The sequence below is a fragment of the Selaginella moellendorffii genome, unplaced genomic scaffold (genome assembly GCF_000143415.4).
Source record: "Selaginella moellendorffii unplaced genomic scaffold, v1.0 SELMOscaffold_43, whole genome shotgun sequence".
Classification (NCBI taxonomy): domain Eukaryota; kingdom Viridiplantae; phylum Streptophyta; class Lycopodiopsida; order Selaginellales; family Selaginellaceae; genus Selaginella; species Selaginella moellendorffii.
In genome coordinates, this window is record NW_003314304.1 from 18,991 (window position 1) to 88,558 (window position 69,568).

A 69,568-nucleotide genomic window follows, 5' to 3' on the forward strand; every position below is an offset into this window, starting at 1 on the left:
CCACATTCCTGACTCTCGAGACACTTCTCTATTCCTGACTCTCGAGACACTTCCCTATTCCTGACTCTCGAGACACTTCCCGATTCCTGAGTCTCGAGCCACATTCCTGATGATGATGTGGCGCCTCCTCGACCTCAGCTGTATTTAGGCTGTCCTCGATCCAAGAGTGGTGGAGCTTCATCAACCTATAGTATATATAGGTTAGCCTTGTTCCATTTCTCCACAATCTGAATCAACACCAGTCTAAGGCCTTTTCTTTGTTTTCACTAGCTTTTTCTCTTTGTCTTTAGCATTTTCCAGTCTTGATCTTGTTGGGGGTCTTGACATAGATAATAGAGTGTTAGTTGCAATTGAGATCAAGATCATTGGATTACAAATTTATCAACTCATTACTGGACGAAGAAATCTTGATGCTCAAGAAAAATCAACATTACTACTTTAATTACTCTTCAAGCTTATATGTGGATGATAGTGTTGGAGTATAGTTTCATATTTTAGCAAGTACCTTAAGTTAAAATGAAGATTTATATGGAGCTTATAAATGAGACACTTCCAAATGGTCAAAAGGAGTAAAATAGAAAATTTAGTTGCTTTTAAGTAATATAATACTTATAATAATATACCATTTTTATGGGATTGAATTTAGTTGTAAGAGTCTAAATCTTATTAATATACTTTTTTTGATATTTTGAGTACTTATATTGGTGGAGTTCAGAGGCACTATAATTTATCTCTAGAAGGCAAAATTTTTTAACAGTGTTTTTTGCTTAATGTTTGGGTTTGTTATTTGTTGTCTTCTAAATCTAAATCTATAGAAAATAAAGTGGTTAAAGAAGTATTAGTATAGAAATTTTTAGTAACTATCAAGGTGGAAATAAAGAAATAAGAAAAAAGTGCATATACTCAAAGCTTGGATAATAGAGGACCTCATGTTATAAGAGACTTTGTTCAAGAAGAAAAGCTAAATATCAAGAGATATGTTGTTATAAAATATTTTACTCACCATAAAATAAGAAATTAAAATTTCACACCACTTAACCTCCTTAATACATAACTCACTTTAACAATCTTTTGAAAACCGGACATGTTGAAAAGAGACCAGACATGTTGAAACTCCGGATATTGAACAGACAATGTGAGACTGGACATGTTGAAACCGGACATGTTAAACTCAGTTCAACATGTCTCCTTGCATGTATGTTAGAAATGATAGTCTTATAAATGGTGAGTTGTGGGATGGATAGTGGTGGAGTATTAAACCATTTTGTCTAGATTTGTTATTGGAAGGCTTAGGTTACAATGCTCAATTCTTTTTCGAGGAACCTTATTATTGCTCCTTGAGTAACTTGGTGTTTGATTAGTTTTGAGTTTGGTCGAATAAAGAGTAATATAAACTTGTCTGTGTTGTGAATAAAAGTTAGTAGTGTTGTGTGTTGTAATCTCTATCGATGGAGTGTGGCATTTATATTGCATTTTGTCAAATTGAGTTGGCATTTGATACTCATATAAACCTTTGAAGTAATAATACATGTTTTTTTATAGTGTTGCTTAATTGATGATCAAGTTATTGTGGTTTTTATATCATATTATTGTGGTTGTGAGCAATGTGTTTATGAAGTTGCTTGGTCAAACGATGATCAACCCCAAAGTGGTTGATAGTGAGTCTACTTGCAAATAATAATATTGAAGGAACATAGATTGGATTCTTATTGGTGGTCCATTATACTAACATAAACTATAGATATTATACCTTCGAAATGCTAGAAATGTGGTGTTGGTCTTGCACTAGTTATGGACGTTGCTTGGTCTTCATCCCCTTTCATTTTGAGCTGACAAAAGGTGGTAGTTCAAAGAAGATATTACTATTGGGGATGGTCCAAAGTTGAGTTGAGCTCACGAGTTGAGCTCAATTCAGCTCAAGTCAATGCTAGTCAACATAGTCAGCCATAAGTCTTATATTATTCTTTGCTGAACTTGAAATTTATGAATTTAAATATCAATGGTTCAGAGAAATTTCTATTTTTTGAATCTTTCTAATGCAATTTATACAATAAAATACTGTTTCTAGAATTAGAAGTTCGTCTGAACCTATAGAAATTTTTGGGCTTTATTAGTCCCAAATAAAATGGGAATATTGAAGTTCAAATGAATCTAAAATTTCTATTGTACATTTCAACATTTTAACATTTCAACAATTGATCAGAAATATATAATAATTTGAAACACTGATTCACTCGTTCATTCTTTAGGGTTTACAGAGATGGGAAGCAAGGAAGACAAAAAATCTATAAGTAGTTCTAGCATACAAAAATGTGAGAATGTTAATTTTGTTTCACTATCACAATTTTCATATTACATGCTTGATCCTTATTACCCATCCGGAAATGTGGAGACCATTGTCATTATTGATAAAAATGCTCTTGTTGCTTTCAAAACAACAATCTAAAGCAAGAGAAAAGAAGAAATGGACAGCACAACGGAAAGCACTAATAAATCCACTCTATAAACCTTTCAATAGCTTTTGTAATCCACTCAAATATTATTAAAAAAAACTAAGTTTTTTATATATATCTTATTCTTTTTGATATATTTTGTCTTTGCAAAAAGTATAAGTATATATGATGTGGATAAATCAAAGAATTAAATCTATATATGATTTTGGGATTGAAAGGTAATCTTGCAAAAAGGCATACTCGCGTGCCTATGTGCATTCACCATTATTATATATGGTAGGCTAGCTATATAAAATAAGGCTGCATATTAATTATGTGCTAGTTTTAGCTTCTGAAACCCTATAGCCACTTGTCTTTTATAGTAGGTTGTAATTACTGAGACTGACAATTATAATTCAATATATTGTCATGTCATAATAAAACATTATTCCTGAGATTGAAATATAGTATATTTTTATTGTTGGGAAGTTTAATTCTTTTTGTGTGTTGCAATGGTTAGAAAGAAGTTTACTTTTGGTCCCGAAGGCCTTTTATATGAATCTCTACCTCAATCTCTAATCTTAACTAATAATCCACCTTCACCTCTTCGTAATAATCCTTCTTTTCATTTTGAGAGCTATTGTGAAGTTTTTCCATTTGTGATCTTGAGTGCAACTGAACAAAAATTCATTCCTTATGATGTTGTTAAAAGAATTGGATTGCCTCCAATGTTTCAAGAGTGATGTCAATATTTTCTTCAAGATCTTGCTCCAAATATGGCAGGAGAGTTTAATGTAGATACATATTATCTTCAGTGTCCTATATGCAACTTTTATTTAAACAAGACAGATGGTTGCATGGGCTTGGTAAGTTTTATTGAGCATTGTCGCAAATGCCTAAGAGTGGGTTTGGAAGATGTGCACGCATGGATGTATAAGAAAATCAAGAAAGAATTAAAAACATACAGTTATTATGATTTCATGGTAGAGAACAATATTCCATTAGTGAACACTACATTAGTAAGTGCTGAATATGGGATATTTAGGCCACTATTTAATGTAATGTGAAAGTCATGCATAGTTTTTTTAAAAGTTTAATTCTTTATAAGTAAAGTGGAGAATTTTATATTTCTGAGAATGATAATATTCTAGCATATATAAAGATATTATTATATATACAAGTGGTTCTGACACTGTTATAATTCCGAAGTCCCATTTTTGAGACTGACAATCTAAACTTTCAAGAACCCCTAGATCTTTTCTTAGTATAAATATCGATAAGGGATGCTTTCAACATTAAAATTTCAGTTTGTTTAGAGTGTAAAAATGGCTAGGGAAAATGTTATTGCTACTCGCACTTGGCCCCCATGCATTTCATATGAGTCTCCACCTTCGTCTACAACTTCTACCAACATTCCACCCTTCCCTCCATACAATAATTGTTATGAGGTTTTTCCTTTTGTAGCCCTAAGTGTGATTGAACAAGAGATCCCTCTTCTAGATAATGTTCTAGATGTTGCTATTAAATATGGATTGCCTCATGTGCTTCAAAAGCGATGCCAAATGTTTCTTCAAGATCTTGTTTCAGATATGGCTAAAACTTTTGAAAGAATATATTATTTCCAGTGTCCCATCTGCTACTTTTATTTAGATAAAATGTAAGGCTGTATGAGTCTAGAAACTTTTCTAGAACACTATCATAATTGCCCAAGAACTAGTGTGGAAGGTATGCATAAATGGATGTATAAGAAAATCAAGAAAGAGTTAAGAATACACAACCATTATCATTTCATTGTGAAGAACAGTATTCCATTAATAAATACTACATCCACAAGTGCTGAATATGGTATTTTTAAGCCATCCTATTGAAAATTCTAGCTACTAATAATTCTTACACTATGATATTATCCATCCCACCAAGTGTCCGGGCCGATATGCCAGCGAACTGGCGCCCGAGCACTTGGCGTGGAATGGCACCTTCAACTAGGGGATTTGTTCCTTTGATTTGCCAATCTCATTTAGCAAGTCATCTGACTAATGTAATATGGTTTTAAGCTCTATTTCGTTAAAGTGGGAATTGTCATTATCCCACTTGTAAAATAAGGTTTCCAAACCTTTATATAGTATATAAATATAACAAAATTCAACTGCATTGAGGCACATGCCATTTTATTTTACACAAGGAAATGTCTACTCAATCACTTCTCCTCCCCCTGCCACTGCTTCACCTCTCTCTTCTCCTTGTCATCGTCGTCCAATTTCTTTCCATCCTTTTAATATTGGCTCAGTTGCTCCGAGTCTAGGTGGAGCCCAAGTCCCCATTCAATCTTTACTTTCCCATTATTAATAAAACAACTTCGTAGACTTCCAATAACATGCTGTAACACTTCTAGTATAATGCAAATCCTCTCAAAGAATTGTCTTTTAATATTAATACAATTGCATGGAACCCCATGCCATAATAAGTTACATTTTTAAATAAATACATGCCATCTCAGACTGTTGTTTTTTGCCTCCAACGCCTATACAATAATCTTGGAATTTCATCACTCTCCACACTATCAGGATTTAAACCCAATAGTAATGCCATCTCTTCTCTAATACGTCCACGCTCATGTTCAGTGGTCGAAGAACCCATCCGGTTGAGCAGATTATGGAGATGCGGATAGTGCTTGGCTAGACAATATACATGCCATAAATGATGACTGGTGTCTGTCTGATCAAATGGCTTCTGATATACCGTTCCATCTGCCATTTGGTTGATTTCTGCAGCCACCTCCTGGACTGGCCGGTTCTCTATCACCATCGCTCCAAGCCGTTTTGCAAGGTCCCCCAGAACATACAGTTTCTTCTCCCTAGTTTCCATACTGCAAGAGATGGGGTGCACTGCATATGTGTGCGTGTTCGCTGCAGTTTTAATCGGCGAGTCATCGATGATGAGGATTTCACTTGAGCTAGCAGTCCAGTTCATCACTACAGCCTCTGGCTTGACGAAGATGGGCTTGCTACCCCTCACATGGACCATAGTCAAGCAATCCTCCTGCGTTAGGTGAAAGTCAAATGGTAATATTACTCGCGTCTGATCGTGCATCATCTGTAGCAATGTTAATGCATTGTGGCGCATCATGGATGTCCAAACTCCCAATTGCAAATTGAACCCGGCCCTCTGTTTTAAGTGTCGCATGGTCATTATTAGATCCCGCAGTTTCTCCCGTGTGATTGATGTGAATCTGTCTCTTTTGACCAACTTGCGACCGCAGGCTTTGGAGGGTGCAATGACATTCGAGGACGAGCCACGCTCATGGGAGAAAAGGACACCGTTCAGATCAAAAACGATACAGTACCTTCGCCGTGACTCTGAAATGAAATGCGTCAGCATAAAAAATGGTACAAGTCAATTTTACCATCTACAATATTAGCGAATGTTGCTCCCGATGGTCGTTGAGAGGGTTTTGGTCGAGGAAACGTGAAGGGCGGAAATACTCTCCTCTGCAATGTGGGGTCAATCGCATCCGATGGCGTGTGGGCACATGCCATTTCAGCTGTAGACTCTGGTACAACTGGCTCAACAGTGGCATGGGGTGGTTCCGATGGCGTGTGATCACACGCCATTTCAGCTGGTGCCTCCGTTGGCAAAGTGGACATGACCGAACAGGCAGCAGGGGCGGTGTAGGGAGGTTCCAACGGTGCGTAGTCAGACGATTGGGCACACGTTGAGTCCGTTGGAAATGAGGATACGACCGGCTCGGCGGCTGGGGCGGCCTCATGTGGGTCCAATGGCGCCTGGTCACCGTCAGTTGGATACGTGGACAAGATTGACTCAGTGGTATGGGCAGCATCAAGTGGAGCGTGGTCAGCTTGCTTGGCGTTGATATGGATAGTAGCCTCCACCAGCTCTGATGACTCTTGCAGCCAAGTAGAGTCCACTGGCGGATCCAGATGCATGTCCAAATATCTCCCTTCGATTGAGATGGTATCCTCCCGTGCTACTAAAAACAAACTCATTAGCACATTGAATCGACTATACTGTATTTACCATCAACTGCTATTGAGGAACTAGGACCGATATCACTTGAGCGCACTGCTGATTCTGAAGGATTGGACATACGTTTCGACCCTTGCTTGGCACTATCCTTCCTCGACACTAAAGGCTAGAGTTTGTAAATTAAACTGAATAATCTCTACTTACCATTTGCTCTGCGACCTACATGGACAATGTTAGAAATGGTAAAAGGTTAGGAATGGATGTATTATTATTTACCTGATGGTTTGTCTTGTATGACCTTCCTCCGCCGCTCTTTGGCCACCTCAGGCTGGCCATCGTCGTCATCATCGTCGTCGTCGTTATTGTGATCGTCACCATTGTGAGGACCATCCAAGTCCTCTTCGTCCTCCTCTTCTTCGTCCTCCTCTTCTTTGTCCTCCTCTTCGTCCTTCTGCTCTTCTTGCTCATTATCTTTCTCTGGCTCCTTATCCCCCTCCTGCATTTCTTCCATAGGCTGCTCAGGCTGGATGGCTTGTTCTTCCAGGACCATCTTGGGAAAATCATCTGGCCGAGTCTCCATCTCAAAATACAAGACATCCATAGCCTGTTTTAGTGCGTGACCTAGGACCGTATCCTCACCCGACTGTCTTAACATGGTTTCTGCACGTTCTTGCACCCTTCGAAGACGACGAGATGAGAAAAACGTGGCCCTGCCTTGAAAAGCTTCCCTCATCCATTGTACCTCTCCATTGAGATTGGGGAAGGGGAGTCCGCCATAGGAATCTGAGTCATGAGGTGGTGACTGCCTGCTTTCACTCAGCCCTTGATCTGCAATGAATGGCATGAGCACACACGCCATAACCGCGAGGCATTACCTATCATCTTTTCGTTGCCCTTCTTCCTTTTCGAATCAAACGCCTCTGATCTCGATGACTGTCCAACGTGCTTTCGCTTTTTATGACCACTGTCAGTTTGAGCTTGGCTGGTGCTTGCCTGGTTTGCCTTTGAAGAAGTTTCTCCTGCAAGGAATGGCATGAGACCACACGCCATTGCAAATATAATTTGTACCTCCTTTTTTCCTATTGCTTTTCTGTTTGTCCTTCTTCGATGCGCCACCAGTGCGCTTTTCAGTCCTCGTGTCTGAATATTCACAACGATCTATAATCAAAATGGCGTGAGGCCTCACGTGACCTTACCTTGTGCAAGTTGTGAGCTCGGCCCAACATGGGTATCTTCAACAGTAGCTGTTAACGCCATTTCAGCATCTGGGGGTGGCCACGCTCCTGCATACAGAGCTTGTGAGATAACATTTAAACTTAAAGTGCGTACTCACCAGGTTCGCAGAGAAGATACTGTTTTTCTTTGGCAACTGTAATTATATGCTCCATTGAAGTCACCTCTTCAATGGAGTTTGTCACCGCAACACACAGGACACCCTTGAGTAGTGCGGCTCGAAAGAATAGTCCGCCACAGTTGTACTCGACAACGCATTTGCCCTTGGAGTCGGAAGCAGGTGACCCACCCGCTATTGCGTTGAAGACCCAGGTGAGCATTTCCCATGCTGCACCTGGAGCTTTCTTTGGATTCGAAAGCTCCATAGCCGTCTTCAGTTCCTCAGGCACGGGTAAATTGACCTCCCTCAGATCAATTCGATTGGCCTTGTCGAACGACGCTGGGAAGTCACTCCAGTCCCACTCTGCTGCAGGACCAATAACAAGGGCGAGTGTGAAGATGCGGACATTCGTCAGTATCTTCTTCTTAGCCATTATCCCATGGATCTCCCGCATCTCCTTGCCTTTCAACCGAGCCTTCACCTCGTTCAAGGCCTTCCAGAACTTGTGATAGGATTCGGAGTCATAGATCATATAGTGGACTGAAGATTCCACCTCCGCAAGTCCCACCATTAAGTCAATGATGGAGCTGACTTCGTCTGCATGAGTGATCTCCTCGTTTGTGAAGTCCATCACACAAAAGATGTTCTTGACCTGCTCATCTCCGCGGGAAACGATGCTCCTCCACCTTTGATCCTCATCCGAATTCAAGTATACCCGGTAAGGTTCTCGATAGGCCTCTGCTGCGGGGTCGAGCTGTTTCTGAAGCCGGCGGTCGACATCAATCTTAATGAAATTTGGATACTGATCCAACTTCTCAGCTTTACTTTTCGTGGCATCCCGCAGCAGATCGATGAACTTGGGGGCCCCCTTCACGTACTCGTCGATGTCTTCATTTGACAACTCCAGCGCTTCCATCATCTCTTGCGTGGTGTCGATGCTCACCCTCTCCACGGCCACTTGCTCGAAGATCCAATCCTTCAATAGCGCACGAGCTCTCAGAGTCGTGCACAAGTCCTCGTATGTCACAATATGGCCGGGAGTCATTTTGGTCTTGTTGAAGACAACCTCACCACGTAGAAGAGCATTAGCCACTGTCAGAAGGTCGTCGTCGTCTAGAGACCGCGAGAAACGCAAGGCGTTGAGCTTCAAATCATTGGGCTTCCGGCCGTCCTCCACACCCATTGAGTTTGGCAACTCCCCGTCATGGTACCTCCTCAGCACATCTACCCATTTGTCAAAAACAACTTTTGTCGCGAGTAGAATGTTATGGATGCTGAGTGTGTCATTGCCCCCAGTGTTTTCGAGAGAAGACTCGAGAATTCCTGCAATGGAAATGGCGTGAGGCCACATGCTATGCCACATACAACGAGGCTTACCTGCCAGGCGCTAGTTGCTAGTGCACGTCCTTGTCCTGGTTTTTGTGGCTTCTTCAGTTGAACCCAGAGCTTCCGTGTTCGTGCCAATGTCTCGTGCAGACCCGATTTGTAGCACGTTTCTTGCTTGACATTCTGCGCGTGGGAGATGTATATGATAGATCGGAGGGGCGAGTTGCCTTTTATCAGGCGGACAACTCTTGTCTTGAAGACTTTCTTCACCTCCTCGCCCACCATAATATCCACAACTATCTCTTGCATCGCTAAGCTAGAATGCTGCTCGGAGACGGCATAGAACCGGATGTTCTGATCGTCCAACACCTTCCTATTGATCAAGTCTGGAAACCTCATCTCGCCCTTCATTTTTTGGTAGTAGGGGATCACGTCTGCGATGTCGGGTGTTACTGGACTTGCCAGCATCTTCTGCTTCAATTTCTCCACCCACTCATCAGATACTAGCCTGTGGTTGTATTTGCTTTGGATGTCGATACGGCTCACGTCGATTGTATATACTTTGTTGGAATAGTAACAAGTACTATTATCTGCGACGATTTTTGCTGCCTCTTCTTGCTCTTTCTGCTCTTTGCGGCTCTTCTTTTTGGTGGGTGTAGTGTTCGAACCCGAGGCAATGGCATCACTGAGTAGCTTCTTTTTTGGAGCAGGAGAGTCGGACGTCGGCTTGAGCTTGACCACCCTTTTCTGCTTCGAGGTAGTTTCCAGATCGACCCCCTTCCCCTTTGCTTCGCGAACTGGAGTCACTCTCAACGGCTCAATGTTGGAATATAGTTTTTGAACATCGCCGTAGGTGAGGTCCGTGGATTCCATGTGATCTTCATAGACCCGCAGCGTCTTTGAAATTGTGGGCCTCCTGGACAACCTCTCCCTAGCTCCCTCTAGGAATTCCTCATAGCCGCTGCCCCCCTCCGGGAAGCTGCTAGGATGTGCAAGGTGGATCTTGAAGGCAGACGCTGTCTCTACCACAAGTGCCAGTCCATATTCTTGCATGGAATTGCATGGAGTGTCTGTCACTTGGATGAGGATCCCCATGCATTCTTTTCTCCCACCATCTATGTTGTACAGCCTCAGATCCTCGCCTTCTATCCCGAAAGTCCAACTGGTGAGCTCCTCCCCCTTCTCTGCATCCACATTGACAGTGGCTGGAAGAAGAACGCAATTCCTCGCCTGTTCAGAAATGCACAACAATTAGAGCTGACAGATGAAAAGCTAGTAGCTGGAAATAACGTGAGGCCACACGCCATTCACCACTGCATCAGATGTCTTGAGGCTGCATCCTAAGATGGCGTGAGGCTACACGCCATCTGTAACCGGACTGCACTCGAGAGCCCAATCGGTGCATGCCAATGCTGCTACTGAATGGCATGTGGCCTCATGCCATTTTCTACTTGGCCTAAAAGACTTACCATTTGAAGCCGAATGGAGGCGTGACAACCGGACTCGCTGGCGAATGTGCACTGTGTGTGCAGCGGATCGTAGCAGCAAGGCTACTCTGCCACTTACAGTTGGAGAGTGGCGCTGAAATCTCCCGGGACGCCAAGTGGGCTGCGTGTGGGTGGCGGAGTGGGAGGCGGAGTTGGCGGCGAAGTTACAAACTGGGTGTGTCTTGAAGTGGACGCCGATGCACACGAGCGCGATGCGAGCGCGAGTGTGATGCAAGCGCGAGTGTGATGCAAGCGCGAGTGTGATGCAAGCGCGAGTGGACGCCGATGCACACGAGAAACCTGTAGAGAAGTGGGAGCGTGATGCGAGCGCGAGTGTGCGAGCGCGAGTACGAAGCAAAATGCAAAACCTAACCTCACACGCGCGAAATGTCACGACGGTTGGTAATCCCGCCACGTCATCATTTCTCGGACTTGGGCGCCACCATTAATTTCTGGATCGGCGCGCGCATGCGTGAAATCCAAAAGAAATCCGCAACGTCATCATTCCTCGGACTGCATGCACGCGAAATCCAAAAGAAAGATCATGATTGGGATATCATTTAATACCCTCGCTATATTTATACCATGCATGATTGGATATTCCAAAGCATCTTGTATTTCCAAAAATGCCAGATGTTCAGCTAAATAAATTGTCAGAGGATGACGTTCAAGCATGTGGGCTCATACAATTTTGATCCCCAAAAATGCACCAAAAAATGCTCGGCGTCATCTAGCGTTATCTCTTGAATGGCGTGGGGCCGCATGCCATTTTCAGGAGCACATAGGAGTATATTCCTAGAATATTCTGACACGCGCGAGATTGTTTTGAGTTTCCTGGAGATCCAACCGTTAGATCGCAACTAGATTTTACAGAATGGTATACAATGTCCTTTTTGATGACCCTGCAAAGAAGCATCTCGATCGGACACCACATGAGACCACACGAGCCTTACAATGTTTTAGGGGCATTTGCCATAGATCCGACCGTTATTTTGCTCCAAGATTCTACAATTTGGTGTGCATTGACCTTTCCATCGACACTGCAAAGGGACATCACAATCAGATGCGGGATCACAAGAAACCAACTTCACTAACTCTGGTTTCACCAAGATCTACGTAAGGAGTTATGAAATGAAAGGACCCTCTCTATTGAAATGTGTTTATGGTCCTAGGGGCATTGTGACATATCCAAGGATTTTGCATCAAGTTCTGTATTTGCATGTTTATCAAGCTACTGAATTGCTAAACCCTAAACCCTAAACCCTAAACATGTGGCAAATGCTGCGTGAAGAAAGATGCCCTTTCTGGGCAAATGCTGTAAGAGGCAGATGCCGAGCAGATGTATCTCAGGCTAGTGAAGGGGACAAACGAAATCTAGCAACCAAAGGAATGTAAGCAACCAAAGGAATGTAAGTAGGGCATGTGTTTGTAAGTTTAAAAATGCCTCAACCACTTAAATTCCCAAGTAAATAAAGCTGTTTCTATTTTTGGTACAGGTAAACTTTATAGCGTGTGGGCTCATGCAATTTTGAACCCAAAAATGCACCAAAAAATGCTCGACTAGCATTATTCTTTGAATGGCGTGTGGCCTTATATTGCCATAAATGACACAGCATAATTATTCCTTTACACGGCAAATAATCTTGGAGCACATAGGAGTATATTCCTAGAATATTCTGACACGCGCGAGATTGTTTTGAGTTTCCTGGAGATCCAACCGTTAGATCGCAACTAGATTTTACAGAATGGTATACAATGTCCTTCTTGATGACCCTGCAAAGAAGCATCTCGATCGGACACCACATGAGACCACACGAGCCTTACAATGTTTCAAGGGCATTTGCCATAGATCCGACCGTTATTTTGCTCCAAGATTCTACAATTTGGTGTGCATTGACCTTTCCATCGACACTGCAAAGGGACATCACAATCAGATGCGGGATCACAAGAAACCAACTTCACTAACTCTGGTTTCACCAAGATCTACATAAGGAGTTATGAAATGAAAGGACCCTCTCTATTGAAATGTGTTTATGGTCCTAGGGGCATTGTGACATATCCAAGGATTTTGCATCAAGTTCTGTATTTGCATGTTTATCAAACTACTGAATTGCTAAACCTTAAACCCTAAACCCTAAACATGTGGCAAATGCTGTGTGAAGAAAGATGCCCTTTCTGGGCAAATGCTGTAAGAGGCAGATGCCGAGCAGATGTATCTCAGGCTAGTGAAGGGGACAAACGAAAGCTAGCAACCAAAGGAATGTAAGCAACCAAAGGAATGTAAGTAGGGCATGTGTTTGTAAGTTTAAAAATGCCTCAACCACTTAAATTCCCAAGTAAATAAAGCTGTTTCTATTTTTGGTACAGGTAAACTTTATAGCGTGTGGGCTCATGCAATTTTGAACCCAAAAATGCACCAAAAGATGCTCGACTAGCATTATTCTTTGAATGGCATGTGGCCTTATATTGCCATAAATGGACGTACACACACAGCATAATTATTCGTTTACACAGCGAATAATCTTGGCGCGGATCGCTGACATGGCATGGCAAAGTTCGAATCACTGACATGGCACAGCTGGATCAAGGCAAGGACATGATGTGACAAAGTTCAACCTCCGACAGCAAAGTCTAGAAGCTACTCAGTTTGAAATTTGTCAGAGGAATCATAAGATCTGGTTTGTCAGAGGATTTGATGTGACGTTCAAGCGTGTGTTATTTTTGAATTCTCGAACTCATTCCTAGGTCTATCATTTTTGTGCGCCGTGTTCTTGGTTCCGCTGAGCGCAGTGAGCGCTGCTTGTGTAAGCGGCGTTGTGAGCTGTGGTTTATGCGTCTACAAGCGTTGCGGCATTGCGAGCGCCATTGCGAGCGGCAGTTTATGCGAGTGGCAGTTTGTGCGAGCGGCGCTACGAGCAGTTGCGGTGTTGCGAGCGGCGCTACGAGTAGTTGCGGTGTTGCGAGCGGCACTGTCTTTGGTGTGGCTACCGCTTCCTCTTGATATTCGGCACTTGTGCTTCCTGGTATGTTCACCATGGAATGGTTTAGGACCACATTTAGAAATGGCATGAGGCCACATGCCATCTTGGGCCCTTGCAATTTCATGGCTAGCGTATTGTCATGTATGTTTTTACTTGCCTGCAGCTGTGTGTATATCAAGATGGCATGAGGCCTCATGCCAATTTTGTGAATGCGAAATTTCACGTGGGTGTCAATAGCATGTTTGAATAATGGCATGTGGCCTCATGCTATTTGGTATGTTATGATTTAGGCCATTCTCCAATCATTTTTTGTATGGTCTTAACTTCTTTTCTGCACTTTCAGAATGGCCTTCAGGGTTGGGGAAAAGGTTTACATTTTGAATGGTGGGAAGAGAGTTGCAAAAAGGACCCTTGTGTCTATGGATCGGAACTTTGTTATACACTGTCAAAGGCTTGGGGAAGGCAATGCTGCTGTATCAGTAGAGACTGTCTTCGATGGGAATGTGGTCGCTATTGAACGAGGAGAGATGGTCGTCGGGGTAAATGTTGTTGTTGCCTTGAAAAATTTGCAGAAGAAAGCAGATGTTGGGGACAGCGCAAGTGCGACGCATGTTCCCTCCGTGGATCTTAAGAATCGTGCTACATGGATTCAGGCAAAGGTGTTTCTAAACAACCCCGAGGGGGAGGTGGTAGCTGAGGGCTTAGCCACAGTTGTCGATCCAAGAGATGCGGTTGCTAATCAAGAATTGGGCTGGGATGATATTGGAGTTGCAATTTTAGAGGTTGTTGACATAGAAGAAAACAGTCTGACTATTGGAAGCATTGTGCGGTGGAAATTGAGGCATTTAGTGTTTGAGAATGTGAAGGATTCACAATCAAACACCACTACAACTGATGACAGAACATCTCTTCATGGGAAAAGAAAGTACACCTTCCTACAGCGCAGCCAAAGGGATCTGAGCAACGAACCGAAAAGGCAGAAAATGGCGATGGAGGTTCGAATGGTCTCGACAGTTGCTTGTTGCAAGAGGAGGTGCTGTCAACATGCTGATTGGGATGCTATTGAAGAGGAGAGAGCAAGATACAAGACATTGTCCTGGAAGGCAGCTCGCAATTTTGTGTATGAGGCATTACGGTCATCTGTTGATGCTTCAGAACATCAGGTGGGGGGCATGGTCTTCCAGAGGGGTTTGGTCTGCATGAAGGCATGGAGAATCATTTATGGAGTCCCTCGAACCACATTCTACAGAATCAAAACTGAGTTTGAGGAACAAAGGGTTCAACAGGCAGTCCATGGGAACGACGGTACGCACAAAACCAGGGGTCATGTTGTATATGGAGAGGCAATCTTCAAGAGGTTTGTCGAGACATGTAGCGAGCAGCAACCACATAAAACCCGCCTCTTGGAAGATGGAACACGAGACACCCAACGAGTTCTGCCTTCCATGTATACCAAGGGGGCCATATTGGAAGATGTGAATCGGGAACTCCAGAGTAATGGCTACAGGAAGCTGAGCCAATCTAGATTTAGTAGATTGTGGAGCAACAGGTTTAGGGATGTGAGTATAGGAAAGTACTCCAGCTTTTCAAAGTGTGACGAGTGCACTGCTATCAAAATGGCTTTGTCGAAGAATTCTTGCAGCGCTCAAGAGCGAGAGACGTTGGTTAGAAGGCGGCTCGACCACAACATCGAGCAGAGAAGCTGCAGGACTGCATATTATCATAACAGGATTCTCTCCATGGAGAGACCTGACTCTTACCTCTGCATCATCCACGACAAAATGGACCAGAAAAAGACGTGCTTACCTCGACTCAATCCTGCCCCCAAGGCAATCTCTTCATCCATGCAGCTGCCTGTGTCTCTGTTTGGCATAATCGCTCATGGGCATGGTGCCCAGAACTATGGGAACTTCTTTGTACCTCTATGGGGTGGCGGGGGTGCAAACATGATGATTGCGTCCCTAGCAAAACACTTAAGGTCTCTGCAAAGTGCGCAAACTGAGCTGAACGGCCAACCCTTGCATAAGGCCCTTGTCAATCGAACCCCATACAGGGTTCAGCTGGAGGAGGAGCAAAGGCTTGCAGTATCGCGTGGGGCCCCATGCCATCCCAGTGAATATGTTGGCCGTCAGATTGTAGGGTTATCACGTGAGGCCTCATGCCATTCCGATGAGGCTGGTCGCCCGGTGAATGCACAGCCTCATCCAAACGAAGCAGAATCTCAAGGAAGTTCTTGCGGCCGATGTGGCCTTCCACCCCATCTTCTGCTCCAAACAGACAATGCTGGCAGTGAGAACAAAAACATGTACGTCTTCGCGTACTTGGCGATGCTTGTTGCCAAAGGCATATTTGAAATGGTTACACTTGGCTTTCTCATGGTTGGGCACACTCATGAAGACGTCGATGCCATGTTCAGTCACCTGGCAGAGTCCCTCCGGCGATCCAATGTCCTCACCCTCCCACAACTCTACGATGAATTCCAAAATTGCATCAAAGGCACTGTTGAAGCTGCACTTGTGACAGAGGTTCCAGACTTTAAGGGGTTTGTAAGAGGCTACATCAGGGACGGATCCGAAACGCTGATTGGCCACTCCAAGCCTCTTCAGTTTCATTTCAGCATGCGTGACGGTGCTCCAGTGATGAGGTACAAGATGAGAGAATGGGACACAGTGTGGCTGCCAGTGGACGGCATTGAACTCTTCAAGAGAGATCCCATAACTGGGGAACCTATGATTCCTCAGGGTTCCCCACGGCCGATGCACCCGGATGGACTCAAAGACCAGGAAAGTATAGTGGCCGGGATTAGACAGCATATTGCCTTCTGGAAGAGGGGGTTGGTGTTTGGTGGAGAATCCTATTTTAAGAGGTGCAAGCCTTTGCTCGAATACTGGGAGAAGATTATATCTGCTATCCAAAATGGGCCGGTTGTATATGAAGAATTGGAAGAGTCCTTTTGGCCAGAACCCAGAGCACCAGATACTAGCGGAACAATGTCCTCTGGAAATGCAGTGACAGATAACGATGTTGAGGATCACTATTGTGGGCCGAGGAACAAGAAGCCGGATTCAGCATTCAATCCAGTACAAGTCTGCAAAGGAATGGTCGTGCTTGTCAGACCCAGTAATAAAAAACAAATGATATGGGTGGGGCGCTGCATCACTGATGCAGAGGAGGACGCGGAAACTAACTCCTTCAATGTAACTGTGGAGTGGTTCAAGCCAAGTTCCGGATATACGAAGGATTGCCTAGAAAAGAGATGGGTGCTGAATCCAAGGGATCCCAGCATGAGCATATCGGTGGATAATGTTGTGCATGGTTGGATGCGGAAGCAGAGTGCCACCATCACCTTGCCAGACCATGCAAGAGATGCAGCAAGAGCATTCATAACCCGGGTTCAAGGTGAGATTTAATATTCCTTTACTAAGTTTCTAATGTATTTTATTTCAAGGTGAACAATCCGAATCTGAATCAGAGGAGGCGTGATGGCATGTGGCCCTTTGCACTAGTATATCTTAATACTGGTCTGAGAAATAGAATGGCATGTGCCCTCAGGCCTTTTACTAAATCACCTTTGAAAGAAATGCAAGCCTCTATGTCGTAAAAAAAAGGTACTAGAGAAATTCCTTAATAATATGAATGTTATTTAGTTTCATGAAAATACACTAAGGGTCAAATGAGTTAAATGACTTCTCCAGACTAGCAATGCCTCTTGCTACACCTTCACAATTAGATTCGTTAGAAAAAGATAACATTGAATAATATCTAAATGTTCTCACCATTAAGTTATATGTCTGGCTAATAGGAATGACGTTCATCTTGGAAAGCTCACCACACGCTCAATGAACAAACAAATAGTGTGTGTGCGCATGCCATCGCTCTTCTTTAGCTTCAGATTCGTCTTGTTCACCTTGACAATGAGATTTATTATACAACCAGATGGACTCAGTCTGGACACAAAGTCACTGCGCTAGTCACCATGCCCCAGATATGTCTAGCCCCTGGACAAAAAACATATAATTTCACGTCATTTTCAAATACTTGAAAATTTGTACCTAGTCCCATTTTACTGAATAAATCCCACTTTAACGAAATAGAGCTTTACTTGACTCGTTGGGTGGAAGTTGGTGCTCTTGCTAGTGCCTCTGCAACTGCTGTTGGATACTTCCTCCTCAATCAAGTGGTGTTCCAGCATTCTTGTCCAGAACGGATTCTTTCGGATAATGGTCCTGCATTTATGGCTGAGGTATTTCATGTTTTGACATCTCGGTTGGGGATACGCCACACTTTTACGAGTGCTTATCATCCACAATCAGACGGTCTGGTGGAACGGCTCGTTCGGACATTCAAAGGGATGATTGCGAAGTATGTGAACTTTCAACATTCGGATTGGGATGGTTATTTGCCGTCTCTTCGGTATGCTTATGTCACAGGGGTGCAGAGTTCTGTTGGTGCTTCACCATATAAACTTCTATATGGTCATGATCCAATATTACCAACAGAGCTAGGTTTACCTTCGCGATTGCCACGAGCTCCTGATGCTAGGTCATGGGATCAATATTTGACAAGCATTCTTCCACTTGTCCGAGCAGAGTCTGCTGAACACTTAGGCCGCGTACAAGTGGGACAACAACGGCGCTACAATTCCCATCATCGTCCACCAGTGGAGTACAAAGTGGATGATTTGGTGTTAGTCCATTTTCCCCATCTTACGGTACGTGGTTTATCTAAGGGGCTCCTTGCGCAGTGGAAAGGACCGTATCGGGTGTTGCGGCAAGTTGGACCACAAGTTTATGAGGTTCGGCATGACGTTCAGCAGGCCGATCCTCCGGAGATTGTGCATGTGCAGCGGTTAAAACGCTTCATACAGAGGGATCAGGAGCAGTTAATACCGTTTACAGATCCACCGATGCCTCCTCCTGACGTTCCTCCAGATCCCAGCCCATCTACAAGAGAACCCTGACGGCCTTCCATTATTCCGAGAGGAGGGGATGATGTGAGGGCCAAGTGTACGGCTACGATGCCGTATACTAATATTAGCGTAGTGGATTTTGGTAGCCGTCGGATTGGTTTCAATCCGGACCACTCGCTCTTGTATATAAGCTAGGGTTTTTAGGTTAATTGATATGCACATTTCTGTATTCCCTTTCCATATTCCATGCACTCACAATATGTATTATTTATTATTAATACCCTTAAAAATATTTTCACAAATATTTTTTAAATTAAATTTTCTGATGAGTTAAGCTAATAAGTTTATAGTATTATACTACTCAAGCATAGGACAACTCAGTTTTTTGAATTTCACAAATAGAGAAATAAGTTTACTTTTTATATTTAATTAAGGCTACTTTATAAAAAAATATGAGGCTAGACACAAATAATTTGCTATGCATTGCATGTAGCAGCATGTAATGAAGTAATAGAAATGCTTTGAATTTTAACATTTTTGAAACATACACACATCTAGATTTAATTAGATGAGTTTTTATAATGTTTTTATAATTTTGGTGGTAGCCTCAAAAACATCTTGAAGTCCTTGCAATAGTCATATATCATCTAATTGTCTTTAACCTGGTATCTTCATCCTTAACCAAAAACATTGATCTTTTCCACCACTGTCGCACGGATATGTACGGGCGACAAGTGTCAATATGAACAGGGTTCTAATCCGGTGGTGGGAATTCAAATTTCTAGACTTTTTACATTTCTCACTTTTTGCCTTAGGGTAACGGGCCCAATGCTCACTCTGGTCCTTAATTCCGGCCACCTCTGGCCCAAACCATGTCTATGTGATAAATGGAAAATTACATGGTAATTTTTTGGCAGGTTCTATTGCATTCTAGGTTTATATATATAAATTATAAGTGTATTTACTGATCAAATGATAAGTGGAATAATTTATTTGAATTATAAATTCAACCTTTTCAAAAAAAGAAACATTAAGAAAACACAACTATTCAAACTCATATAAAAGTTTGAAAACAATTATTATAATTAGATAATAGTGATAAAATAAATTAAAACTTTATAAACACAATAATTTCATCTTTGTTATTTATATTGAATTGGAGTTCATATTATATTGCAGTAATGTAAGTGTTGCACAATATTTTTTCATTTCTAAAATATATCTATATTTACTTATTATTTGGAAATATATATAATAATTTACTTCGTAGGAATCCAGGAGTTCTTTCTCAAGAATCCTAGGGATGATGTGTACCATTGGTTCGATCACTTCACGATGATTGCCACATATCATTCTTGGGATGATGCTCGATATTTGCATGAGTTTCCCACGTGTCTCCAAGGGATGGTGTTGCAGTGGTACAATAATTTGAGAGTAGCCAACTCGTGGGGATTGGAGTGTTCTCCCAGATGTCTTCAAACACGCCTTTGGACATGCCGATGACTATGATGATGCCTTTCAACAATTGCATCGTTTTCACCAAGGGCCATCTGAGTCGGTGATGCAATTTGGCATTTGTTTCCGAAGTCTTTTGCTTCGTGCGGAGCCAAATATGTCGGAGCTGATCAAACTAGGAATGTTGTGGCCAACACTTTGTCAAAACTTTGTCCTACTTGTGCATGCACTTGCTCCTACCACCCTTGATGATGCTCTTTGCTTGGCACAACGTTATGAGACTTCGCCTCTTCCACTTCTCGCTGCACATTCTTCAGTTCCACTTTCTATGGGTGATGGTCTTGTTCCAATGGAGGTTGATGCTACTGCTGCTCAAGTCCAAGACAAGGGCGAGGATGTGGTCATGGTCGTGATGTTCGCTGCTGAGCATGTGATGAAGTTGGTCATACTTATCGCGTTGTTGGCGTTTTCCGGATTGGTGACCTCCATTTCCTAGGTGGAAACCTTGGCGTCAGCAACATCCCGTTGGTGCTGCTGCAGTGGAAGGTTTGGACACCAAGATGCATCCGGGAAACAAGGAGTCGCACGAGTAATGAAGGGACCTTGCACGAATAAGTCAGTGACCCCTCCATCTTTCTTTCGGGAATATCATCAAGGGGTTCACTCGGCACTGGTTCATCCATTATTTACTTTCCAAGCTCGTTTTTATAACAAAAGGTCTCCTATTATTCTCTCCGTGTTGGTTGATACAGGTTTGAGTTTATCTTCTATTGCTTGACCTATTGCCACTTGTGCAGTGGAACTAGTTTTCATTCTTTATGGCAATAGCTGTACATATGCATGTGCACAAGATGAGGTGGACCTAGTTGTGCGTGTGGGCGATCTTGAGCTTGAGTTGCAGTCATTGCGGGTGGTGCCGAGTCAAGCTTTTGACCTCATTCTTAGTATAGATTGGTTTCAGCACAGTCATGCCAAGTGTGACTTTGAGGCTTCTCCCCCTTGTCTTATACTTTCTTATCTTTCATCTTGTAAGCTCCTGAGTTTGGACTTCCTGGGAGGTCACCCAGCCCAGTACTATTCAAACCCAAGGACGCTTAACCCCAAGTATCCCAAGACCCTTAATCGATTGGAAAAAGGGGGTGCACTCTTATTCATGGGCCCTTTTCCTTTATATTTGAACCCCATTGACCATCTCTCGAGTCGTTCTCTTTGGTTGCTTACACATCTATTCCTCTCACTTCCGTACCTCTTTGTCCCTCTATTTCTACCTTTGCTTCCATTAGTTTTGTTCCCCCACTATTTCCTCCTATGTTTCCATCTTGTTTTACTCTTTTCTTTTCTGATCCCTCTGACAACCTTTCTATTGCAGCGGTTGACTAGCTCATGAAGGAGTATTTTGATTTCTTTGAGTTTGACTTATCGTTTGGGGCCAAAATTGCCACACGTCATCCGATTCTAACCGGGGATGCTCGTCCAATCAAGGTTCTTGTTCGTCGTCGATCACCCAAGAAGATCAAAATTTTACATGCAAACGTCAAGGAGATGTTGGAAAACGGTGTTATTCGGAAGTCACGGAGTCTTTGGGCATGTGAACCTCATCTTGTGACTAAGCCTGATGGGAGTATTCATTTCTGCATTGACTATCGTCCGTTAAACGAAGTGACGATCCCAAATGTGTACCCTCTTCCTCACACTACTGATCTCTTGAATCATTTGGGGCAAAGTCATTGGTTCACCAAGTTAGATCTTGCTTCTAGGTACTGGCAAGTATCGATGGCCGAAGTAGATATTCCTAAGACTGTTTTTTGTACACCATTTGGTTTGTACAAGTTCTTGGTGATGCCGTTTGGTTTGAACAATGCTCTAGCAACTTTCCAGTGGATGATGGACAAGGTTCTTTGCGATATACTGGAGGTGACTGTTAACTTCATTGATGATGTCTTGATCCACTCAAAGGGGACATAAAAGGAGCACTTTCGTGATGTTTGTAAAGTGTTGGATCTACTATGTGACGTTGGTTTAAAGTTGAAGCAGTCAAAGTGCGTATTTGGGTCCAAGGACAACTTATCTTGGGTACCGTATTTCGTATGAGGGTTTGCAAGTTAATCCTGAAAAACTTGTGGTTGTTCTAAAGTTCCCTACTCTAAAGTGTGTGAATGATGTGTAGTGCTTCTTGGGCAAGGTGTAGTATCTTGATTATTTTGTGGATCATCTTTCTAATTGCACTACACCATTGTGAGCGTTGCTAAAGTCATCAACGTCATTTTTCATTTAGTCTCCGGACTATGAGCGGGCATTCATGGATCTCAAAAAGCTATTGATGACTCCTTTGGTTTTGGCATATCCTGACTACACTCGACCTTTTATTTTGCGCGTGGATGCTTATGACATTGGCTTTGGAGGTGTGTTGATGCAAGAAAGCTCGAGTGTGCCTGGTCAGCACCATCCCATTGCGTATATAAGCCATACATTACAACTAGCGGAGATAAACTACTCCAACATAGAGAAGGAGTGTTTAGCAGCAGTCTGGGAAACTTCATGCATATCTACATGGTTCTCGGATGTTACTTGAAGGTGACCATGTTGCTGTTACTTCATTATTGAAGCGGAAGATCCTAATTGGTTGTACTGCTCGATGGGCTTTAAAGCTTCAGATATATGATTTTGATATTGTTCATCACCCAGGGAGTTCTATGACTGATACTAATGTCCTTTCTCGAGCTCTTTTTCCTTCTCCACTCTCTTCTCATGTTTTTTATGAGCCTATTATTTCAGCATTTATGGATTTTCTATACGAGGATTCTGTGCCGTTAGCGGTTATTGTACTTAATGTTCAGTGTCCACAAGGTGTAGAGCAAGATCTACCTTCTCTCGATAAAGTTTGTGAGGCTCAAAAGATTGAGCCAAGGATTTGAAGGCTTTGAGATGGGTGTGAGAATCTTGCATCACTTGCTAGTGACTTGTTTTTCCGGCATTTACATTCTCAATATCGCCTTGAAGATGGCCTTTTTTATTTTGACGGATCCTGATGATCATTTACGGTTGGTGGTGCCTTCTGTCTTTATTTCGCGGTTTCTCCATGCCTATCATGATTCTCCTATTCTAGGTGGGCATATGGGACATCATTGTATAACCGAGAAGCTGCGCAGGTCTTTCTATTGATCGGAGATGCAACATGATATTATCTGGTATGTGCGTAATTGCGTTTGGTGCCAAACTCGTAATACTCCCTCTCGTGCTGCGGAAGGACGGTTAGAGTCAATTGTAGTTTCCCATCTGTTTGAGTTTGTGGCATTTGATTTTTTTCCACGGTCAACTACTGGCAATGAGTATGTTATTATTGCTTCTGACTACTTGACTCATTAGGTGAAAGTTGGTGCTCTTGCTAGCACTTCTGCAACTACTGTTGGATACTTCCTCCTCAATCGAGTAGTGTTCCAGCATTTTTGTCCAAAGTGGATTCTTTCGGATAATAGTCCCTCATTTATAACTGAGGAATTTTATGTTTTGATGTCTCAGTTGGGGATATGCCACACTTTCACAAGTGCTTATCATCCACAATCAGACGGTCTGGTGAAACGACTTGTTCGGACATTCAAAGGGATGATTGCAAAATATGTGAACTTTTAACATTTGGATTGGGATGGTTATTTGCCGTCTTTTCGGTATGCATATGTTACAAAGGTGCAGAGTTCTATTGGTGCTTCACCATATAAACTCCTATATGGTCATGATCTAATATTACCAATGGAATTGGGTTTACCTTCGCAATTGCCACGAGTTGCCAATGCTAAGTCGTGGGATTAGTATTTGACGAGCATTCTTCCACTTGTCTAAGCAGAGTCTGCCTAACACTTAGGCCGTGTACAAGTGGGACAACAACAACATTACAACTCCCATCATTGTCCACCTGCGAAGCACAAAATGGATGATTTGGTGTTAGTCCATTTTCCCCATTTTACGGTACGTGGTTTATCTAAAGGGCTCCTTGTGCAATGGAAAGGATTGTATCGAGTGTTGCAGCAAGTTGAATCACAAGTTTATGAGGTTTAGCATGACGTCTAGTAGGCCGATCCTTTAGAAATTGTGCATATGCAGGGGTTAAAATGCTTCATACAAAGGGATCAAAAGCAATTAATACCACTTATAGATCCACCAATGCCTCCTCCTGATATCCCTTTAAATCTTGGCCCATATATAAGAGAATCCTGGTAGTTTTTTATTATTCCGAGAAGAGGGGATGATATGAGGGCCAAGTGTATTATTATGATGCCATATACAAATATTAGTGTAGTGGGATTTTAGTAGCCATCGGATTAGTTTCAATCTGGACAATTTACTCCTATATATATGCTAAGGTTTTTGGGCTAATTGATATATACACACTCACAAGTATAATTTTTTTTTTCATATTTTTGGTTTTTTTATTCCTTATATATAAATAGCATCTAACAGATTTCATTAACTATTAATTTAATAGCTTAAATATACCTATTTTTTAACTATTGATTAAAGTATACTTTAACCGAACCAGAAAAGAATATTCAAGGAGGGCTTTGGTTGGGTTTGAAGGGTTGGTTGGTTTTGCGGTAGTACGCTTTTCAACGCGCACGCCTTCCACGATGTCAAATAAAACAGCGCAAACAAGAAGACCTTGCAAGGCCCTAGACCGATCGTTCGAATCTCCATCTGCACGCGATCGACTGATCGATCGAATCTCCATCCGCGGGCGATCGACTGATCGATCTATCTCTCGCCAAGGTAAGCGCTCGCTCTCCGGTTAGGTTTTGATGCCTGGCGAGCTAGGGATTGAAATGCGGGTTCTCACGAGCTGTCTGCCAGGATGAAGATCATCGATCGAGTCAAGGAGGCATGGAGCGAGGACAAGATCGTCTACTCCTTCGAATTTATGCCTCCCAGGACTCCCAAGGGGATGAAGCTACTCCTCGACAGCCTCGACCGCATTGTCATGTTCCAGCCCAGCTTTTGTGACATTACTTGGCGTGCCAGCAGCTCCGAGATGACGCTCGAGATCGCCAGGAAGATGAAAACCATGGTGAGATGCTTCTTCCTTTAGCTTTTGCCTTTCCTCCTTTTACTTTTGGGCTTGGATGGGCTCATCGATTTCTTCCTCTCTCATCTTCTCGATCAGTTTGGTTTGGAGACGATGATGCACTTGACATGCGTGGGATCGACACCGGAGAGGATTGACAGTGCTCTCGACTTTGTTCGATCGCATGGAGTGGAAAACATCCTTGCTCTTCGCGGTGATCCTCCCGAGGGAGAGGAGGCCTTGGATGTTGCTGGCAGCGGCGATCTCTCTTGCGCTCTTGATCTGGTGAGGAGATTACTTTCGTTGGCTTTTAGTTTTGGAAGGCTTCTCAGACTCTACGGAACAGGTTTCACATATTCGGGAAACTTACGGATCTTCTTTCGGCATTGTTGTTGCTGGCTATCCTGGTATTGCAAAGTCCTGAATTTCTTGCAAACTTGTGATTTCTTTTTTCTTTCCAGAGGCTCATCCAGATGTGATTCAAGCGGACGGATCTGCCACCGAAGAAGATTACCAAAAAGATCTCGCGTATCTCAAAAAGAAGGTAAGATCTTTTCACGGCTTTATAAAGCACGGACTCCAGGTTCATGAGATCTTTGGATTTTGTACCAGGTTGACGCGGGAGCCGATTTGATCATCAGCCAGCTCTTTTATGACACGGATATCTTCCTGAAGTTCGTCAACGATTGCCGACAAATCGGCATAACTTGCCCAATTGTTCCTGGAATTCTGCCAATCAACGATTATAGAAAGTTCTTGCGAATGACGACACTCTGCAAGACGAAGGTTTGATCTTTTCTTGTTCTGCGAGAGAACTTAAATGCTTTTTCTTCTCAGGTCCCTGCAGATGTTAGAGATGCTTTGCAGAGCATCAAGGATGATCCGGTAGCAGTGCGAAAGTATGGAATTCACCTTGGAACCGAGATGTGCAAGAAGATCCTTGCTCACGGAATCAAAGCATTGCATCTTTACACGCTAAACTCCGAGAAGACGGCGATTGAGATCTTGAAGGTATGCTCCAATGCTTGCGTAGTTCTATGTGATACTCAAAGATTTCGTCTGGTTTTATAGAACCTTGGCCTGGTCGACGTGAGCAAAGTGGCCCGTCCTTTGCCTCCAAGCGCACAATGCAAACAGGAAGAAGGGTGAGCTTCGCTAGCAGCAAAAAAATGAGAAAAAAATGGCAATGTTGTTTAGTCTAAAAGGCTCTGTTTTTTTTTTCATTTTTTTTTTCAGGACTGCCACTGAAAATTCAGGCGTTTTGGTCGTGGAGTTAAGCTCCGCATAGCCATTTTACCACTGATTCATTCATTGAAGTGCGCCAAAAAGATTTTGCTTTCGGGCGATTCTAACAAGAAGCATTTTACTCAATAACAATCTCTTGTCAAAAAAATCTCACGTTGTTTTGTTTGGGCCAACACATCGACGGTCCATATCGTTTCCAAAATCCCACGGCTGCGATCACGCAGCCGATCCAAAGGCCCAGATCTCTTGTCGCGCAGAAGAATAAGAATGTACTCGCAGGCATATTCGCCATGGCTATGGCTACATTTTTCCCATGAAGGCACTTCTGCGCTAAGTCCCGGACTAAAAAATTCCGTGTTGCTTGGTTGGATCCTTTGCATCGGGGTTAGGTAGGACGGAGCTCACTCGTCTTGGTATGATCTAGGGTTCTTGGATGTAGAGGAGAGGAAGAGAGCGCAGGGTGAGTGATCGATCGATCCAATCCGAATGAGGCGCGCCGCCGCTGTGGATGTCGATCGCCGGCCCGGCAAGCGCGTGAGATTATGGGCGGAGCCGGCCGCCGCCGTGGAGCACATCGCCACGAATGTCCCTGTAGAATGTGGGGGATTCTACGATCCATCGAGGTACTGGCGGCAGCATCCAGCGATCTATGCTCCAGCGCCAGCGATTTACGCCGCTCCTCACTACTACCAGGCAAGTCTAGAGATTTTCCTTTTCCCCCTTCTCTCGGATTTGGGAATGAATTAAGAATGTGTTCTTCCAGACGATTGCGAGCACTTACACGGAGCCCCAGGATTTTCCGCGGAGGATTCATGCTGGTATGGTCACAGCGGCTGCTCTCCAGGTACCCAACCCCGTGACCGGCCATCTCAACGTAGTAGTTCCTCCTCAAGCTTGCCACGAAGATGACAAAGATGGCCATTTCGTTTTCGAGCTCGGGGAGAACATCACACCTCGCTGTAAAACTCCATCCCCATTTCTTCGAGCTGTTTCGTTCGCGAAGCTTAGCGATGTGAGTTGTTCTTATGGTTGGTGATCTTTTTTTTGCAGACAAAATCATAGGAAAGATGGGTGAAGGTATGATCCATACTTTGTTTTCTCTTGCGTGGATTTTTAGACGTCGTTCTTTATGCAGGGACCTTTGGGCGAGTCTTGGAGTGCTGGGATCGCGACACACAGGAGTATGTGGCTATCAAGCTCATAAGAAATGTGCAAAAGTATCGTGACGCCGCCATGATTGAGATTGATGTTCTCAACGAGCTTGCGAGATATGACCGGAATGGTTCAAGGTTCGTGACAGGCACACTTCCTCCTTCGCCTCCTGTGACTCGAGAAGTTCTGCAGACGTTGTGTCCAGTTAAAGCGCTGGTTCGATTTCCGGAACCACATTTGCATGGTAAGGCGTGATGACACTCGATACTGAAGGACAACTTCGGATGGTGTGTGATGCAGGTTTTCGAGAAGTTGGGACCAAGCCTTTATGACTTTCTCAGGAAGAATGAGTATCGTCCTTACGCAATCGATCTTGTTCGGGAGTTTGGTCGGCAGCTGCTCGAGTCCGTAGCATGTACGTATTTCATCTCACCCATGCTATGCTTGCATAAGGCTTGAGAAACTAGGGAGTACAGCTTGAGAGGTGGTCATACTAACTCAAAGACGTTCCTAGTCGTGATTCAGGAGCGTGAAGTTTACAGGATTGAAGAATGAGAGGTACCGCCACGAGAATATGTCATGGTATGGACATTACTTTGCTTCTTGTTCTTGTATAAATTTCACAGGTCTGGTGTTGTCAAAGCAACCTCGAAGGCTAAATCTTTTAGTTTTAAAGCTGGTACTAGACGAAGAATTCCTCTTTATTTGCATGGCATGGGATGCACATAGTGAAATATTTTGTGTGAATCTGATGTGTGTTGTTTTCTTGCAGACATGCACGATCTTACTCTTATCCACACGGATTTGAAGCCGGAAAACATTCTGCTCGTGTCTCCAGATCATGTCAAAGTCCCCGACTTCAAGGTGAGATTTTCACTTCTTTGTTTGTCGCTCTTGTAACCGAACCGAGAACCATTCAGGGCCTGTATCAACGATCAGGACCAGGACGGTGCTACGTGAGAGTTCCAAGGACGAGCGAGATCAAGCTCATCGACTTCGGAAGCGCAACATTTAACAGTCATTACCACTGCTCGGTAATATCGACGAGGCACTACAGAGCACCAGAAGTGATACTGGGTATGCGATTTGAAATGACATGTGTGATTTCGAGCATACTAAGGTTTGCATTTTCGTTCAGGCCTCGGCTGGTCTTACTCCTGTGATATATGGAGCATAGGCTGTATACTTGTTGAGCTGTGCTCGGTATATGCAGTTACCTTGGGATTCAAACAACACAATCATTCTCCTGCTGTAATTTCAGGGTAGTACGCTCTTCCAAACGCATGAGAATCTGGAACATCTGGCTATGATGGAACGTATAATTGGTCCACTCCCTGCTCACATGATCGAGAAAGCAGAGTAAGAAAATTCGTGTTCTTTCGAAAGCAAAGCAGTGACTAACTTTTGCATTCTTCCAGTCGACGAGCCGAGAAGTATTTCAAGAACAAAGTGGAACTCAACTGGCCAGAGGGTGCTGTCTCTCGAGAGAGCGTTCGCGCTGTGAGAAAACTTCCAAGGCTACGGGTAAGCTCCATTCTGGTTCTAGATTTGTGCGTATGTTCTTACGTAAAGCCATGGCTCCTCCAGAATATGATCCTCCAACACGTCGATCAGTACCCAAATGTGTTGCTGGATCTCCTCCAAGGATTGCTGAGATACGAGCCAACGGAGAGACTATCCGCGAAGCAAGCTCTATCTCATCCTTTCTTCTGGCACTAGAAAAAAGAAACGTAGCTTATTTGTCTCAAGGCACATTCTTATAGACCAAAGTGTAAAGTAATGCTGCTTTTAACGACTGGTGTAAAGTATGATTGGTGGTGATATTCGAACCCGCGACCGAATTTTCCCGCCAAGTTTTTTGAGATGTTGGGGCTCTAGGGTTTTTGGAAGCTCCGGGCGTGGCGCGCTGGATCGTTCTTTCATGCCGCAGCGGCCGCGTTGATTTGATCCCGAGAAGGTATGGATGGAGTGGAGCCGAAGCATGGCGCTGGCGGCGCGCCAAAGGGCCCCAGGCTCTTTATCAAGGAAATGGAGATGGATAATTTCAAGTCTTACGCTGGGAAGCAGCGTGTTGGCCCATTCCACAAGGTATTTTTCGTCCATTTCTCGATTTCCATGAGGATTGGAGTGCTTTGGTTTGCCTTTCCAGTGTTTCTCCGCTGTTGTCGGACCCAATGGCAGTGGTAAGAGCAATGTGATAGATGCCCTGTTATTCGTGTTTGGGAGGCGAGCCAAGCAGGTAGCTTTCTTTTCTTTTCTAACTTGTTTGTTGTCTACTTAAGAATTAATTGTGTGTTTCTCTCTTCTTCTCTAGATGCGATTAAACAAGGTCTCGGAGTTGATCCACAATTCCACGTACCATCTCAACCTGGATAAAGCGCAGGTCTCAGTGCACTTCCAGGAGATTGTAGACTTGGTATGAATTTGTTTTCTCGCGTAGTTATATCTATCCATCTTTTTTGGCGTTTATGTAGGACGATGAAACGTATGAGCCTGTTCCTGGGTCCGACTTTGTCATCACAAGAGCAGCGTTTCGGGACAACAGCTCGAAATACTACATCAACGACAATTTGAGCAGCTTCACGGAAGTAACCAAAAAACTCAGGGGGAAAGGGATTGATCTAGATAATAATCGGTTTCTCATTCTCCAGGTAGCTTTCACAGTTTTCTTTTTCTTGGCAAATTGTTTACTGTTCTTCTCTGTGTTTTGGTCAGGGTGAGGTTGAACAAATCTCATTGATGAAGCCCAAATCACAAGGGCAACATGATGAAGGATTTCTAGAGTACTTGGAAGACATAATTGGTTCCAATCAATACGTGGAAAAGATTGAACAGGCTAGCAATCAGTAAGTTGCTATATTTTTCTGGAAGCTAGAGCATTTACTTGTGTGATGCAGGCTTGAAGTTCTGAACGAGAAGAGAACTAGCGTTGTCCAACGTGTGAAGACCGCAGAGAAAGAAAAGGACGGTTTAGAAGTAAGAAAGATCGCAATCGTTCGCTTTTACCAAGTGCAAAATGCAGGATGCAAAAAATGAGGCTGTTACGTATATGTTGAAGCAAGTCGAGCTTTTGAAGTGGCAGGGAAAATCGTCTGAGCTTGCTTTGAAAGATGCAAGCGCTCATGCAACGAAAGCTCAGAAGGATCTTGAATCTCACGAGGCTAAATTAAAGGAAGAGAGGTATTTTTACCGGAACTTCGTTTTTTATCTTCCAGCTATTGAGTCCTTTACAGGGAGAAGGTTGCTCAGTACTCTCAAGACTTGAAAGAACTTGAAAAGAACTACACTAAGCATGCAAAGCGCAGAGAGGTTTGACAGCATTCTGTTATGTCGAAAACCTTTTAATCTTAAGTTGCTTTGTAGGAGCTTGAGGCGGACTTGAAAGGTTGTGCCGACGAATTCAAGGAGTTCGAGCGCCAAGACTTGAAGTATCAAGAGGACCTTAAGCATATGAAGCAAAAGCTAAAGAAGCTGGAGGACAAAACTGCTAAAGTAAACATCAGTTCATTCATATCGTGGTCTTACAGTTATTGGCCTGCAGGATGAACTTCGGATTCAGGAGCTTGAAAAAGAAATCGAAGAAAGTAAAATTGTCATTCCACAGTTGGAAGAACAAATATTAGCACTTACTAAACAGCTTGGTCAAGAAGAAGAGAAACTTGAGCATCTAAAGGATCTTTCTAAAGGTAAATTTTTTTTGTTCTGACACGTTTATTTACTTCCTTTCTCGTAGATGAAATTGAGAGGTATCGGGAAAGCTTGTCATCCGTACATTCTAAGTTAGAACCATGGGATAAGCAAATTATTGACTGCCAGGGGAAGATTGATGTTGCACGATCAGAAAGCAAACTGCTGAAAGACAAGGTCTGTAAGCATCTGTTTACCAGCAGTCTCTTCATTTCACTGTTACAGCACGAGGGAGCCATCAACGCTTATGAGACTGCTAAGAAACAACTGCAAATAATCAATGAAAATCTGCAAAACAAAGAGGAATCTCTTCCGAGGCAAACTGAAGCTTTCAAACAACAGGAACGTCTTGCTGAGAGTGCTCGGACGGACGAGAAGGTGAGGGAATTCTAATACGATCGTTGGCTAATATTCTCTGTAGGCCCTGCTGAAAGAGGAGGAAGTTTTGACAGCCGAAGAGGAATCCGCTAAGAAGAGGCTGAATGAAATGCGTGTTACGTTAGAGTCAGAAAAGAGCCAAGGTGCAGTCCTTCGTGCAGTTCTTCAGGCAAAAGAGTCTGGACAAATTCAAGGCATTTATGGCCGACTTGGAGACCTTGGGGCGATTGATGGTGCGTTATCTTCTCCTTTTCTCCTGAAACTTCTGAAAACGAATTTCTCATTTTTATGTTTCTCATACTTCTTGCCTGCAGCAAAGTACGACGTAGCGATATCAACAGCTTGCGGTGGGTTGGACTACATAGTTGTTGAGACTGCTTCGGATGCACAAGCGTGTGTTGAGCTATTGCGTAAAAATAATCTGGGTGTAGCAACGTTCTTAATTCTGGTATTTGCCTTTCGGGTTATTTACATTTTCACAAAATTAAATATTTCCAGGACAAACAAGAAGGGCTTCGGTCAAAGATGAACCAAGAAGTTCGAACTCCGCAAGGGGTTCCCAGATTATTTGATTTGGTTAACGTTCGAGATGGCCGGTTGAAGCTGGCGTTCTACGCCTCTCTTGGAAACACAGTTGTAGCTACAGATCTAAACCAGGTAAGAAACTCGTGACTTTCCACTTTTTTTATTTCATTTTTATCACCAGGCTACAAGAATTGCGTATGGGAGCAATACAGAATTTCGGAGAGTGGTTACATTGGATGGGGCACTATTTGAGAAATCTGGAACAATGAGTGGAGGTGGTGGCAAACCCCGAGGCGGGCGGATGGGTACTGCCATACGTGACTCCAGTGTTACTCGTCAGGCTTTGGAAAGTGCCGAAAATGAAGTTTCTACACTGGCCGAGCAGCTTGCAAAAGTTCGTGAACGACGTGTCCAAGCGGCTCGACAATATCAACAATCAGAAAAGGCTATTTCAAACATCCAGGTGGACATTTCCAAAGCTCAAATGGAGGTTCGCAGTCCATAGTTCTCCGCAATATTTCCAAGCTAATTAGCTCTTTTCAGGTTGACGGATTGAAGAAGCAAAAGATGGACGCAAATCAACAAATTGAAACTTTGAAGGTTGAAGCTGTGCCTAATTCTGTTGAAGTTAAAAAGATCGAAAAGCTGGACAAGCTGGCCGTGGTCGAGGAGAAAACGCTCTCTTACTTACAAGAAAACTCGAAAGGGCTTAGAGAGAAGGTTATTTCCAGTAGTGTTACAACCATCGACTTACAGTCTTGTCTTTTCTACAGGCAAACAGTCTTCAAAAAAGTATTGAAAACGCTGGGGGTGAGAAACTGAAGCAACAAAAACTACTTGTCAGCAAGATACAAACGGTACGTGCTTCATGTTTTCCTTGACTAACGATTTGGATGCAGGATATAGACAGTAAAAACACTGAGGTCAATCGTCGAAAAGTTCAGATGGACACCGGAGGCAAAACAATAGCTAAACTGCAGAAGACGCTTGAAGACTCGAGGAAAGACAAACAAAACATCTCTGAAAACAAGGAGAAGAAGGCTTCTGCATTCAAGGAGATCGAAAAGAAAGCATTCGTCGTCCAAGAGAGATACAAAGACATTCAAGAGGTTAGCAATTCATTGGATTTTAATAAGCCTTGACGACGATGACTACAGATTATGGAAAAGCAACGAGAGGAGCTGGAGTCAACGAAAAAACTGTACAATGAAAAGAAGCAAATGGTTGATCAGCTTCGAACTGGAGAGGTTTGGTGAATTTTGTCAGGTTGCCTTAATCCTCACATTCCTGTTTCAGATTGACGCACAGGACAAAGTGGAAGACTTAAAAGGTTTGGTCAAAGAAATGGATCAGAAAATGAAAGGTTTTCAGAAAAAGATCGAAACGAGCAACAAGGCTTTAAATGAGCATGTTGAACAGTAAGTATTACGCATTTCTGTTGTCTCATGCGAATATATCTTCCAGGATACGAAAAGAAGGAATAGATTTGGACTCCCTAAACGCCGCTCTTGAAGGGAACCAAATTGATTCAGTTTCCAGTTTACAAACAGCCCTGAAAAATGTAGAACTTTTGGAGCAGCAGATGAAGGCAATGCAGCCGAATCTCGACACCATTGGAGAGTAAGCATTGAATTTTTAATGTTTCTTTCTTAATACCTGTCTTTTTGTAAAGGTACCGGACAAAAGCTGCTCACTACATGGAGCGTGTTAATGAGCTCAATGCAGTGACACAAGAGTGCGACGACTTAAAGAAACATCATGACGATCTGCGTAAGCGACGGTAAGTTCACTGACTTAGATTGCTGTTATTCAGCAGCTGTGCTACAGACTAGATGATTTCATGGCGGGTTTCAACATAATTTCCTTAAGATTGAAGGAGATGTATCAGGTGTGTTTCATAACAACTCTGCTAGTGGTTTCTGATTTTTTATTCTTTTTTTCAGATGATAACTTTGGGAGGCGATGCCGAACTGGAACTAGTGGATTCTCTCGATCCATTCTCCGAGGGCGTAGTCTTCAGTGTACGACCACCTAAAAAGAGCTGGAAGAATATCGGAAACCTCTCAGGAGGTGAAAAGGTGATGCCATTTTCATTCCTCAACTTGCAGAAACTTATCGCCATAAGTCTTGTATTGTAGACACTAAGCTCGCTGGCGCTCGTGTTTGCCTTGCATCACTACAAACCGACTCCTCTGTACGTTATGGACGAGATCGACGCCGCCTTAGGTAACTTCTTGCGAGTCTCGCAATCTGCTCAAGCTTATTTTCTGCCCGCAGATTTTAAAAACGTCTCGATTGTGGGTCACTACGTGAAGGACCGCACCAAAGACGCGCAGTTCATAATAATCAGGTAAAACGCAAGTTGCGAATCGGCGATTTCATGAGCTATTTCGATTTCAGCCTTCGCAACAACATGTTTGAGCTGGCGGATCGACTCGTGGGAATTTACAAGACTGATAACTGCACGAAGAGTGTGACTATCAATCCGAAAAGCTTTGCTACGTGCCAGCAAGAGGCAGCGTGATTTCTAGATCTGTATGTATGTAAGTTTGGAGATTTGTTTTGCTTCGTTGTTCTCACTTTTGTTTTCTCAGATTAAACGCCCCTGGCACACAAAAAAAAACATTACAACTGTGAAATCTCGTCTCACACACCACTGAAAACTTGTTTGATGAAATAGTGGCCTCATTTCTTTCTTTTAGTTTCTCCATAGAATTTGTCGGCATTTCCTTTTTCCCGGATGGACAAAGCCACTATTTTCTTTTCAATCAGAAGAAGAATGTCCTGAGAATCATTTCGTTTTTTCAGAGCCACACAGGACACCCAGCGTACGAACCGTTCTTTTTCTCTTCTCTGTTTTTTTTTCGTCTTCTCCATTCTTTTGATTTGGACTTTGATCCCGTTCGCTTAAATTTCGTCTCTGCGTGGTTTATTCTCACGTCTAAACGCGCTGCCGCTCATTCGCTTGCGACATCTTCGCCGGGCCTGTTTGACTTCGTTTCTTCGTATGCGCCGAGTGTCACTTTTTCTCATTTGTCAGCTCAAACTCCTCGCAAAGTCGGCTTGCATCATTATTACATTTGCATCCTCCTCTTGTCTTTCTGGAGCTAGTGCTTGTGTGGCCTCCACAAGAAGCGCCAAGCCTTTGGATTTTTCACTGTGGGCCTCGTGCATCACATTGACACGCTTCCTCCAATTTGGTGTTGCCAGCGATCTCACGAGAACAGGCTCTTATCGTTCTTTATCACTAGTTTTACCATAGTGGTTTTTCGCTATTCTTTGTGTTCGCCAGCTCCGTCACCTTTGTAGTAAACTAGACTGATCTCCCGTATCGCCCGTGGTAGAAGCGCCCAATCGCAGGTTGAGATTGACACCCCGAGGTAGAAAATTATTTTGGAGCTTGGAGATATGTAAGCAGTGCCAACATCTGGAGATTTCCAAAGTGTGGAGGCCAGTGAAAATTCCTTTGCAGTGTTGCTTTGGCACAGCTGGAATTATTACGCCACCTCTTTTAGTGCTTCTTTTTTTCGGTGGTCTCCGCACAGGAAGAACACATAAAAGAGGGAATGGATCGGATTGGAGGCGGCGGCCATAATTCATTTTTGCCAGATGCGGAGTCCCAAGTGTAAAGAAGGTGGCACAAGGAAACTAATCAATCATATATCGTTACTGTGTGATCAATCAAACTAAATTCTTATCTCCTCTGAGCCAGCTCATTTTATTTCTTGTGCGCTTTATAGATCCACATACGGATCCTCAAAGCAATTTCTTCGTACTAATATAATTAGTGATAAATCACGCTGTCAAAAGGTGAGCACTACAACAGCAAATCATAGAGTATGACTATGTTGAAATAGCTCTATTCCATACATATGTTCGTATGGGTGACGGCACCTTCCAATCAAAACCATAGAAAAATCCCACTCGATAAGTTCATAGTAAAAATGCGTCCTGGGTGGGATTACAATGTTGGCTGAGTACGAAACCGAGGGAATCTCCCACAAAACTAGTCTAGCTGAATCCCACGGAACATACCCCCGTGTCTAGAATTGTTCCGAAATGTTTACATTTGCGCTTGCGAGCTGCGATTCTTCCAATCCCCCCTGGAAGAAAGCGTCCATTGATTGCTTGGTAGTAGCGGCAGCAGCGCTCGAGTTTGATTCATTCCCATTGTTTAGTGGTTTTTCTCTTTCAGGGAACACCATCACGACGTCTATCACCATGTTTAAGAGAACTTCTTCCCCCGAAAAACAAATCAGAAAACCTATCAGACGAACAAACAAATACCATATCAATATCTTCAGAGTTTTGTTTTTTTCTCTGTTTTTCTAACCTTTGTCTGTCTCTACATTTTGCGGAAAGCACACACAGAGCACATGGACCTGGAAATATCAAATAGAAACCATAAAGTCTAAAGAAGGAATCAGTGATTGGACAAGCAAAGCAATTACTTTGCCTCTTTGTTTTCATCGCCAACCAGTTTGCTTCCTGTCGCTAATCAAAACGTTGTCAAAGTCGTGGGGCTCTGATAACGAGTGTTGCGTCTTTTCCTACAAAACCGCGCTCCTTTGTTTCCTTTTCTCATCACACACTTAGAGCGCCCTTGTGCGAGTATAGCCGATCGTTCTCCACCTCTTCTTTTATGACAGGCAGCTCGCGCTTACACGCTCGTCCGATTCCAATTCAGCTGGACAAAACATGAGCTCGTCATCCCGGTAAGACTCTCCAAAAAGCTGGGAAGGAAGGGAAACGAAATCTACCTGGAGCGTTTCTCATTTCTTTTCTCTGTTACCCCCTTTGCTCGCCGATCAAGTGAGAGTCCACAAAGTTTCCTCCTTTCCTCTTGGCCTTTTGGCTGTTCGAGTTTTTCGCTGCTGCCTGCAAAAGAAAAAAAATATCGAATGGATTCTATCAGGAGCTTGCGCGAGCAATGGAACTCGAGCATAGATCGCCTCAATGCGGCAGTCGCTCGGAGCAGAGTCGGGCGGTACTTCAAGCTCGAGGAGCGAAAGTCTTGCTTCACTCGGGAGGTGAGAGCCGGCACCGCAACATTCCTCACCATGGCATACATCCTCGCGGTGAACGCCAGTATACTCGCCGATTCGGGCGGTCCCTGCGGCATCTCCGACTGCTCGCTCGTCTGCTCCGACTCCACCACCCCGATACAGCGCTGCTCGGGCCTCACTCCCGGCGGTATACCGCTCACTCTTGTGAAGCCAGGTGCCGAGTGCAAGGATCCAGGGGCCCAGAACAAAGGATACTCCGACTGCCTGGACCGCACCAAGCGTGATCTCATCGTCGCCACCGCAGCATCCTCGCTCATCGGCAGTGTCATCATGGGCGTGTTTGCAAATCTCCCGCTCGGGCTGGCGCCTGGGATGGGAGCAAACGCCTACTTTGCGTACACCGTCGTTGGCTTCCACGGCTCCGGAAGCATCACTTACGGTGGAGCGCTGGCGGCTGTGTTCGTCGAGGGACTGATCTTTCTCGGCCTGGCAGCGCTCGGCCTCCGGACCCGGCTGGCCAAGGCCATCCCCCGCCCCGTCCGCATCTCCAGCTCGGCAGGTATCGGTCTCTTCCTCGCCTTCATCGGCTTGCAGTCGAGCGAAGGCATCGGGCTCATCGGCTTCAGCCCATCAACTCTGGTAACACTGGGTGCATGCCCGGCAGCGGACCGAGTGGCGGTAGCACCGGTTGTCACCAACGCCACCACCGGTGTCTCCCGTCTCATGCCCGGCGCTACCATCTCCTCCAACATCCTGTGCACGCGTAACCGGATGGAAGATCCCACTCTCTGGCTTGGCGTCGTCGGCTTCGTCATCATCGCGTATGCTCTCGTCAGGGGTGTCAAAGGTGCCATGATCTACGGCATTGTCTTCGTCACCGGCATCTCCTGGTTCCGGGGAACGCAGGTGACATACTTCCCATATACCGACGCTGGTAACGCGGCCTACTCGTACTTCCGCGAGGTGGTCGACGTCCACACCATCAAAGGCACCGCCGGAGCTCTCTCCTTTGCTGAAATCGGCCAGAGCCAGTTCTGGGTGGCGCTCATCACCTTTCTCTACGTCGACATACTGGATACCACCGGAACTCTCTACTCCATGGCCAAGTTTGCCGGCTACGTCGACGAGAAGGGCGATTTCGAGGGGCAATACCAGGCTTTCATGAGCGATGCCGCGGCCATCGTGGTCGGCTCGGCACTTGGAACTTCTCCTGTCACTGCTTTCATCGAGTCGTCCACGGGGATTCGAGAAGGTGGCAGAACCGGGATTACTGCTCTTACCGTGGCGATGTACTTCTTCCTGGCACTGTTTTTTACACCGCTACTGGCTTCTATTCCACCCTGGGCGGTCGGACCGGCGCTCGTTCTCGTCGGAGTTTTGATGATAAAGTCGGTCAAGGAGATTGAGTGGGAGGACATGAGAGAAGGCATCCCGGCTTTCATCACCATTATCCTCATGCCTCTTACGTACTCCATTGCTTATGGCTTGATCGGCGGCATTGGTACGTTCGTGGTGCTGAATGGACTCGACTGGCTCTTTTCCAAAACCAAAAGGCCACCGTCGTCAAGCGATACAGATGAAGCGATGAAGCAAGTTGACACAGTGGAAACTGGCAGAGCTCTAGAACAAGTCTGAATGCCATCGATACAATTGACACCCCACATGTTTAAAAAAAATTAAAATGAATTACATGTCAGAGTATATATCACCATGCAAGTTGTGGAAGATCTGAAATCACGCAACGAACCCAAAAAAGAAAGTTTGACCACGACCTTCATTCTAGCAACAATGTTGATAGCCGGAACAATGATCCAACAAAGCAAACCTCTGCCAAAATGAAAGAAATCTAAACTTAACCATACCAAAATTCCAGGAATATCAAATCTAATTTGACGACGAAGGAAAGACCTCTCTATGAATGTACCAAAGACGTCGTCGACCCTCACAATAAAAATCTTACTTGTAGCGGCAGAGGTAATCGATTGAAATATTCCTAGCATTGTCATCGCCACAGAAAGTTTAAACCATAATAACACCAGGTGTTGTTACATCCTCTTTTACATACATCACACCACGCTTCTATTAAATAATTTCTGTGCTCTAAAGGAAGATAAGAGCCCCGAGCCAAAGTCTGGATCTCTGTTATTTTGGCATACTGGTTAATAACATAGAATAAAATGACTCATGACCCTTGTACATATTTGCATTTTTAATTACAAAGCCGCCTTTAAAAACATGAGCCCGTCATCCTTCCAAAAGTAGCGTTTTCTCTTTCTTGTTCACAAAGTCCTCCTTTCTTCTTCCCTTTCGAGCTTCGGCTGCTCCAGTTTTCTGCTGCTGCCTGCCAAAGGAAAAAAAAAATAAATCGAATGGGAGACTGAGTGAGCAATGGAATAGATCACCTCAATACGGCAGTCGCTGGGAGCAGAGTCGGGAGGTACTTCAAGCTCGAGGAGCGAAACTCGTGCTTCACTTGGGAGGTGAGAGCCGGGACTGCGACATTCCTCACCATGGCATACATCATCGCAGTGAACGCCAGCATACTCGCCGACTCTGGCGGTCCCTACTGCTCGCTGGTCTGCTCCAACGCCACCACCCCCGTACAGCGCTGCTCACATCTCTCCCAGCGGTACACCGCTCACTCTGGTGCCGATTGCAAGGATCCAGGGGCAAAGGATACTTCGACTGCCTGGACCAGACGAAGCGTGATCTCATCGTCGCCACGGCAGCTTCGGAAGTGTCATCATGGGAGTGTTCACAAATCTCCCGCTCTGGCTGGCGGGGATAGTCGGAGATGCAGCTAGATTATGCTGGCGTTTACTGCGAGGATGTATGCCATGGTGAGGAATGTCGCGGTGCTGGCTCTCACCTCCAGAATGAAGCAAGAGTTTCGCTCCTCCAGCTTGAAGTACCTCCAACTCTGCTCAGAGCGACTGCCGCATTGAAGTGATCTATGCTTGTGTTCCATTGCTCGCTCAGTCTCCTGATCGATTTTTTTTTTTTCCTTTGGCAGGCAGCAGCGAAAAACTGGAGCAGTCAAAAAGCTCGAGAGGGAAGAGAAAAGGAGGACTTCGTGGACTCTCACTGATCGGCAAGGAACAGAAAAGAGATGCTCATGCTTTTAAAGGTGAGAAAACAAAGGCTAGAAATCCAACTTTGTGTAGGGGAGCAAACTCGGCTGGCGTGGTAGAGGTTTGTTTCTTGTTGGATCATTGTTTAAAACTTTGATCCAGCTATCGACATCGTTGCTCCTGCCCATACACACAAGGAACGCCGGTACGACAGAAATGTAAAGGTCGTGAAGGATAACTCCTCCGTTGCGTGATTTCAGCTCTTCCACAACTTTCGTGGTGATATATACTCGACATGTAATTACAACGAAAAATGGTGATAAAAGTGGTGGATTTTCATTTCCTTCTAATTTGTGGGGTACACGGCTTTTTGGAACATTGATTATATTGGATTTAAACCCAAGCTTTGATTCCAATATAGCTCTTGTGAGATTGGACGACTCAATGGCCTCCTTAACGTTCTGGAGCCAGCCGCTCAAGGAAACCTCGAAGCCGTGTAACACTCTCACAAAGGTACACTATATTTGGTCACAGGGCTTAGAGCAACCTGCTACGCCAGATAGAGAATTCGAGTTGCTGACAGCAATATAGTTCTATTTCCACACCGCTTCCTTGGAAATAGAGCGAGCTCCTCAGCAATCAGCTGCTCCTGTTCCTGCGTGTACGACATGCATACGAGATCCACAAGAGCAGCAGCAAATCTGGAAAGCTTACAAGGTTAGACAGCTGCTAAGGTTGTCAGGAGCTCAAACTTACCACGTTCCAAATTACAGGTCTTGAGACGAACTGGCCTCCCATTTGAGCAGTGATGGAAGCATCCTGCAATGATAAAGTTCATGTGTTCGTGAGTTAGAACTGCAAGAGATGTTACCTCGTTCTCTTTCACTCCTGCCAGCGGCTCGCTAAATTTCATGAGAAAACCTTTGAGAAAGGAGCCTGGCACTGGAAGATACATTCCACTTTGAACGCAAGAACATTTCCTGGGAAAATGGAATCGCACAAAGTATGATCACGACCTGGAAAATTCTTGGCCGTAACCGATGCCGTACTCGTCCCTGGAAAAATGAGAGATGAGACATGACGTATAAACAAGAATAGATATAAATGAACGAACCAGGCTCTGGAATTGTCCTTCAGAGGCTCTGGAAATGCTTGATTAGAAGCAGAGCTTGCCTCCTGCAAGAAAAATCTGGAGAAAAAAGAATTGCGCAAAGTACCTTGTATACGCACAAATTCCTGTCTAATATCGCTGAGGCAAGAAAAGAATGTTACGCATCATAAGCGTCTGCTCCCATGCTCTCCGGTGCAAGGATCCAGGGGCTTACAACAAAGGATACTCCGACTGCCTGGACCAGACGAAGCGTGATCTCGCCGTCGCCACGGCAGCATCCTCGTTCATCGGCAGTGTCATCATGGGCGTGTTTGCAAATCTCCCGCTCGGGCTGGCGCCTGGGATGGGAGCAAACGCCTACTTTGCGTACACCTTCCACGGCTCCGGAAGTCTCTCTTACGGTGGGGCTCTAGCTCCAGCGCGGCTGGTATCGGTCTCTTCCTCGCCTTCATAGGCTTGCGGTCGAGCGAAGGCATCGGGCTCATCGGCTTCACTCCGTCATCTCTGGTGGCGCTGGGTGCATGCCCAGCAGCGGACCGAGTAGCGGTAGCACCGGTTGTCAAACCAGATGGAAGATCCCGGCGTCGTGTCATCGTCGCGTATGCTCTCGTCAGGGGTGTCCAAGGTGCCATGATCTACGGCAGTCTTCGTCACCGGCATCTTCCAGAGAACTACGGTGACGTACTACGCGTACTTCTGCAAGATGGTCGACGTCCACACCATCAAACGGAGCTCTCTCCTTTGCTGAAATCGGCAAGAGCCAGTTCTGGGTGGCGCTCATCACCTTCCTCTACGTCAACATACTGGATACCATTGGAACTCTCTACTCCATGGCCAAGTTTGCCGGCAATTCCTTCGTTGTAATTTATATCACCACGCAAGTTGTGGAAGTTCTGGAATCCCATTGATCACGACCTAGCCACCTTAAACTGGAGATGTCCATTCTCTTGGCATTTCGGTTACATTTCTCTCGTAGCGTCATACTCGCAAAGGAACAATGATGTCAATAGCTGGATCAACAGTGATCACATGAATCTCTGCCAAAACATCAGAAATTTCAGGAATATCAACCAAGGAACAAAGCGCTGGCCGAAATAAAGAAAAAGCAATCGTGCTCCTCGAGAAAATATTACGCATAGCTGAAAACCAAGAATCAAGCGCAAGAAGAATCTTACTTGTAGAGGAGGCGATCGACCGATGAGAAAATGCAAATATCGCCGAAGTTCGTTTGAAAGCCTAAAACCCCAGGGGTGTTGTGATACATCCTCTTTTTATTCATTTATATACACTGAGACTGTGTGAAAGAGATGCTATTGTACATACATCACACCACGCTTCTATGTGCGCTGTTAAGTATCTCTGCTCTAAAGGAAGATGGGAAAAAAGGAGAAGAAAAACAACTCCCCTCACCTCTCACTCCAGCATGAAATTTTCAAGGCTTTGGCAGATCCTTTCCACTCTGCTGCAACAGCATATCATAGTTGATGGATACTAACTGCGAGAGATTCTGTGGAAGCCAACAAGAAAAATCCCAATGAGACAAGTGAGAGAGCCAAGAACTTTCATCACCTTGAAAGAAAAATTGCTGAAGGAGTATTGGTTTGATGGTGGGGAGTCGAATTCCGCAAGATCATTGCACTCGTCTCTCTGAATCAAAAGTTTAGACAACAAAAACAGAAAGAAGGAAGCACGGCTTACCCCTTCCTCGTGTTTACTGCTCACTGAGCTGCTACTACCATCACAACTACTTTCGTAATCGCTAGACTCCGGGAACTCTTGCTCTGCATAGACCCGACCATCCGTGGAAGACCACTTGTGCCGAGATGTAAAATAGCTCGTATCGTGGGCTCCTTCGGGGCTGGGAATGAAAACAGCCTGAAGAAAATTCTACCATTAGCTTAACAAACATTCGGAAAAGGCATGAAGATTGACCTGCTGAGAGCCAACACTATCCCATTCCACTTCCTTGAAGAATGGGTGAGCTTTCACCTGCAAAAATGAAACCATCATAAGAAAACCTTCAAGTAAAGAGAAAAACATCTGCAGACCTCCGCCGCACCCTTGGCACCAAGACGATGATTGGGATCTTCTGCGAGAAGCCTATACGAGAGAATTGTGATTAAAGAAAAACTAGTAATGGATTCTTACTTGTCTATGAAGTCTGCAGCTTCAAATGACATGTCTCCGGGGATATTTGGCCATGGTATGTTTCTGTTCAATATGTTTTCAAAGATCATCTGCAACACGAGGCCCTGTTAGAGAAGGCAGAATTTCTTCCGACATCGAACCTGAGGGTCTTCCGCATTGAATGGGGGAATCCCAGTCAGAAACTCGAAGAGAATGACACCAACGGACCACCAATCAGCCGGATAGCCTGCGATAAAAACCACAAAAAGGTTAAGCTCCAATTAAAAAATTGTTCAAACCGTGTGCTGTCCCAAGGAGAATTTCAGGGGCCAAATAGTCGGGTGTTCCAACAGTCTTTTGTTGCCGGCCCTTCTTCGTGGATGAATCCGAGCTGTCATGCTTTTCAGCCGCGACAGTAGCTCCTCTAGAAGCGGGCGCAGAGAGATCGTCCGTGCTGTTTATGAGACCAACTTTTGAAAGCCCGAAGTCTGTGAGCTGCAAGGAAACTTGACGTGAGCATTTACAAAAGAGACAGGAAACGACTCTACTCTTATGTGTCCATCATGGGCTATCAGTATGTTGTCCGGTTTCAAATCCCGGTGAATAACGGCTAGCGAGTGGAGATATTCCAGTGCAAGGACCTGAAAAACCAGTAAACTTAGATACATAAACAGTGTAAATACTTTACCAGTTCTGCGATGTAGTATCGTGCCATGTCTTCATCCAGACACCCAAGGTTTCTTAGCATTGAGTACATGTCACCTCCATTCAAGTACTCCATGACCAAATAGAGATTCTCCTTACAAGTGAAAGAATAGAAGAAACGCACCTGCAAACAAATGTATCAGTTCCATTTTGAACAGAATTTCACATATCGTACCAAAAAAGGATTTTTCGCATGAATGAGAATGTTCCGTTCTGCATGGACGCTTTCGACGGCATTCTTACGAATCATATCTGCTTTTCGAAGAACCTATCACAAACTTACGGAAGTGAGTACCATCTACTTTCACGAGACAGGACAAATACCTTTATTGCAAAGAGGTCTCCAGTCGTTCTTTTCCTTGCCAGGAACACTCTGCCAAAAGCACCTCTACTGATTGGCTTTATTATCTCAAAGTCGTCGATACTAGTCCGATCGTTGAAAGAAGGGTGATGAGGAGTGCATTGAAGGCTCGCAACCCCGTCATCATCGTCATCTTCAGTAGTGCCGGTGCTGTCATGTTCTACACCTTCGGACACAAGAAGATACTTCTCCCTGCATACATAAACACAAATCGTTCCTTGTCTGGTGCGCACTTGCCAACTTCAAGGCTTACCTCAAGAGCTTTTCAATCCTTTTGCCAAATGTATGTACTGTCAAACCTTCAACTCTGCAGAGCTGCAAAAGATTCTGAAGGTCTTGCAAGCAAGTTCCCAAAAAGTCATAGGCGTCTTCTTTGGACACATCTGTGCTTGCTGCACAGCGAGCTATATCAGCAAGCTCGTTAATCTGCAGCAACGACACGTTAAGTCACTGTATAACTGGAAGTCTTAAACGTACCTGAACAATATCTTCAGATTCGCCGACACTCGCCCGCTCAGCCAGCAACAGATCTATCTGACTTGCCCTTGGAGTCGTAATTGGAGAGCAAGGCGTCCTACTTCCGGTTGAAGACGCACTAAGTCCCTGGTCGGACTTTGGTCCAAACCGTGACTTCCCGTTTAGCACTCCAAATCCTCTAAGGTCCTCCAAAGTTGCTGCATCCATCTCGTGAAGTTCATCTAGCATGTCCTCTGATCCTCGACGATTTAGCTCACTTAACTTCGGAGAAGCGCCTTCCGATCCCTCGCCCTTTCTAAGATTCAGTACCGGGCTCAAACCGACGCCAGTCTGAGAGCTCTTGGGTGTGTAAGACTCTACGATCTTCTCCAACATCTCCGCAAGTTTGTAAAGCTTCTCGTCGATGCTTCTACCTTTGAAGCATCTGTCGGCAACCGCGCAGACCCTTGAGTGATCACCAACTTGCGAGGCTGGAACTGTTTCCTCGCATATCCGGCAAACAAGTTTCAACTCATCACCCGCAGCTTTCTTCCTTTGTTCGCAAACTTTTGGATGTTCCACGGGCTTCAACCTTGACGTTGACAGACCTTCGTCAGCTTTGAGTTTGGTTTCCTGTCCAGGTAACTTAGGCGAGGTTTGTCCGAACTTTTTCCAGCCTGCAAGTCGTTCAGTGACTATACTCCCCAGACCATTGAAGTTTGAAGCTGGTCGCGTCAAGTGACTAAGAGCACTTTTGTCTTTCCACCTGTGCGCATTTAGCTCTTGACTGTAGAAAATCTTCTGCTCCTTGATCGGCTTGAGCACGGCTTTATCCTTTTTCCCTGTAGTCCATGGTGTCTGAATCTTGGAGGGAGGAGTATGCTTATTCATCTCCTCGTCCAAGCCTGTCAGCTGTACCAGTCTTGTACAACGTGTGAGAATGAAGAGCATTCGTGTGTGTAGCTGTTTCAGTAATCCCATCGGAAGCTCTTGCCGCCTGTCATCCAAGTCTTGAACGATACTTTCACAATGTTCTCTGAAGTCCGCTGAAGACATCATCGCGCATTGCTGAGCGAAGACAAGGAGGTCTTCAATCTTCCTTTTCCAGTCCGGTGATAGATCCTCCTTCTTCTCGAGAATTTCAATCAAGTCACCAGCGAAGCCCTCGAGCTCTGTGTTGATCTCTTCTTTCACAGTGTTGAATTTTGATCTTAATGCTTCAATAATGTCCTTCTGTAATGAGAACAAAAGGTATGCGTAACACTTAAAAGAGAAAAAGAGTTACCTCTCCATCGCTAAATATGTGCGGGCGCCAGAATACGTTGGACCGAACACCCTTGGGATCGAGTTCGTGAGAAAAGCTCTTTATGTCGCGCTTGCCCTTCTTCGTGCTTGTAACACGCAGCAAGGCTTGAAACCTTGGGGAGTTTGTTTCCTTGACACTTTCTGACGGACTTAAATTCTGATAGAGAAAACGCAGATCGATTACAACATTGCGATTTAAAACGATACTTACCTCGTTTTCTGGAACATTTCTACTGGAGCCCGAAGCTAAAGAAACGTGCCACGGAGACTTGCCACCTGCAAGAAAAGCTTAAATGCATGCTCCATCTTTGTCCGACTTACCTTGCTTCGAAGGTGGAGTGTTTTCCGAACGTCCCCCAGCTGAAGACGAGCACTCAAAGTTGCTCCAGCTGCGAGGAGAGAGATCGTCAACCACGCTTGAAGAGGATTCCTTCCGAGAGCTCCGCGTCGAAACTTCATGAATGCTGGAACTCGGCACCTTGTGTCCAAGCTTGGGAGAATCCCGAGGCACTGTTGTCAAAAGCCCAGAGCTGGAGACGTTCTTCTGTTTCTTCGATCCCTTCCCGGCTGCAGCTTGCTTAGCAAACGACTTTTCCTGTACAAATCTTTCATCAAAACCAGCCATATTCCAGTTCCTTTCACTGTTATGGTTATCACTTAGAGGACCCGAGCGTGTTTTGATCCGGTTTAGTCCCAAGGAGCTCGCTCCCAAATTATCAAAGTCAGAAAAAAGTGAGCCTTGCTTGGTTGAGTACTCACTGAGACCACCCGAATGCGCCTTTTTCTCCCTGTTGATCCTCCCAAAAACCGTATCATCCTCTGTGATCCCACTACCATCCTTTTCTTCTTCATTCCTCAAAGAACTTCTACTCTGCTCCGGCAAATCGCTGAGCTCCTTCGTCCGAGGAACTTCGTCATCCGGAACGACCTTATTCTTTCCTCCACTTCCACTTCCATTCTTCTTTTCCTTCTTGGTAATGGAAGTCCTCCCGACTGGTCCCATCTTCCTCCTCCACTGTTTTCTCTATTCCGAGCTATTTACAGCGACCAGAGATCTACCAAGAACCCTAAATCCAGGCGAATTGGAGACAGGAATTGCGGACATTTCACTTATCCCTGAGCCTGTGCCCCGCCAGAAGCCCACACGCGGCTGATGCATCGCATAGCAACCGCCGCGAGAGCTTCCAATGCGGCATTTCCGCAGCTATCCTGGCTAGATCTTTACCCTGTTACTACATACCGATGCGATCACCTCGCGCCTCGCCCCGCCACTAGGGCGCTTCCATCCAAACCCTATCACCCAGGAAAATTCGATGTGAAAAGAGAATATGCCACTGATAATGTTGTAAAAGGACTAAGTGAATATATTTAAAATATACATGAATATTCTAAAATATTTTAATATCCAACATTATCATTTAGATTTATTTGGTAATTATATTTTATAAATATATTTATAATTTTTAGAATTTTCTAAATACTTCCTAGTATATTCTTGTTTATTCTACCATGATATGAACCTTCTAACTCACTTCAAAAGTATTAAACCCTTTATCTTTATTTAAAAGTATTTACCTCTGGGGTAAAAGATATGAACTTGAATAAAAAGGCTATAATGATAAAAATGAAACTTAACCATGCTTTAGAGCTAATATATGTTTATAATAACAATCACAATTTAATGATATTGAGAATGATAATTTCTAATATTAGCAAATCTTGAAAGAAAATATTGGAAGGAAATATTTTAAAATTATTTTGAAAATTCATGATGTGAGTGTATGGAATATGGAAAAGGAATACAAAAAATATGCATATCAATTAGCCCAAAAACTCTAATCTATATACAGGAGTGAGTGGTCTAAATTAAAACCAATCCAACGACTACTAAAATCTTATTATGCTAATATTAGTATACAATATTGTAGCCATACTCTTACTCTTCTCGGAATAATAGAAAACCATTAAGGTTCTCTTGTAGATGGGTTGGGATTTAAAAAAACATCAAGAGGAGGCATCAGTGGATTAATAGGTGGTATCAATTGTTTCTAATCCCTTTGTATGAAGCATTTCAATTGTTGCATATGCATAATTTCTGGAAGATCAGTTTATTGGACGTCATGCCGAACCTCATAAATTTGTGGTCCAACTCACTATAACACCTGATACAGTCTTTTCCATTGAGCAAGGAGCTTTTTAGATAAACCATGTATCATAAGATGGGGAAAATAGACTAACACCAAGTCATCCACTTTGTACTTTGCAAGTGGATGATGATGGGAGTTGTAGTGCTATTGTTGTCTCATTTGTATGCGGCCTAAGTGTTTGGTAGATGTGGCAATTGCAAACGTAAACCTAGCTCTATTGGTAATATTGGATTATGATTATGTAGGAGTTTATGTGGTGAAACGCTAATAGAACTTTGCACCCCTGTGACATATATATACCAAAGAGATGGTAGATAACCATCTCAATCTGAATACTGAAAGTTCACATACTTTACGATCATTCCTTTGAATGTCTGAATAAGCCATTCCACTAAACTGTTTGATTGTGGATGATAAGCACTCGTGAAAGTGTGGCATATCCCCAACGGAGATGTCAAAACATGAAATGCCTTAGCGATAAATGCAGGACCATTATCCGAAAGAATCTGCTCTGGACAAGAATGCTAAAACACCACTTGATTGAGGAGGAAGTATCCAACAATAGTTGTAGAGGCATTAGCATGAGCACCAACTTCCACTCAACAAGTCAAATAGTCAGAAGCAATAATAACATATTCATTGCCAGTAGTTGATCGTGGAAAAGGTCCCATAAGATCAAATGCTACTAATTCAAATAAACAGGAAATTGCAATTGACTTCAACCGTCCTTCTGCGGCATGAGGGGGAGTATTATGAGCTTGGCACCAAATGTAGTTACACATATATTAGATAACATCACGTTGCATTTCCAGACAATAGAAAGACCTACACAGTTTCTCGGTTACAAAACGATGTTCCATATATATGTCTAGAATAGAAGAATGATGGTAAGCATGAAGAAACCGTAGAATAAATACGGAAGGCACCACTAGTCATAAAGGATCATCAAGATCTATCCCCACAAAATAAAAAATGCCGTCTTCAAAGCGATATTGAGAATGTAAATGCCGAAATGGCAAGTCATCAACAAGTGATGCAAGATTCTCAAACCCATCTCAAAGCCTTCGAATCCACAGCACAATTTTCTGAGCTTCATGAACCTCATCAAGAGAAGGTAGATCTTGCTCTACAACTTGTGGACATTAAACATCAAGTATATCAACTGTCGACGACATAGAATCCTCGTCTAAAAAGTCCACAAATGTTGGAACAATAAGCTCATCAGAAACATGGGAAGAGAGTGGAGAAAGAAGAAGAGCTTGAGAAAGGGCATTAACATTAGCCATAGAATTCCCTCTATAATGAATAATATCAAAATCATATATCTAAAGCTTCAAAGCCCACTGAGTAGTATGACTAACCAGGTTCTTTCACTTCAATAATGAAGTAACAATAACATAATCACCTTCAAGTAACGTTTAAGAACCATGTAGATCTGCATGAAATTTCTCGAAACCCCAGATTGCTACTAAACACTCCTTCTTTATTATGGAGTAGTTCACCTTTGCTGGTTGTAATGTATGGCTTATATACGTAATGGGATGGCACTGACCAGGCACACTCGGGCTCTTTTGCATCAACACACCTCCAAAACCAATATCAGAAACATCCAGGTGCAAAATAAAAGGTTGAGTGTAGTTAGAATATGCCAAAACCAGAGGTAGCTATTTGAGATCCACAAGCACCCACTCACAATCTAGAGACCAAATGAAAGATGACGTTGATGACTTTAGCAACACTCGCAACAGTGCAGTGCGATTAAAAAGATGATCCATAAAACAAACAAGATACTGCACCTTGCCTAAGAAGCATTACACATCATGCACACACTTCAGAATAGGGAACTTTAAAATAGCCACAAGTTTGTCAAGATCAATTTGTAAACCCCCACGAGAAATACGGTACTCAAGATAAATTGTGTCCTTGGACCCAAACACGCATTTCAACTGCTTCAACTTTAAACCAACGTGCTGTAGCTGATCCAACACTTTACAAACATCATAAACGTGCTCCTTCAACATCCCCTTCGAGTGGATTAAGACATCATCAATGAAGTCAATAATCACCTCTTGTATATCGCAAAGAACCTCGTCCATCATCCATTAGAAAGTTGCTGGAGTATTTTCAAACCAAATGGCATCACCAAGAACTCGTACAAACCAAACAATGTATGAAAAGCAGTCTTAGAAATATCTTTATTGGTTCAAGTAATCATTGTCGTGCTCTCTCATAAACTTTTCTTGGATTGGACTGAAGGCAGTGCGAAAGCAAGCTTGAGGTTTGGTCAAAGATGAGACCGAAAAGAGAGTCATCAAGGATGAAAGATCAAATACATAAATCATTTTCTCTTCTTGGAGAGATGATTTGCAATGAGGTGTGACTTATTGCTTGTGTTCATAGTATGCAATCAAGAGTCGACCTTGATACATGTTAGTTATGGGCTTGCTATTGAAAACTTGGGTTACAATGCTTAATTCTTTTCTGGGGAATCTTATTATTGCTCATTGAGTAGTTTGGTGTTGGATTAGTTTTGAGTTTGGTCTGAAAGAGAGTGGCATGAATTTATCTGTGTTGTGAACAAAAGTTAGTGGTGTTAAATGTTATAAATCTCTATCGGTAGAGTGTAGCATTTATGTTGCATTTTGTCGAATCGACTTGGCACTTGATAATTACATAAACCTTTGAAGTAATGACATAGGTGTTGCTTAATTGATGATTAAGTCATTGTGATACTTAAATCATATCCATGTGATAAAGAGTAATGTGTTTACAAACTTGTTTGGTTAAACGATGATCAACCTCAAAGTTTTTGATAGTGAAGCTCGTCTACTTGCATATAGTAACATTCTAGTAGCTTTGACTAGATTCTTTATGGTGATTCATTATATTAAGCTTAAGTTAGTTCCTTGGTTCCTTGAGTTTGCCCATTGAGGTGTTCAAAAGGGTTATAACATTCATTTGTTATGGCTTGTTGGTTGATCTATTGGCACTTGGGGTAGATTGTTAGATGGAGAAGGTGTGTAGTTGAGGCATTGACATTGCTAACACTTGTGTTAGTGGAAGTAGCATTGTTGTTTCAAGTGATGAGGAATTTTCCTTAGACCTTGAATTTCTATATCATTTTTATTGTTAGTGTTTTGGCTTCATATTAAATCTTAAAGGTGATTGAAGAAAAGTGTTAGTGCAATGTGGATATCCAAAGATGTGGTCTTCATGATCAAGCCTTGGATGTTCATTTTGCATTTTGCGAATGTCAATGTTAAATGTCAGAAATATGGACACATTATTCGAGGCTTAAGCATACTATGGATCATGTGAATTTGTGTTGAGGTGAACCTATGTAAAGATATTGGTAGGAAGTTAGTTGAGTCTTAAAAGTTTGATTTTCTAGACTGAGAGTTATTCTTTCTCTAGGATGGAAAATTTTCCACAAATTTTCCTAAACTTTTTCAATGGCTAATCTATTTATCACTTTGCTTGAAAACCATTCCATTTTCATAAGCCAATACAAACTAGTGAAAGGGTTAGAGTTGACTTTGGTTGGCTTAGATTTTAATAAGTAATTTGTATGATGCGACCCGAAAGGGATGCTAACTTTTGGGGTTAAAGGCAATTAAGTTGGATAGAGTCTGGAGTTAGTGTAGTAAAGTGGTTGTTACGCTTTTCTAGAAATATGACCCTTGTGCCTTTTTTTTATAGCATTGTGCTTGGTGGTAAATTGGATCTTGCATTTTGTTAGATTCTATGAGAGTAATGAGCTCTCACTAATCTTGACTTGGTCTTGGTAACTCTGTACCTTAGTTAAGGATAGTGATGTCCAACTTAGTTGTTTAAAGTTGAGATGTTAGTACCTGTACTATAGCTTTGTCTATGAGGAGGTTGTGTACCAATATAAATCCATCTTATAGTCTTCACTTTAGTTTCAGTTGAGTGTTGATCATGCATAGCTAGCCTCTTTAAGACATGCTTAAAGCTATTAGTTAAATGCATTAGTGAGTTTATTGCGATTGAATTAGATTCGAGTGGTCATTTAGTTTATGCTTGTCCATGAACCTTTGTCTCATGTCTAGGATATTATGTTCATGCTAAATAAGTATATGACTCGATGGCATTAGTTTAGTGTTGGGTCCTTTGAAGGCAAGTTGAAATAGTGATTGTTAGTTGCTTGTGACTAGTGATTGCTTGTAGACTTTGTCAAAGACTATTGACACTTGCTTCGCTCGATGAAGATTTGTTAGTGATGGGTTTGCTTTACCGAATGGTGTTACGGAGGATCATGTCGTTAAACTTACATGGTTTCCATGTTGGTATATCAACTCTACCTTCGTTAATATCATTTAGTTGCATTTAGTTGGTAGTGTTAGATTTCATTGAATCTTAGATGTTGTGATTCATTCCTTAATGATGTGTTATCTTTAGTTGAGTGTTGTTGGAGAATTGGTTTCAGATACTAACTAAGGTATTTTTAACTTTGGTTAGCTTGGTTGCTAAAGAGTTTTGAGTGGTGATTCATTCTTGCTTTCTTTTAGCTTTGTTATGGTGTTGATGGCATTAAAGTGATGCCTTGTCGTTGACATTATTGTTGTTGAGATTCGAGTGAGATGAAATGTCTCTCCATAGGATTGATATTGAGTTTCATTAGTCTCGATGAAGATAGTGTTGATGATTTGGTTGTAGCTTTGTGTTATTGGCAACCGTGCATTTATTAGTTTATTAACGTTTAAATGAACTAAGTGGCAAGTTGAGTTAGTTGTGTTTTAAATGAAATTGTTTAATAGGGGTTGAGCTTTGAAGTTTTCCTTGAAAAGTGATTTAATCGTGGACTATACTAGCCTTACAAGTGAAAGAGTTAATGATTGATATTGAAGTGATTGAATCCTTGTTAGATTTTAGTTGGGATATATCAATCATTGATGATTCTTCTTGTGTTTGTTATGAAGTGAGTTACGTCTTAATATAGATGGATTCATAAAGGATTGTTTACTTATCACTTGTGGAACATAGCTTCAATATGCTTAGCTTTTGGATTGATGTAGACATGCTTTTCATTAACTTTTGGGTAATGAAATTTGGCTTATGGATGTGTTAAGAAGGATATTGTGGGTTGTACCATGATGTCTCTTTAGCATCAACATTAGTTCATGGTAGATTCGTGATCATTATTAAGCAAGACTTGGTTATAGACTTTTTCAAGTTTTTGGTTCCTTGAGTTTTCATGCTTGTGGTTCATTTGTTAGAAGTTGTTGGGGAAAACATTTTAGCTCATTAAGCTTCAATATTGAAGTTGGCTTTTGCATTTAGCAATCATTGATGATGATTGACTATCATCTAGAATGTTTGATTATCCTTGTCAAAAAGTTTTGCTTGATTATTGTTGATCTAGAATTATTTGCCATTCTTTGGGATGGTGGATTCTTTTTTCAACGATGATTATGCATCTTTTCATTAATGGGATGATTGATGTTCTTTTATGATAGTTAGTTGTTCTCTTTGATAGCTTATAACTTTTTGCAATACCACATGTTCTTTGTGGTTTGCTATGGAATGGTCTCTTAGGTTTAAGACATCAATAAGATGTTGCTGACACTTGCTTAGGCAACTCTAGTTCCTTGATATTCTTGACCAGGACCTATTCAGACTCGCTAATACAATAGTTGGCATGAATGAATGTTTGTTGGTCTTGCCGCATTCATTTTGTTTTGTTAACTATTGTTACAGTTGGTTTTGATAGATTGCATGTTATTACTTTTGAGTGATACATTTGCGAGCCTCTTGCTTGTCAGTCAATGATATTTTGTGTACTTTGAGTTATCTTTTGTAATTTGTTTAGCATCCTATCTACAATCTTTGATAGTTAAGTTTTATCATTAAATTTTTTTGATGATATACTTGCTATTGAATTTTGTTAGATAGTGAATCTTATGCTTTCCAATAATAGTGCTCTTGGTGGTTCCTATACTATAGTACTAGTTTATCGGATGATAACTTACTTGGAATACTTTTGTGTTCTAATCTAAGATATATTCACTGATAATTAAGTCTCTAAGATATCATTGTTTATAACTTTAATATTGTTCATCTATTGATCTTTGAGTTTGGGCCAGTATAGGCAAATTGGCTTCAGCACTTCGTGTGCATAGTGAAATTTTTAGTTTCGGGGTAGCTACTATCAACTAGTTATATCACCCATATCTCTATCGATGTTCCTTATTCCGTTATAAAGGGTGTGACCGTGTAAACAACTCTAACTACCTGTTTATAATAGTTTATCTAAACTTTACCAATGGGTTTGATTTCTTTGCTCAAAAGGGTTGGGGCCTTTGGCTTCTCTCTTTGTCCTTGCAGGCAAGGGTATATCACACTTTTGTAAGATAGATGACACTTAGAGTAGCAAGGGTGGCTGACTCCGTTGGTCATTTCCTTATCAGTGACAGCCGAAAGGTGTTTGAGTTGGTAGCGCATCTGCGTTAGACAAAGAGGTTACCCTAACTCATTTAAGTTGGTGCATTTCTCACATAGTGTGATCATCGTGAAATTTTTTTAGAGTTGTTTCCTTGCCAGTGGTCTAGACTCGAGTATGCATTGACGAGGACGTCAATCTTCCCTAAAGGGAGGAGAGTGTCGCGAATGTGAATTTGGGTATTGAAAGTTATCTATTGGCTAGTCCTTTCGGATATTCTTTCCTTACTACCACGACAGCAGAAGGTCGGTATTGCTAGATCCTTATTCAGTCTCTGCTTATGCTAGTTGAGAAATTGGTCTTCGTATGTGCACTTAACCAAATGAGCATAAGGATGGAATTCCTAAGTGATATTAGTTAAAAAAACATACTTGACCTGGTTAGAGAAACTCATTCATTGACTTACACTTACTAGTGTTGGGAACCTCTATAATATTGAGCTTGGCCCTTCAATATCGTTGAATGATAGCTTACTGTGTTTGCTAAACACCCTCACTATCATGCCCTTTGTGTTAGTCTCATTTTGGTTCCAAATGCTATTTATGAAAAGTGTCTAGATTTGCTCATTTGGCATATATACGAAATATAGAGATTTGCTTAAACACAATGGTATTTGTCCCATGTCCAAATTTGCAATCTAGAGACATTCCATATTTAGTAAATTCAAGCTTGCCCCAAAGACTAACTCTTGATACTAAGGGAGGCTTGGGGCGAAAGCCCAAAGCATGTGTTCCTCAAGGAAGGGGGGGGGGGGGGGGGGGGGGAAAATGGGGCCTCCCAAATTTTAAAAAGGAAAAGGGGGGGGGTGGACATTGGTTAACCACCCGGGGGAAAAACCAACCCCCGCCTGGGGGGCTGGCTTTTTTCCGGGCCCCCCTTGGGTCCAAACCCCAAGTCCCTTTCCTGGGAGGTAGGGGGGGACCCATTTCCCCCCCTTAGGCCATTAGTATGCCGAAATAACGCCAGACTCCATTTGGCTCCGTTTTGCATGCTAGTTTTGGCATTGGGATACTGATTGCTCTAGGAATATTCCAAGTTGCTCCGTGCTCCTGTCCCTTCGCTCCTTAGGCTGTACGCTAAGGAGTTGTTCCATGCTCTAGTGCTATCACTCTACTTGGGAGTTTGGCACCATTCCTTCGTTTAGTGGCCCAAGGCCCTGAAACTCAAGTTCCACACTACTGTCCTTTGAACACGTGGCATGTGACACATGGCATATAATACGTGGCATATGGAGGGTTAAGGTTCCGCTTCATGGTTATGGTAATTTCACCATAGGATAAAGGGTAAAAACCACATGTGCTACATTCGTCAAGGGAGGTGGGAGCAAGTGTATGCACAAGTCTGATAAGTTCTTGACAAAGTGCTGGCCACAACATTCCTAGCTTGATCCGCTCTAATATATTTGGCTCTGCACGAAGCAAGAGGCTTTAGAAACAAATGCCAAATTGTATCACCGACTTAGATGGCCTTTGACGAAGATGATGCAATTGTTAGAAGGCATCATCACAATCGTCAGCATATCCGAATGCACATTTGAAGACATCCAAGAGAACACTCCAATCCCCACAAGTGGCTGTGCTCAAACCATTGCACCACTACAATGCTATCCCTTGGAGTCATGTGGGAAACTCACACAAATATCAAGTATCATCCCAAGAATGATATATAGTAATCATCGTGAAGTGATTGAATCAATGGTACACATTATCCCTAGGATTTCTGCGAAAGAACTCTAGCCGAATGCGAGGATTGGCACCAAAAGCAGGAGGAGTTGTACCATGTGTTGTGAATGCTGCTATCAACTGAATTTAATTGTTCAATTACAATCACATAGCATCAAGTAATTGTACCAACTGCTACTCTAGAGTTAGAGGAGGAAATTGCTGATCTGCTATGAAGATGAATGAAAAGGAAAGAGCAAAAAAAGAGAAATGAAAAAAAGCTAAAAGGAAAGGGAGATCTAGACAATGCAAAAAACTAGATTTAAACCAAAATCCTGAAAGGAAAGAACAGAAGAACGGAAATGGATAAAGCTAGATTTAGATGATGCAAAAGCTAGATCTAAACCAAAATCCCAAATTTAAACATTCTTCAAGGACAATCAAAAGTGCCCCTCATCTCCACCAATATGAATGCATGGAATATGGAAAGGGAATACAGAAAATTTGCATATCAATTAGCCTATAGCTTATATATAGGAGGGAGTTGTTTGGATTGAAACCAATCTGGTAGCTACCAAAATCCCACTATGCTAATATCAGTATATGGTATCGTAACCATGTCACAATGACAAAAACTTATTTTGAAATTATTTACTTTCTTAGCATTTTTAAATTTTTTTCTAGGGGAAATTAGTAGTTGTAAAGTCCAAGTGTATATAATGCTATATACTAATATTAGCATAATGGGATTTTGATAACTGACCTATATATAAACTAAGTTTTTGGGCTAATTGATATACACATTTCTATATTCTATACACTCATATTGGTGAAAGTGAGGGGTAATTTTGATTGTCCCTAAAGAGTACTTGGATTTAAAATTTTGGTTTAAATCTAACTTTTGCATTATCTAAACTTCCTTTTTGTAACTTTTTCAATTTCTTTTCTTTTGTTTTTTTCATTTTCATTCATTTTGATGGTGAAGCATTAAAGAGTAACAGTTGATACAATTGTTTGATGCTATATGGTTGCAATTGAACAATCAAATTTAGTTGATAGTAACATTTATAGCATATGGTACAACTTCGCTTGCTCTTACTCACATTCAGTCAGAGTTCTTTTATGGGAATTCTATGATTAAGAAGTTACATAGGTTTTTCTATTGGCCAAAGATGTGATCTAGTATGTGCATAGTTATATTTGATGCTAAACTTATAATACTCCCTTTTGTGTTATGGAAGGAAGGTTAGAGTTAATTACAATTTCTTATTTGTTTAAGTTGGTGCTTTTGATCTAATTGGGTGTTTTTCACAATTGACTACTGATAATGAGTATATTATTACTACTTCTAACTATTTAACCCACTGGGTGAAAGTTGGTATTCTTGCTAGTACATTTGCAACTATTGATATTTCTTCCTCAATTGAGTGGTATTCTAATATTCCTACCGAAGTAGATTCTTTAAGATAATTGTCATATATTTATGGTTGAGGCATTTTATATTTTAACATCTCGACTAGGGATATGCCACACTTTCACAAGTGCTTATCATTCATAGACAAATGGTTTAATGGAATGGCTCATTTAAACCTTCAAAAGGATGTGTAAGCTCTTAAATTTAGACTTCTTGGGAGGTCATGTAGTTCAGTACTATTCAAACCTAAGGACATTTAACCTCAAGTATCCCAAAACTCTTAAACGATTAGAAAAAAAAGTGCACTCTTATTTATAGGCTTTTTCCCTTTATATTTGAATTGTATGGATTGTCTCTCAAGTTATTTTTTTTAGTTGTTTACAATTTACCATGCTTCCTTGCAAGTCCATGCTTTCGTGAATGGAAGTTAAGAGCCGTAGCTCTTCTTAGAGCCCCACTCTCTTGACACTCTACCCATCGGATCGAGCCCAATTGGAACAAACTAGATCTACCAAATGTCAATCAATATGTGGTATGATTTCTAACATTTAATACAATTTCTTTAGCTAACTAATAGAGTTTGATATGAGACCTTTCTAATACTAAATGTAATCTCTTGAATTTAAATTTTCTGGGAGGTTACTCAGCCCAATACTATTCAAACCCAAAAACATTTAATCCCAAATATCTCAAAACTTTTAACCGATTAGAAAAAATGGTGCACTTTTATTCATGGGCCCTTTCTGTCTATATTTGAACCCCATGGATTGTCTCTCAAGTCATTCTCTTTGGTTGTTTATAGGATGATTGCGAAGTATATGAACTTTCAGTATTTAGATTGGGATAGTTATTTACCATATCTTTGGTATGCATATGTCACAAGGGTATAGATTTGTGGTGATGCTTCACCATATAAACTCCTATATAATCATGATTGAATACTACCAATAGAATTAAATTTACGATTGCCATGAATTACTGATGCTAAATCTTGGGATTAATATTTGATGAGCATTCTTTTAGTTGTCTAAGTGGAGTCTAATGAACACTTGGGCCCTATACAAGTGAGACAACAATAACACTACAACTCCCATCATCATCCACCTATAAAGTATAAAGTAGATGACTTGGTGTTAGACTATTTTCCCAATCTTATGGTATGTGGTTTGTCTAAAGGGCTTCTTGCTTAATGGAAGGACTGTATTGTAAGAGACTAAATTTTTAATTCTACTTTAATCACTTAACCACACCTTTGACCACTTAAAGGAATCTCACTGACAACTTCCATAAGTCCTAATTTGGACTTGGGGAGTTGCTAGCCCCAAGAATGGCATCCATGCCACTCAACCATTGCACTTGGTCCAAGTGCTCCACATGTCTGATCCCATAACTGACACCCAAAGGTACCACCAACATCAGCCCGTTACACTAAGGCCATGCCTATTCACTTTTATCACAGTAGTGATCCAACACCACTTACATCACTGTCTTGTCTCTCAAAAACCGAGCCTATCCTGTGAGACACAAAATCCCTAGGCCCCAAAGTGGAGCCGGAAGGGCGCCACATGGTAGTGGCCGAAGCGAGAGCCAAACGAGCGTAACACATTTGAACCAAAAGCTCCGACTTGAAAAGTCAAGAGCGGGAGTGGAACTCCCAACGAAGTGCTCGAGGAACGAGCACGAAGCGAGCAAAAGGTGAGGCTCGAAAAAGGGACCCAAAAGGACCAACACATGACACGTGGGAGTGTCCGAGATGGAGTCCGAAGTGGAGTCCGAGGTGGACCCGAGTTGGAGTCCGAAGTGGAGTTCGAGATGGACCCGAGATGGACCCGAAATGGAGTCCGAGATGGAGTCCGAGATGGACCCGAGATGGACCCGAAGATGGAGTCCGAGATGGAGTCCGAGATGGAGTCCGAGATGGACCCGAGATGGAGTCCGAGATGGAGTCCGAGATGGACCCGAGATGGACCCGAAATGGAGTCCGAGATGGAGTCCGAGATGGACCCGAAATGGAGTCCGAGATGGAGTCCGAGATGGACCCGAGATGGAGTCCGAGATGGAGTCCGAGATGGAGTCCAAAGTCGAGACCGAGACCGGGACCGAGACCGAGACCGAGACCGAGACCGAGATCGGGACCGAGACCGAGACCGAGGCCGAGGCCGAGACCGAGCCCGAGCCCGAGTCCGAGTCTGAATCCGAATCCGAGTCCGAGTCTGAGTCCGAGTCCGAGTCCGGAGCCTGAGAGGGTGAAAGCCCAAAGCGTTCGTCTCCCAGACCCTGGGGGGTTTGGTGAGCTCCAAAAGTATAGTAGGGGGAGGACTGCAGTGGAGCCAGTTTGGCCAGGAAAGGCCAGTTTGGCCCAGGAAGGCCAGACCCAGTGTTGGGTGATGAACTGACCACTGGGAAGTCCAAGACTAGAGTGAATACGGACCGACAAGCGGGGTAGCTTGGTGAAGTGTTCAAGAGCCGGCTCTAGTTCCCCCGGGAGATCGACTGGCCGATGCTCCCAGTCCAAGTGTGGGTGGCACTACCTACTTGGATACCAGGCGTGGCTCAACGGAACCTCGCTCTAAGCCCATGGCTAGAGCACCTAAAGGCGATAGGTGGGGAGAGTACCCAGGTGGCTCGCGTAAGGCCACGGTGTTCCGAAATGTCATCCCAAAGGCCCAGACTGTGGAAAGGAAGAGGAGCAGTCCTCTGGGGTAGTGACCAAGGACATAGTCGTGTGGTGAGGAAGTCCCAGAGGACCGTGGGACTTAGTGGTCGGGCCTGTGGGCCGCAATCCAGTGGCAGTGTTGGCAAACACGGCCAGGGGCAGTGTTGGCAAACACGGCCAGGGGCAGAAAGGGACTTGGTAGGAACTGACAAAGGGACTTTGGGGAAAGCGATTCCCCAGGTCTATGGGCATCCTAAGGATGCTAAGGAGTGGATCCAGGATGACCCCTCGTAGACAGATGGCCCAGTCTTGGAGAGACGGGATGGTGATGCAAGTGGTATTGGACCATTTGCGCAGCAAAGGTGAATGGGCATGGCCTTAGCGTAACGGGCCGAGATGTCAGTGGTACCTTTGGGTGTCGGTCATGGGATCGGACACGTGGAGCACTTGGACCAAGTGCAAAGGTTGAGTGGCATGGATGCCATTCTCGGGGCTAGCAAGCCCCAAGTCCTGAATGGGACTTATGGAGGTTGTGAATGAGACTCCTCCAAGTGGTCGGAGGTGTGGTTAAGTGACTAAAGTAGAATGGAAAAATTTAGTCGCTTACAATTTGGTATCAGAGCTGTTCCTTAGTCCAACTTTTATTGGTGCTCAAGTATATCACCACTAGTGTTGGCATCGGAAGGTCCGAGGAGTGGGCCTATCCTTGAGGAGTAGCAAGTCTGGAAGACATGGCTCTCCATTACAGTTCATGTGTGAACTTGTAGACGAGGTGGTGGATAGAAAAGGGCCAATAATGGAACGACTTTGGGATCTTGGGAACAGTGCAAGGTTTTCCTCATTGAGTTGAGGATGTGATCCGGATGAGCATTTGTCTCAGCAAATTGGCTTAGGTTGTTGTGGTAAACAACTAAAGTTGGGATCACGGGAAAGATAGAGACTCCAAAACAATAAAGGAGTCACAAGATTATCCTCATATAGTTGAGGTTGGTGCTCATGAATGTGAGACCAAAGGTAATGACCGTGGAAGGTCAAATACGGAAGAGGACTCAAGTCCTTGAAATGGTGGCTGGGGCTACCTCTAATAAATGCTGGAACAACCCAAGGAGTTGGGGGTGTATTAAGTGGATGAGTTGGTATTCTCATCACATGGACAAGTAGTCCTAAGGGGCAAAGGTTGCCCCCAGAGAACAAAATCAAGTGTCGGAGTAACACTTGTGAAAATAGTCCTTTTGAGTAGGACCGGAATGCAAGATGTGTATTCTAGTGAGCTAGTGCCTCACAAGTAGGACCTTACGGGTCGGTGGATTAACCAAGTCCAAAACTGCTAGACGACTCAAGTAGAGTCCTAAAAAGGACTGAATGAAGCATTTGGACTGAGGTGCGTTGTACCCCACAAAGGATGGGGGGGGATCATAGGATCCAAGGATGAGAACAGAGAGTATCTCATCGATGGCAAAATGTGCCATGCTAAAGTTATGGGAAAGGTGTTCCCAGAAGAAAACAACTTTGACATAAAGTTGTGTGTGACCTCTATGGGGCAGTGCTAACAGATGGTTGGCATGAGAAAGAGCGGTGTTGGTCTTGGCAAAGACTTAGACACGAAGGGAAATGTCATAGAGGTAGGCTCGTGGAGCCGATGGTGTGGAGACACCAAATGTGCCAAGGTGTGATACCTTGAGGCTATGTTGGTGGGTTCATGAGAACCCCTTGCCAAAGGAATCCCAATGGAAATGGGAATGGCATAGCTTAAGCTGCAGAGCATGCAGTTGGAGTGTGGTGACCCAGATAGTGATGGAGGTGTGAAAGCACCAAGCAATGAGTTGTAGGACTTGACAACTATGAGGCAACTAAGCAAGAGGTGCAAAATAACTGATTAAACGGGTAGAAGGTAGCTACCCAAGACTTCTAGTATAGGGAAGTCGAATATACCCTTACGAGGGATAAGTTTCTTATGTTGCGATATAGTAAGTCAATGTCATAAAAGGAAATACTCATTGTCAAGAAAGCCATCATTGGGACACCCGAACACTCTAGAACACCAGAAGGTGGTGTTTGATATCGCGAGGGCAATGGATAAAGCCCAAGGGACTAAGTCCCTAGCGAATGATGGATATAAGGTGCTATCCAAATGTCCAAGGTTGCGAAGACAGGAGAGGATTGTCTACCCAAGTTGGACAAAGCCAAAAAATGGAATTTTGGCAAGGCTAGTGATGGGCATGTAAAGGCCCATAAGCAACAATGTAACCCCAGTGTGTGGGATTATAAGCTGAGCATACCCGGATTGAGGAACCACTCCCTGGGCTATTGGGTAGATTCATCCCTAAGAATACTTGCTAAGGCATGATAGAAAGTGCAAAGCTATCCTCCTGGTCTGGAGGAGAATGACCGAAGGAAAGGTGTGAAGCCAAAGGCAAGTAGTGTTGGGATGGAACTGAACCATAGAAATCAAAGGGCATATCCAACAGTGGTTATGAAAGTTGGGAGTGGAGAATCAAGAGGGTGCTCGAGGATGTTGTTGCTAGCAACCGTGATGCCATGGAGAGTCTAAAATATGGAATTGTCCATGTTAGACTATATGGCAACTATAAAGCTTGCGAAAGGGGAGGCCTTAGCAAGCTGAGGGACAGAGTTCCTTCAAAGTTCCCAAAGACGATTCTAAGTAGCGTAGTACCTAGAAAGGCCAAGTGTAAATGGTTCATGGAACGCGCGAAATTAGAGTGGCGCAGCAGAAGCGTGGTCTTGAAGCTTGCCATGAGGCAAGGTTATCAAGGTTAGGGAAGTAGTTCCCGAGTGTTCAAAGAGAGGGCTTTGAACGAAAGTCGATGGTCAAGGACTTTCACGCTTACGTAGGAACCATGTTACAATGGTTGGAGGACTTGCGGTGAGATTGGCACGTCGGGGGAACAAAGACCCTAGTTGAAGGTGATATCTTCAAAAAGGGTGGGCCAGGGGGCCGAGCATGGAGGAGTCCATGCATGATCATAGACATGTCAAGTGAGAGGACTTGGCAGTGTGGAGGAACTAGGTTCCTAAGCTGTGATCTGTAGCGCGCTTTAAAAATAGGTTGGTGCACCGGCGTGGGGAGTCACGCCAGGCATCTAGTCTGATGCTGTCCGTAGATGCATATACGGAGGTTGGGTTCGAGTCCCGACCCTCTAGTGCTTGGGTTCGAGTCCCAAATCACTAGGGCGTGGTGATGGTTTGGAATATGAGGACACTCATATTTCGGTGGTCATGGACTCTCAGTGGGGAGACTGGTTTGGGCACACCGCCAAGCGAGGGATGCCTCGGAGTCGTGATGCACGGTTAGATTGCTTAGTGTGAAAGCTCGGCATATCTAACTTGAACGCTTTGGTGCAAGTGGCACCAAGGTCGTGGTGAGTGAGATGGGGACACCTAATTTCAGTTGCTATGAACCCTTGGCCGTAAGGGCTAGCTTGGGTGCACCGCCAAGTGTGGGGGATGCCCCCGGGGTTATAGTCAACAACTTGGAGGTCTAGAAGACCAAGTACCTCTTGGCAACTCTGTTAAGGTGCCAAGGTGAGATCACTAGGTGATCTTATGGCCAGATAAGGACAAGGTCCTTGGTTGGCTAAGGAATGAAGTTCCTGGTTCAAAATGTTGAAATTGAACTGTTTAAGATGGTGTGGCTTGGTCGCGATGACCAAGTGGGAAGAGCACCTAAGGGAAATAAACTATGTCCGTCCGATGGCATAGTGAGTCCGAGGAAAGTAGTCTCTATAAAAGACCCATGGGAGGGTCACGAAGTTGGGCCATGGATAGAGCCCATAGCAGAATATGCTAAAGAGACATACTAGGGTTGAACATCCTCCGGACTTGGCCAAGAAGAGTCGTTGCTATGGAACCGAAAGGATACCTCAAAAATGGAGGTAGCGATCCGATGTTGCTGGGTGCAACAATCAAGGATAGGAGCAAAGGACTAGTGGCCAAAGTTTGGGCCATGGAATTTAATGGAAGGGATCCAAATGGCAAAATTAGCCAAGGAACACTAATGTGTTCGATGCTAACAGCTTGTGGGAAAGGAAGCGGACTTTCAAGGACGGATTCCTAAGTGCTCCAATTTGGCGAAGTAAAGGCTCCAAGTGAGGGAGCGGTAAGGTAGCCAAATGATAGGGCCATGGACAGCCCTAGCACAAAGTATGATAAATGGAACTTAGTGCCCAAGGTGGCACGAAATAGAAGAGAGGATGATGGTGCCCTCAAGTAATGAACTTCCTAGGATAGGGAAGTGGAGTTGCACAATCTGTGCAATGCAAGGTGTTGGAGACACCTAGGAAATTGACTCCCAAAAAGTCAAAAGAGTAAAAGTTCCAAGGTGCAAACATTCAATAGATGGAAATTGAGACTACCCGAGAAGGAGTAGTGGGATTGACTTAGAGAAGGGTCTCTAAGAGGTTTAGCGAGAACTAAACCAATAAAAGGGGAGAACCATTACATGTGGTCCAATCAGTCTCTAAGTTGGAGAGACTACGCTCCTTAAAGGATATGCAAAAGGCATGGTGAGCCTTCAATGTCCAACCATTGACGAATATGGAGAAGGCATGGTGAGCCTTTGATGTCAAACCATAGACAAAGATTGGCTAGGTGCCAAGGATGGAAATGGTAACACGTGTGGGTGTTACTTTATGAAAGGGTTTACCGTTCGATGAGGACATCGAACTTCGTCTATGGGTGGTGGAGTTGTGAGACACAAAATCCCTAGGCCCCAAAGTGGAGCCGGAAGGGCGCCACATGGTAGTGGCCGAAGCGAGAGCCAAACGAGCGTAACACGTTTGAACCAAAAGCTCCGACTTGAAAAGTCAAGAGCGGGAGTGGAACTCCCAACGAAGTGCTCGAGGAACGAGCACGAAGCGAGCAAAAGGCGAGGCTCGAAAAAGGGACCCAAAAGGACCAACACATGACACGTGGGAGTGTCCGAGATGGAGTCCGAAGTGGAGTCCGAGGTGGACCCGAGTTGGAGTCCGAAGTGGAGTCCGAGATGGACCCGAGATGGACCCGAAATGGAGTCCGAGATGGAGTCCGAGATGGACCCGAGATGGACCCGAGATGGAGTCCGAGATGGAGTCCGAGATGGAGTCCGAGATGGACCCGAGATGGAGTCCGAGATGGAGTCCGAGATGGAGTCCGAGATGGACCCGAGATGGACCCGAAATGGAGTCCGAGATGGAGTCCGAGATGGACCCGAAATGGAGTCCGAGATGCAGTCCGAGATGGACCCGAGATGGAGTCCGAGATGGAGTCCGAGATGGACCCGAGATGGAGTCCGAGATGGAGTCCGAGATGGAGTCCGAGATGGAGTCCAAAGTCGAGACCGAGACCGGGACCGAGACCGAGACCGAGACCGAGACCGAGATCGGGACCGAGACCGAGACCGAGGCCGAGGCCGAGACCGAGCCCGAGCCCGAGTCCGAGTCTGAATCCGAATCCGAGTCCGAGTCTGAGTCCGAGTCCGAGTCCGGAGCCTGAGAGGGTGAAAGCCCAAAGCGTTCGTCTCCCAGACCCTGGGGGGTTTGGTGAGCTCCAAAAGTATAGTAGGGGGAGGACTGCAGTGGAGCCAGTTTGGCCAGGAAAGGCCAGTTTGGCCCAGGAAGGCCAGACCCAGTGTTGGGTGATGAACTGACCACTGGGAAGTCCAAGACTAGAGTGAATACGGACCGACAAGCGGGGTAGCTTGGTGAAGTGTTCAAGAGCCGGCTCTAGTTCCCCCGGGAGATCGACTGGCCGATGCTCCCAGTCCAAGTGTGGGTGGCACTACCTACTTGGATACCAGGCGTGGCTCAACGGAACCTCGCTCTAAGCCCATGGCTAGAGCACCTAAAGGCGATAGGTGGGGAGAGTACCCAGGTGGCTCGCGTAAGGCCACGGTGTTCCGAAATGTCATCCCAAAGGCCCAGACTGTGGAAAGGAAGAGGAGCAGTCCTCTGGGGTAGTGACCAAGGACGCAGTCGTGTGGTGAGGAAGTCCCAGAGGACCGTGGGACTTAGGGGTCGGGCCTGTGGGCCTCGATCCAGTGGCAGTGTTGGCAAACACGGCCAGGGGCAGAAAGGGACTTGGTAGGAACTGACAAAGGGACTTTGGGGAAGGCGATTCCCTAGGTCTGTGGGCATCCTAAGGATGCTAAGGAGTGGATCCAGGATGACCCCTCGTAGACAGATGGCCCAGTCTTGGAGAGACGGGATGGTGATGCAAGTGGTATTGGACCATTTGCGCAGCAAAGGTGAATGGGCATGGCCTTAGCGTAACAGGCCGAGATGTCAGTGGTACCTTTGGGTGTCGGTCATGGGATCGGACACGTGGAGCACTTGGACCAAGTGCAAAGGTTGAGTGGCATGGATGCCATTCTCGGGGCTAGCAAGCCCCAAGTCCTGAATGGGACTTATGGAGGTTGTGAATGAGACTCCTCCAAGTGGTCGGAGGTGTGGTTAAGTGACTAAAGTAGAATGGAAAAATTTAGTCGCTTACATATCCATCCACAAGTGGTCATCCCAGATCCACTCCTTAGCATCCTTAGGATGCCCGTAAACATGGGGAACAACCTTCCCCAATATCCCTTTTTCAATCCCTATCAAATCCCTTTCCGACCATGGCTATGTTCGCTAATATTGCCACTGGATCAAGGCCCATAGGCCCAACCACCAAGTACCACAGTCCTCTAGGACTTCCTTACCATTTGACCATATCCTTAGTCACTACACTAGAGGACTGCTCCTCTTCTTTTCCACAGATTAAGACTTTGGGACAACATTTCGGAACACCGTGGCCTTATGCGAGCCTCATGTGTACTCTCCCCACCTTCTGCCTTTGGGTGCTCTAGACATGGGCTTAGAGCAAGTTTCTGTTGAGCCACACCAGGTATCCAAGTAGGTAGTGCCACCCATGCTTGAATTGGAAGCATCGGCCATTCGATCTCTCGAGGGAACTAGGGCCAGCTTTTGAACACTTCACCAAGCTGCCCTACTTGTCGGTCCATATTCATTCTAGCCTTGGACTTCCCAGTGGTTATCCCATTACCCAACACCTAGGTACAGCCTTCCCGGGCCAAATTGGCCTTTTCTGGCCAAACTGGCTCCACTGGAGTCCTCCCCCTACTATACTTTTGGAGCTCACCAAACCTCCCAGGGTCTGGGAGATGAACACTTTGGGCTTTCACCCTCAAACTCGAACTCGGGCTTGGACTTAGGCTCAAACTCGGACTCAAACTCAGACTCGGGCTTGGGCTTGTTCTCGGCTTCGGCCTCAATCTCGGTCTTGGTCTTGGTCCCGGTCTTGTTCTCGATCTTGGTCCCAGTCTCGTTCTCGGTCTAGGTCTCAGTCTCGACCCTCAGACTCCATCTCGGACTCTATCTCGGACTCTATCTTGAGTCCATCTTAGACTCCATCTCAAACTCCATCTCGAACTCCATCTCAAGTCCATCTCAGACTCCATCTCGGGTCCATCTCAGACTCTATCTCAAATCCTTCTCAGACTCCATCTCGGGTCCGTCTCAAACTCCATCTCGGACTCCATCTTGGACTCCATCTCGAACTCAACCACATGTCATGTGTTGGTCCTCTTGTGTGCCTTTTCTAGAGACTCTTTTATTGCTCACTTTGTGCTCGTTCTTCAAACACTTCGTTGGGAGTTCCACTCCTGCTCTTGACTTTTCAAGTCAGAGCTTTTAGTCCAAACATGTTATGCTTGTTTGGCTTTCCCTTTAGCCACTACCATATGGCACTCATCAGCTCCACTTTGGGGCTTAGGGATTTGTGTCTCACAACTCCACCACCCATAAACAAAGTTTGATGTCCTCATAAAATAATAAACTATTTTATAAAGTAATACTACCATGTATTGTCAAGACCCCCAACAAGATCAAGATTGAAAAATGCAAAAGACAAAGAAAAAAGCTAGTGGAAACAAAGAAGAGGCCTTAAACTGGCGTTGATTCAGATTGTGGAGAAATGGAACAAAGCTAACCTATATATATTATAGGTTGATGAAGCTCCACCACTCTTGGATCGAGGACGGCCTAAATATAATTGAGGTCGAGGAAGCGCCACATCATCATCAGGAATGTGGCTTGAGACTCAGGAATCGTACAGGAAATCAGAGAGTCAGGAATAGGGAAGTGTCTTGAGAGTTAGGAATGTGGTCTGCAAGTCAGGAATCCGGCGAGAGTTAGGAATGTGGCAAGAATTGGGGGATTTCTGACAGCACCCCCTCCTCAAAAACGAGTGGAACAAGGACGTGAACGAGAATGAAGAGGAGGATGAGATGAGTGGTGAGGGATGGGAGATGGAGAAAAAGAATGAGGACTAGGACGAAAAGGATAGCGATGGTGGAAGTCTTGAACAAGGTCAGGAGAATGAATTAGGTTGTCCACAGGTTCCCAAGTGCGTTCCTCAGGTCCATAACCCTTTCAGTCGACCAGATAGTCGAGTTTAGACCGTGAAATCTTGGAATCAAGGATGTCCTGAACCTCGTACTTAGACCCATCCTCGAGCTGCACTAGTGGAGGCGGAGGAATGACCCGATTTGGAATAGGACTGGGAATATAAGGCTCAAGGAGAGAGGAGTGAAAAACGGGGTGAATTTGATATGAGGAGGGAAGTGCAAGGCGATAAGTGATAGGATTAATGATGGTAGTGATAGGGAAAGGACCGAGGCCTTTGAAATCAAGTTTTGGATAGGGTCTGGTGGTGGAGATATTTTGCCTGAGGAGCCAAACTTTATCCTCGATATTGTAAGGGGGACAATCCTGACAATGGACATTGGCAAATGTTTTGTGAGATTCTTGAGCACGATAGAGGTGGAAGGAGATGGAGTTGTGGATTTCCTGGAGGTTGGAGACAAATGCCTCAGAGCGGGGATTGGAATGAGAAGATTCGGATGGAGAAGGAAGTGAGAGATTGAATCGGGTATTTCGGCTAGAGTTCGCAAAGAAAGGGGAAATTCAAAGAGAGGAGTGAACAGAGTTGTTATAGGAAAACTCAGCAAGGGGAAGGATATCGAACCAGTTAACCTGATGATAGTTGATGAAGCACCTCAAAAATTGTTCCAATGTCTGAATTGTTCGCTCAGACTATCCATCAGTTTGAGGATGATACGCCGAAGAGAGGTTGGCCTTCACTCCAAGT

General features: G+C 43.9%; 5 protein-coding genes and 1 pseudogene across 7 annotated transcripts; 5 read left to right on the forward strand and 1 right to left on the reverse strand.

The window, feature by feature from the left end:
- The first annotated feature begins 24,534 nt into the window (after positions 1-24,534).
- Positions 24,535-26,353, forward strand: LOC9649584 (methylenetetrahydrofolate reductase 1). Its single transcript, XM_002979849.2, has 9 exons — positions 24,535-24,668; positions 24,750-24,963; positions 25,060-25,245; positions 25,307-25,367; positions 25,422-25,504; positions 25,573-25,746; positions 25,798-25,971; positions 26,032-26,105; positions 26,197-26,353. The coding sequence occupies exons 2-9, from the start codon at positions 24,751-24,753 to the stop codon at positions 26,246-26,248; spliced, it is 1,017 nt and encodes a 338-aa protein (XP_002979895.2). The 5' UTR covers positions 24,535-24,668; position 24,750; the 3' UTR covers positions 26,249-26,353.
- Positions 26,354-26,485: 132 nt separating this feature from the next.
- Positions 26,486-29,165, forward strand: LOC9649587 (serine/threonine-protein kinase AFC1). 2 transcript variants are annotated; one of them, XM_024685030.1, is made up of 13 exons: positions 26,829-26,898; positions 26,969-27,164; positions 27,256-27,282; positions 27,341-27,494; positions 27,550-27,601; positions 27,658-27,772; positions 27,883-27,939; positions 28,130-28,221; positions 28,278-28,434; positions 28,496-28,560; positions 28,619-28,716; positions 28,776-28,881; positions 28,945-29,165. In XM_024685030.1, the coding sequence occupies exons 7-13, from the start codon at positions 27,909-27,911 to the stop codon at positions 29,074-29,076; spliced, it is 681 nt and encodes a 226-aa protein (XP_024540798.1). In that variant the 5' UTR covers positions 26,829-26,898; positions 26,969-27,164; positions 27,256-27,282; positions 27,341-27,494; positions 27,550-27,601; positions 27,658-27,772; positions 27,883-27,908; the 3' UTR covers positions 29,077-29,165. The 2 variants fall into 2 exon arrangements, with proteins under 2 accessions (XP_002979896.2, XP_024540798.1); XM_002979850.2 differs by lacking the exon at positions 27,883-27,939 and having other exon boundaries at positions 26,486-26,898.
- A 59-nt stretch (positions 29,166-29,224) lies between these two features.
- Positions 29,225-34,741, forward strand: LOC112349863 (structural maintenance of chromosomes protein 4-like). Its single transcript, XM_024685029.1, has 29 exons — positions 29,225-29,445; positions 29,507-29,596; positions 29,672-29,773; positions 29,832-30,008; positions 30,073-30,203; positions 30,255-30,333; positions 30,380-30,537; positions 30,591-30,666; positions 30,721-30,849; positions 30,899-31,043; positions 31,091-31,221; positions 31,270-31,422; positions 31,466-31,655; positions 31,737-31,870; positions 31,921-32,079; positions 32,129-32,437; positions 32,491-32,667; positions 32,721-32,804; positions 32,847-33,056; positions 33,105-33,194; positions 33,244-33,365; positions 33,412-33,567; positions 33,620-33,727; positions 33,775-33,835; positions 33,891-34,025; positions 34,086-34,173; positions 34,225-34,297; positions 34,348-34,482; positions 34,542-34,741. Exons 1-28 carry the CDS (start codon positions 29,317-29,319, stop codon positions 34,469-34,471), a joined length of 3,720 nt encoding a protein of 1,239 aa, XP_024540797.1. The 5' UTR covers positions 29,225-29,316; the 3' UTR covers positions 34,472-34,482; positions 34,542-34,741.
- A 1,794-nt stretch (positions 34,742-36,535) lies between these two features.
- On the forward strand, positions 36,536-38,776 carry LOC9649585 (adenine/guanine permease AZG1). Its single transcript, XM_024684875.1, has one exon. The coding sequence runs from the start codon at positions 36,849-36,851 to the stop codon at positions 38,586-38,588; it is 1,740 nt and encodes a 579-aa protein (XP_024540643.1). The 5' UTR covers positions 36,536-36,848; the 3' UTR covers positions 38,589-38,776.
- A 354-nt stretch (positions 38,777-39,130) lies between these two features.
- LOC112349815 lies at positions 39,131-42,043 on the forward strand (annotated as a pseudogene).
- Positions 42,044-42,386: 343 nt separating this feature from the next.
- On the reverse strand, positions 42,387-47,405 carry LOC9647040 (probable serine/threonine protein kinase IREH1). Of its 2 annotated transcripts, XM_002980001.2 has the most exons (17): positions 46,411-47,405; positions 46,301-46,365; positions 46,070-46,246; positions 44,806-46,017; positions 44,582-44,754; positions 44,292-44,520; positions 44,143-44,235; positions 43,951-44,091; positions 43,811-43,903; positions 43,562-43,757; positions 43,424-43,509; positions 43,284-43,372; positions 43,184-43,235; positions 43,068-43,124; positions 42,834-43,010; positions 42,705-42,782; positions 42,387-42,642 (listed from the first exon to the last, which is right to left on the reverse strand). In XM_002980001.2, the coding sequence occupies exons 1-17, from the start codon at positions 47,090-47,092 to the stop codon at positions 42,568-42,570; spliced, it is 3,675 nt and encodes a 1,224-aa protein (XP_002980047.2). In that variant the 5' UTR covers positions 47,093-47,405; the 3' UTR covers positions 42,387-42,567. The 2 variants fall into 2 exon arrangements, with proteins under 2 accessions (XP_002980047.2, XP_024540818.1); XM_024685050.1 differs by having other exon boundaries at positions 42,705-43,010.
- Between the last annotated feature and the right edge of the window lie 22,163 nt (positions 47,406-69,568).

Bases quoted from the DNA above. Each gene is read 5' to 3' on its own strand.
- LOC9649584 (XM_002979849.2), top strand. From the start codon at position 24,751: ATGAAGATCATCGATCGAGTCAAGGAGGCATGGAGCGAGGACAAGATC. The intron at 25,246-25,306 runs GTGAGGAGATTA...TCTACGGAACAG, and splicing joins TCTCTTGCGCTCTTGATCTG to GTTTCACATATTCGGGAAAC. The intron at 25,747-25,797 runs GTTTGATCTTTT...TTTTCTTCTCAG, and splicing joins CGACACTCTGCAAGACGAAG to GTCCCTGCAGATGTTAGAGA.
- LOC9649585 (XM_024684875.1), top strand. From the start codon at position 36,849: ATGGATTCTATCAGGAGCTTGCGCGAGCAATGGAACTCGAGCATAGAT.
- LOC9649587 (XM_002979850.2), top strand. From the start codon at position 26,692: ATGAGGCGCGCCGCCGCTGTGGATGTCGATCGCCGGCCCGGCAAGCGC. The intron at 27,602-27,657 runs GTAAGGCGTGAT...TGTGTGATGCAG, and splicing joins TCCGGAACCACATTTGCATG to GTTTTCGAGAAGTTGGGACC. The intron at 28,717-28,775 runs GTAAGAAAATTC...GCATTCTTCCAG, and splicing joins CACATGATCGAGAAAGCAGA to TCGACGAGCCGAGAAGTATT.
- LOC9647040 (XM_024685050.1), bottom strand. From the start codon at position 47,092: ATGGGACCAGTCGGGAGGACTTCCATTACCAAGAAGGAAAAGAAGAAT. The intron at 44,755-44,805 runs GTACGTTTAAGA...TCGTTGCTGCAG, and splicing joins AATCTGAAGATATTGTTCAG to ATTAACGAGCTTGCTGATAT. The intron at 43,236-43,283 runs GTAAGAATCCAT...TCTCTCGTATAG, and splicing joins GCTGCAGACTTCATAGACAA to GCTTCTCGCAGAAGATCCCA.
- LOC112349863 (XM_024685029.1), top strand. From the start codon at position 29,317: ATGGATGGAGTGGAGCCGAAGCATGGCGCTGGCGGCGCGCCAAAGGGC. The intron at 29,774-29,831 runs GTATGAATTTGT...GCGTTTATGTAG, and splicing joins TCCAGGAGATTGTAGACTTG to GACGATGAAACGTATGAGCC. The intron at 33,728-33,774 runs GTAAGTTCACTG...GCTGTGCTACAG, and splicing joins GACGATCTGCGTAAGCGACG to ACTAGATGATTTCATGGCGG.